The 72,089-nt window shown below is 35.3% G+C and overlaps 1 pseudogene; it reads left to right on the top strand.

Moving 5' to 3' along the window:
* Positions 1–47,766: 47,766 nt before the first annotated feature.
* LOC120184370 lies at positions 47,767–57,669 on the top strand (annotated as a pseudogene).
* The last annotated feature ends 14,420 nt before the right edge of the window (positions 57,670–72,089 follow it).

Raw genomic sequence — 72,089 nt, 5'->3', positions numbered from 1 at the left:
CCAAATACCCAGAATGGGTAGGTAACATTGTTCTAGTACCAAAGAAAAATGGGAAAGTTCGAATGTGTGTGGATTACAGAGATCTCAACAAAGCTAGTCCGAAAGATAGCTTTCCATTACCCCACATAGATACCATTGGTGGACAATACTGCAGGACATGCATGGTTTTCATTCATGGATGGCTTTTCAGGATATAATCAGATAAAAATGAACCCTGAAGATATGAAAAAAACAACATTTGTAACCATGTGGGGCACATTTTGTTATAAAGTAATGCCATTTGGATTGAAAAATGCAGGGGCAACGTATCAAAGAGCCATGGTAACTTTGTTTCATGACATGATGCACAAAGAGATTGAAGTATATGTGGATGACATGATTGCCAAATCCCGAACCGAAGAAGAACATATTCAAAATTTGAGAAAGCTTTTCCAGAGATTGAGGAAGTATCAATTAAAGCTAAACCCCGTTAAATGCACTTTTGGGGTAATTTCGGGAAGCTTTTGGGATTTGTGGTCAGCAAAAAAGGAATCGAGATTGATCCAGATAAAGTAAAAGCAATTCAAGATCTTCCACCACCCAATACAAAAAAAGAAGTTCGAGGCTTTTTGGGAAGATTAAATTATATATCTCGGTTCATTTCTCAATTAACTGACAAATGTGATCCAGTGTTCAAATTACTTCTAAAGAACAATCCTGAAGTCTAGAATGATGAATGTCAAGAAACTTTGGATATTATTAAGAAATATTTATCCAATGCCCCCATTTTAGTATCACCAATGCCTAATAGACCGTTAATTCTCTACTTGACAGTCTTTGAAAATTCGAAGGGATGTGTACTGGGACAGCATGATGAATCTGGAAGAAAAGAAAAAGCCATTTATTATCTGAGCAAGAAATTTACTGATTGTGAAATTCGATATCCACCAATACAAAAATTATGTTGTGCCTTGGTGTGGGCTACTCGAAGACTCAGACAATACATGTTATATCATACTACTTGGTTGATATCCAAACTTGATCCTTTGAAATTCTTAATGGAATCACCAGCTTTGACAGGCAGAATGGCTAGATGGCAGATGTTATTATCCGAGTTTGATATTGTATATGTAAACCAAAAAACGATAAAAGGAAGTGTCATAGCTGATTTTCTGGCCAGTCTTGTATCGAATGATTATCAGCCTTTGAGTTTTAATTTTCCAGATGAAGATTTGTTGTGCATATCCATGAATGAAGAAGTCGGAACAAATGATGAATCTTGGAAGCTTTACTTTGATGGAGCATCCAACGCCTTGGGACGAAGAATCGGGGCAGTGTTAATTTCTCCAAAAAATATTTATTATCCCTTTACAAGCAGACTGGAGTTCTTTTGCACCAATAACATGGCGGAATATGAAGCTTGTGTCATGGGATTGCAAGCAGCCATAGAAAGAAAAATTAAATGTCTCAAGATATATGGAGATTCATCGTTAGTGGTGTATCAATTACGAGGTGAATGGGAAACAAAAGATCCCAAATTATTGGAATACCGAAATTTTACCCTCGAATTAGTAAAAGAATTTGAGAGAGTCACCTTCAATTATCTCCCTCGAGAAGAAAATCAAATGGCAGATGCTTTGGCTACATTAGCTGCTATGTTTCAGGAACTAAGAAAGTTGATATGATGCCAATCAAAATGCAAGTATATGAAATTCCTGCACATTGTTATAGTGTGGAAGAAGAGGTAGATGGTAAACCATGGTATTATGATATCTTGCAATAAATCAAAAATAAAGTTATCCACAAAATGCATCTGAAATTGATAAAAGAACCTTGAGAAGAATAGCTGCTGGATATTTTCTTGATGGCAAGACTATGTATAGAAGAAGCAATGATCAAATGCTATTGAGATGTTTAAATACCAGCGAAGCCAGAAGCATCATTGAGGAAGTACACAGTGGAATATGTGGAACACATGCAAATGGTCTTTCCATGGCTAGAAAAATAATGAGATATGGATATTATTGGGCTACCATGCACACAGATTGCATTGATTATGCAAGAAAATGTCATAAATGCCAAATATATACAGATAAGATTCATGTACCCCCATCTCCTTTACATGTAATGACAGCACCCTGGCCATTTTCTATGTGGGGAATAGACGTCATTGGGGAAATCACACCAAAAGCATCGAATGGAAATTGTTTCATCCTTGTGGCAATTGACTATTTTACCAAGTGGGTTGAAGCTGCTTCATATGCCAATATTAAGAGGTCCACAGTCTGTAAATTCATAAAGAAAGAAATAATTTGCCGGTATGGCCTACCAGAAAGGATCATTACAGATAATGCTCTGAACCTGAACAACAAAATGATGACCGAACTTTGTGCACAATTTAAGATCAAACATGCAAACTCAGTGGCATATCGTCCAAAGATGAATGGGGCAGTTGAAGCAGCAAATAAGAACATCAAGAGAATCATTACAAAGACCACTGAAACTTACAAATATTGGCATGAGAAGTTACCTGTTGCTTTATATGCATACCGAACTACTGTTCAAACATCTACTGGGGCAACACTTTTTTCTTTAGTCTATGGGATGGAACCAGTCTTACCAATTGAAGTTGAGATTCCATCGCTTCGAATTTTGAGAGAAGTAAAATTGGATGAATCTGAATGGATCCAAGCTCGATTTGATCAATTGAACCTTATTGAGGAGAAAAGATTGAAAGCTATTTGCCATGGACAGATGTATCAAAAAAGGATGATGAAGTCTCATGACAAGAAAGTACATCCAAGAGAATTCCAAGAGGGTGATCTAGTACTAAAAAAGATCTTGCCTATACATAAAGATTTCCGTGGGAAATGGATGCCTAATTGGGAAGGGCCATACGTTGTAAAAAAGGCCTTTTCCGGAGGAGCGTTGATCTTGGCAGAAATGGATGGAAAAATTCTGAGAAACCCAATAAACTCAGATTCTGTCAAGAAATATTATGCTTGAAGAAAAAATGAAAAAAAAGGGTCAAGATGAAAACCCGAAAAGGGCATCTTGCAACCAAAGGAGGGATTTGAGTTGAAAACCTGAAAGGGCGGCTCAAATGCATGTTGATATTAGGCATCTGGCAATTGAACCCTCTTAAGATTTTGATAGTTTGGGAGGAACTTCATAACTACAAGCATTCTGACAACGTTTTAGATCTTCCAGACAAAAGCTTACATCAGTACTCTAAATTATATCAATTTGATTAATTTAGAAATACTTATGCTAATAATTTCTTGAGTCATTTGAATTTTTATCATTCATATGAATACAATTCTATCTATTTATTGAGATTCAATTTAATTTTGAAAATTCAATTTAATGGATTAACATAATTTTGAAATAAGTTAAAGATTTCTGAATATCACTTTATGTTAATACTTTTAAAGGCATGGAATACAAAGTAAGTCTTATCAACGTTTGCAATCATTGTTAAAAAACAAACAAATTATTACCATCATAGAGTTATTTGGAAGCGGAACAAGAAAAAATCTGTTTTCAATTGGCAGATTATGAATATAGCCTTTTTCCATACAACAGTACAAAAATGCTTCGAATCTACAAATTCTGGCTCTACATCATATAAGTACTGTGATGTTTTGGTCCAAACACCAACTGAAGCAACCACCACGTTATCATAGTATAAATAAGGAGACTCAATATCATCTTCTGGAAGTGTTCTTTGAGTTATCTGATATGGTTCGGTAAGAACTCCAAAACCAATCATTGGATTAGGAAGATGAACTGCATGATTGTCTTCATCAATAAACTTCTTTCCAAGCTACCTATGCTTCTTCTTTTTTAAGAAAATCATAGCCCAAGTTTCGCATTTTCATGTAATTAGGATCATTGCATAATGGCTTCCTAGCTTTTATCGGAAGAAGTGTGTCAATAGCCTTAGCCATTTGAGCAGCACATATAAAATCTGTCAACTCTGCAATTGATGAATCAGGATCACATCTCTATGACTATTGAAGACTTAGCATTTGAGTATCCCATTTTCGTCAAGTATAACAGTTTACTCTCCTCATCAGAATCAGAATTCAGGATTTCTTTAGCATCAGAAGATCTATCAATATCTGTGAAATCATCTTGAAAGATCACTTTATGATCAAATAAGTAGTTATCAGAATCAACATGTTGCATGAGTGTGAGCTTTTCAAGAGCCTATACTATTGAGTTTTATTCTCAAGTAGTTTTGTGACATCATGCAAAAATTTAGGCATATATACATCTACACTCTTCAAAGATGATAGATTCTCCATTCGAAGAGGAAAGATTTATTGGATTTCTACACAATTGAAGAAAGACCGAGTTCACCAATTTGAAATCAAATAAAAATGAACTTAATATTCATGCATCATATTTAGGCATTTGCAAAAATAGGTGCATTTCCATTCATTTTATACATGTTAAATGTTAACAGGAATTTCAAAGATTTTAGCAAAGATTCAAATCCATCACTCAATGGATCATCTTTTCCAGAGAAAGTTCATAATGAGAAGAACTCATCTGAAGAAGGAATAAGAAGTTTATAATGAGAAGAATTTGTTCAACCTTTTGTTTGAATTCATCATTTGATGGATCAATATTGCCAGAAAGTTTATAATGAGAATAACTCATTTGAAGAAGGAAGAAGAAGTTCATAATGAGAAGAATTTGTTCAACCTTTTGCTCAAATCCATCACTCGATGGATCAACTTTTCTAGAGAAAGTTCATAATGAGAAGAACTCATCTGAAGAAGGAAAAAGAAGTTCATAATGAGAAGAATTTTTTCAACCTTTTGTTTGAATTCATCATTTGATGGATCAATATTGCCAGAAAGTTCATAATGAGAAGAACTTATTTGAAGAAGGAAGAAGAAGTTCATAATGAGAAGAGCTTGTTCAACCTTTTGCTCAAATCCATCACTTGATGGATCAGCTTTTCCAGAGAAAGTTCATAATGAGAAGAACTCATCTGAAGAAGGAAGAAGAAGTTCATAATAAGAAGAATTTGTTCAACCTTTTGTTTGAATTCATCATTTGATGGATCAGCATTGCCAGAAGTGTTCATAATGAGAAGAACTCATCTGAAGAAGGAAGAGGAAGTTCATAATGAAAAGAACTTGTTCAACCTTTTGCATAACTCTATCACAGAAAGAGATATATCATCATCAGCATTTCCAGAAGGAGTTCATAATGAGAAGAACTCATCTGAAGAAGAAGAAGTTCATAATGAGAAGATTTGTTCAACTTTTTGCTAGATTACATCACAAAAGGAGATGATTTGTCATCCCCAGTGGAAAAGTTCATAATGAGAAGAACTAATCCCAAAGAAGAATTAGTTCAACATTTACATCATAATCAAGTGAAGTTAAATAAAAAAAAACTTATTATCTTTTCGTCTTTTCCCTATTCTTGTTAATACAAGAATAAGCAAAGAGGGGCAGCTGAAGATACTCGTTTTTTTTTTCATTTTCATTTGAATATTATTTATATTTTATTATTATTATTATTATTATTATTATTATAATTATAATTATAATTATAATTATTATATTATTATAATTATTAAATAATTTTATTTAATTACTATTACAGACCCAACCCAAATACAGAGGCCCATATTCGGTAGCCCAATAGTAACCCTAAATGTTTAGGGTTTGTATCAACCCTAGCTCCCAGCCGCCTCAATCTTCCAGAAGGCCAGCCGCCGCCTCTGCTCAGCCACCACCTCCACGTTGACGCTTCAGCTGTTGCCACGCCGCCGTCAGTGCCATGCCTCATCAAAAGTTTCCAGAAGAGCCACTCCAGCCACACACATGTCGCCCCAACGGTGAGTCACCACTGGAAGTTTGGTGACTCACCAAACTCTACTCTTTTACCCGGTCTGAGTCAAGCGCCGGTGATGGCTATAAAGCCATCAACTGAACCTGAAAAAAAAGGAAGGGACAGAGAGAACACAAAAACCAAAACCATCAAAAGATCGAAATAAAAAATTAAGAGAAACCTTACCGAAGAAGCTGCGACGCCACTGGAGTTCATAGGCCGCCGTAGAAACAAAATACCGAAGGTATTTTTCTTAGATCTAGGAAAATACAGGACATTTTAAGGAAAACTAAGGACAAAGTTGAACGTAGATCACTCGAATCTATCGTTCGGGAGGTTTTTGTTTTTCCGGCCACCGGAAGCGGTGGCCGGCGGTGAGTTTATCGGCGGCACAAGGATGCCGGTCGGTGACCGGCTTCCCTCCGATGAGGGAAGTTAGAGAGGGACGAGAGAGTTTAAAAACTCTCTCAGAAAGAGAGAGAAGAGAGAAAGAAGAAATGAGGATGCTGGCCCGAAGGGCCAGCCGTTTAGGGTATTTAAATACCCTCTCCCAAAATACGCCGTTTTAGGGGAGGGTGTTTCTTTAATTTCATAAAGGGTAAACCCCTTCCGCAATGCTCCAAGTTTGTATACCTTGCAATTTAGTCACTGAAAGTAATTTTTGCCTATTATAATTTAGTCTTCGAAGTTTATTTTATTTTATTTCAGTCATGTCCAGTATAATTATATATTTAGGGTGAATACTGAATTTAGTCCCTTATAGTTTAGTAATTATTATTTTAATCACAAATAGCATGTTTTAATTTGTTTTAATTTAATATTTAAATTCAATATATATTTATTTTAGTCACTACATTAATAAATAGGTAATATAGCATGTTTAGCCACTGTATTTTACAAGTTTTATTTATTTTAAATATATAGTTTTAATTTTGTTCATTGTTTAGTTATATGTTAATTTTATATGTTTACTTTTAATTATTATTACTATTATGATTATTATTTAGCCATAAATATATATATTTATATAATAAATAATATTTATTTTATTTATTAAAATCTTATTTAATTACTTTTAACTTATTTTAATCCTGTTTTAATATTTATTTATTTTTCAATATTAAGAAAGGGCAGTCTTAAAACAACTGGATGTCCATTTTTTGATATTTTTAAATAAATAAATATCCTATTTTATAAATTATATATTAATTGTTTTAATTATTTATTTATTTTTTAATATCGAAGAAAAGAGTTGTCTTAAGGCACCTAGAAGTCATTTTCTGATTTTTCTAAATAAATAAATATTTTATTTATAAATAAATTAATATATTTTTCATAATTATAATTTTGAAATAATAGGATTATAAATTAAATATATTTTGAATTTTTAAATTTCTAATAATAGAGACAATTTATAATTAGAAAGTACCAATTTTGGGCGTTGTAGGGGTGCTAATCTTTCCCTAAACGTAACCGACCACGAATCTCTTTTTATTATTAAAAACAACAAATTTTTGGTTAAAACGCAGATCAGTTTATCTTTTAATCGATGTTTTCTTAAAAACTCTTTTAAAGGATGATTTTTAGGTATTCGACCTACCTGACCCCAAATGCCGATGGCGACTCCCAAATTATTTTAAAAACCATTTATTCACATCACTTTTCCCGCCAAATAAAAAATTCGTGCCCGGACGAAAACCGATTACGACACAGTGATTAAGCAAAACTCCTCCCGCCCAAAACACGTATACGCCGGTGGAAAATGAAACCATATCTCTTCATTACCACGTTTTATAGTCTCGGGTAGATCGCTAGTCATGGTCTGAAGCCACAAATGGGTCAACATAGCATCTCTACCTGGATATTGTACTTTCAGCCATGGCCCGAAGCAAGTATCCTCAAACAATGTTCTTTGTACAGGTGAAAGCTTCGACGCAATTGTAGTGACTAGGCTTATTTTATTCCTTAAGGTCAATTGAGCCGAAAAAAAGTTCTACAAAAACAATAAACATACCAAGTTAGATTAAAAACTACACTGTGAAGATATACCAAAAACAATAAAGAGTAGTAGTAGTTTATTCTTCAAACTTATATTTGTAACACTGTGAATTTCGTATTTGTCTTTGTTTTTTGGTTGAAGTAATGCAATTCATTCAAGTTTCAATTTGTAGAAGAATAATAGTTTCTGAAACTTAAAATCGCAACATGAAAATGACTATCGTAACTCGAATTTGACTATCGCGACGAGATAATCGCAACGCGAAATGAAAATCGCAACACGAAAATGACTATCGCAACGTGAATTTGACTATCGTTGTGATTTTCATTTCGCGTTGCGATCCTCGGTTTCAAATAGTCATTGTCTAAAATTGAAACTTGAATGAATTGCATTACTTCAACCAAAAGACAAAACAAAGACAAATACTAACTTTACAGGGTTAAAGACTAAATAGTTTAGCAGTATTGACAGTAATCGAATGAATTTAATAAGCAATCTAAGTGAAATGGTTAATCTATTATTGAAATTGCCAGTAAACTTATCATCAATTTCAATATGAAAAAACTAATAATAATGCAAAAATTTCAAAATAAAAATAATTAAAAAAACTAACCCTCGGTGGTTGATTTGGTTGATTTTCCATTTCTGATCGTGAATCATTGTGAGGGTGGCTCTGAGAGATGGAGATAGACGAATTTCGTTGGAGATGGGGACGGATTTTGTCGGAGATGGGGACGGATGTCGCCGTAGAGAGTGAGAATGGAGATGGGACTAAGTTGTGATTTAGGGTTTTAGGTTAAGAGTTGCGATTACGGGATGTATTAATATTCGTGTTTGGAATTTGAAAATAAAATACGCGTTGCGATACTAATGGCGCTTTGAAAATCGCATTGCGATTTTGTATTATCGCGTTGCGATAGTCAAAATCGCGTTGTGATAGTCAGAATCGCGTTGCGATAGTCAGAATCGCGTTGCGATTTACATATTCGCATTGCGATAGTCAAAATCGCGCTGCGAATCTGGAAACTTATTTGCGATGCTGGAGATCGCGTTGCGATTTAGAGATCGCATTGCTATTTTGTTGGTCATTTTGGCAAATCGAAAAAAGTTGGTCAAAATCGTATATTATAAGGAATTTTCGGTCACTGAGGTTATTTTCTCTTAATAAAATTATGGAGTTGCTTTTATTAATGAGAAATAAATGTATTTTTATATAAATTTACTTTAATGTTACGTTAATTGACTACTAATATTTAAATTGAAATCAAATTAAATCCTAGTATTTTATTAGACAATTTTTATACTTAAAATAAAATTCATCCTAATAATTTAATCACCTAATGTAGTTCACCCCTGATAAAAATAACTATCCCTATAATCAGTTTCTGATATATAATTAAATTTATGATGATAAAAATAATTATTTTAAATTTTAAATTAAATCAACTTGATTTATTTAATTATAACAGTTTAGTCGATTAAAGAGTTCTATTTAAATAAATTGGACAATTTTCAATTTATGATAAATAAATTTCCCCCTATTTTCTTTTAAAGGAAATTGAGTTTTAGAGGGAAACTAGTTTTTAGAGAAATTTATTTGTATTTATTATATAAATAATATTTTAAAACGTGAGTATGAACTCAAATTATAACAGTTTAGTTGAGACTGACTGTATTGAGGCTAAGGAGCTTGTTACGTCAGATTAGAGAAACGTGAAGATAGCTTCTCGTTTCTCATAAACTCGTTGGTCTTGACAACTATAGCATTTGGAGCCGTTCCATGAAGATAGCTTTGCTAGCGAAGAATAAGCTTGGCTTCATTGACGGTAGTTGTCGTCAGGAGTAGTTTGAGGTCTAGATTCATTCTCAGCGAGAGAGATGCAATTGTCACGGACCGCCAGCCCATGACCGAGCTAAACTCATTCCAGGATGCCAGGGACTATCTTTGCCACGTTCTGGGCCTTCTAGAAGACCCAAGTGAGCTGACCCAATCTACCTTGGAGACATGATAATTGTTTAGCATTATCTTAGAAGATAATGATGACAACTCATTGCCCACTTGTTGTAAATAGTGTAGAGCTCTCATCTTAGCCATTGATGTACTTAATCCCAACCGTTCATTATAGGGGACTCCAACTATAAAAGGAGGCTCACCCCCCTTTCATTCACACACCTCAAGTTGAGAAATACAAACTAGTATTCACTCTCAAATCTCTCTTCTTCCTTTGTGCACCTATCTCTTTGTTTCCCCATTCCCATTGGGTTTTCCAACGTTCTAAGCATTCTAGCTTAGTGAAGGTTCGGGTCACTTAGCCGATTTTCAACCTTGAAAACGTCTAAGGCCGCACGAGCTTGCTAGCAACAGTCTAGCCCCGTGACAAGTGGTATCAGAGCGTGTCGTTGTGGGCAAGCAACGATCGTTTCAACCGAGTTTGGTGGAAGATAAGAAACTGGGTAAGTTCTATTTACTTACAACTCGTTCAATTTAATTTGTTAATTGAGATGGCACCACAACATGGTGATGCGGGAGATTCCGAGGGAAATGAATCTCGAAATGCTGGAAAGAAGAGAGCACCATCGAGAGATGTTCTCGCGTCCCTCCAAGAGAAGGTTACCAGGCTCGAAGGATCCATGGCGGATGCCCAAAGAGTGCTGGACATGCTAGAGTCTATAGACCTTGAAAGGCTGGGATCGTTGGATCTCGACAAGCTAGAATCCTTGGATTCTATCAAGGATGATGTTCAGGATTCACTCAATGGGTTGGACGTGAAGACAACGGATCGAGGTAATTCCTTGGAAGCCATGGTAGTAGCTTTAAGGAAGGAAGTCGAGGAACTCAAGAGCGAGGGTTTCGATTCTGAGGTGGCAACGTTAAAGAGGGAGGTCGAACTACTCAAGACCGAGCTGTTGGTGTGCAAAGCTACGGTCGGAAGTGGTGTGGTCACGGTTGCACCCAAAGCCCTGGGCGACATCCCTAAGCCGGAGAAGTTCAAAGGGTCCAGGTCAGCCCAGGATGTTGAGAATTTCCTTTGGGGACTAGACCAATACTTTGCAGCCATGGGCATCACGGAGGATGCCAAGAAAGTAAGCATCGCTAGCGTTTACTTGTCCGAGGTTGCCCTCATGTGGTGGCGATGTAGATGCAACGATGTGAAGCGTGGTACCGCTCCCATCGCAACAAAGGGAAAGTTCCAAGCAGAGTTCAAGGAACAATTCTACCCGGAGTATGCCGAAGATGAGGCGCGGTCCAAGTTAAGGCGTCTCAAGCAAGAAGGGTCATTGAGGGAGCATGTTCGAAAGTTTGTCGAAGTAAGTCCCGAGTTTAAGTGAAGAGGACGGGTTCTTCACCTTCATGGATGGGCTAAAACCATGGGCAAAGAACGAGCTAAGGCGACGAGGGGTCAAGGATCTCTCGACTGCCTTAACGACAGCCGAGTCAGTCTTTGAGCTTGGCGTCAAAAGTGTGGACTCCAAACCAAAGCCAAAGTTCCGAGGTAGCAGTGGCGATAGGGACCGGGCGTCCAGATCCGACAGAGATTCGAGTGGCAGCGGAAGGCCATCGAATAGCAAGCACTTGGATAAGAAAGATAAGCCGATTATCCAATGTTACAACTGCAAGGGCCAATGGCACTTGGTGAGGGACTGTCCGCAGAAGAATAAACTCTCGGCCATCAAGGAGAAAGATGGGGAGGAGAGTGAGACTCTTAAGCTTGTCTCCATTTTAAGCACCATGGAGGTCAAGAAGGGTCGAAAGAAGAAGGGGTTGATGTTCGTGGACGTCAACGTTACTGGCTAAAAATTGAGTGCACTAGTAGACACCGGTGCCTCAGAATTATTCATGTCCGAACCAATTGCCAAGAAACTTGGCCTTCATGTGGAGAAGGCGAATGGTTCCATCAAGACCGTGAAAGCCAAGGAAGTTCCGATTGCAGGAGTCGCAAAAGGAATCGAGCTAACCGTCAGGGGATGGTCCGGAAAAGAAACCATTAAGGTAATTCCTCTTGATGATTTCGATTTTGTTCTTGGCTTAAGTTTCTTGGACAAGATCAATGCTTTCCCGGTACCCTTTGTCGATTGCTTGTGCATCCTGGATCCAAAGCAACAATGCATAGTTCCAGTAAGCCGAGGGTCAGGAGTCAGGGCCAAAGTTTTGTTCGCGATTCAATTATCGAAGGCGGTGCGCAAGGAGGAACCGACCTTCCTAGCTGTCTTGGTGTGTGACGAGCCAACCACAACCTATGATGTTCCCGACGTGGTGAGCCATGTTTTGACAAAATTCAAAGACGTGATGCCTGCCGAGTTGCCTAAGAAGTTGCCTCCAAAGAGGGAGGTTGATCACAAGATTGAACTTGTGCCGAATGCGAAGCCACCCGCTCGAGCTTCTTACCGAATGACTCCGCCCGAGTTAGAGGAGATGCGCAGACAATTGAAGGATCTCCTCGATGCTGGTTACATCCGACCATCGAAGTCCCCATATGGTGCCCTAATACTGTTTCAGAAGAAATACGATGGTTCGTTGCGGATGTGCATCGACTACCGGGCTTTGAATAAGCTCACGGTGAAGAACAAGTACCCAATCCCTCTCATTGCGGACTTGTTTGATCATCTTGGTGGTGCAAGGTGGTTCACCAAGTTGGACTTGCGATCGGGCTATTACCAAGTAAGGATAGCCGAGGGAGATGAACCGAAGACAGCCTGCGTGACCAGGTACGGTTCTTATGAATACCTTGTGATGCCCTTTGGCCTCACGAATGCTCTAGCCACTTTCTGCACCTTGATGAACAAGGTGTTACAACCATTTTTGGATCGATTCGTTGTAGTCTACCTCGACGACATCGGCATCTATAGCAAGACATTGGAGGAGCATGTCGAACACTTGAAGCAAGTGTTCTTGGTATTGCGAGACAATGAGCTCTATGTTAAAGAAGAGAAATGCTCATTTGCCCAGACGGAGGTTCCTTTCCTTGGCTACATTGTTGGAGGTGGCAAGATCTGGATGGATCTGGACAAGATTCGAGCCATTGAAGAATGGAAAGTGCCAACCAAGGTGATGGAGCTGAGGTCATTCCTAGGCTTGGCCAACTATTATCGGCGTTTTGTCAAAGGATACTCTAAAATCGCCACCCCCTTGACCGAGTTATTTAAGAAAGACAAGAGGTGAGATTGGAGCTCAAAGTGTCAAAGTGCCTTTGAAGAACTCAAGCTTGCTATGATAAGTGAGCCAGTCTTGGTGTTACCTGATCACACCAAGTCCTTTGAAGTATTCACCGATGCATCCGACGTTGCTATTGGTGGGGTCCTAATGCAAGAAGGACATCCGGTTGCTTATGAAAGCTGGAAGATCAACGAGACTGAAAGGCGATACACGGTCCATGAGAAAGAGATGACGGTGGTTGTGCACTGCTTGCGCACATGGCGACATTATTTACTTGGGTCCAAGTTCATAGTGTTTACCGATAATGTTGCCAACAGTTACTTCCTAACCCAGAAGAAGTTATCACCGAAGCAGGCTCGATGGCAAGAGTTTCTTGCCGAGTTTGATTTGTCCTTCGAGCACAAATCCGGGAAAGTAAATTTCGTAGCCGATGCCTTAAGCCGAAGGTACAACATGGAGCTTGTAACCATGCCGACGGGACAGATACGAGAACGCATCAAGAAGGGGTTGTCACATGATACAATGGCCACTTCGTTGATTGAGCTTGCCACTAAGGGTAAGACTCAGAATTTTTGGCTCGAGGGAGGCTTATTGTATGCTCGAGGACACCGCCTCTACGTGCCGCAATTTGAAGGATTGCGAAAGGAGCTCATGAAGGAATGTCACGATTCCAAGTGGGCGGGACATCCGGGGATCTACCGGACTTTGGCCTTAATAACAGATCACTATTACTGGTCGCACATGGGCAATGATGTTGAGGCCTATGTGAAGACATGTCTTGTGTGCCAACAAGACAAGATAGAGCAGAAGAAACCAGCTGGATTATTGCAGCCTTTGCCAATCCCTGAGAGACCATGGGAGAGTCTTTCCATGGATTTTATTGTCAGTCTGCCGGTTACCGATGGATTTTCTAGCATCATGGTAGTGATCAATAGATTTTCCAAGTATGGAACGTTCATCCCAGCATCCAAAGTATGCCCAGCCGAGGAGGCCGCTCGACTTTTTCTAAAGCACGTGGTAAAATACTGGGGCGTACCGAAGACGATTATCAGTGATCGGGACACAAGGTTCACTGGGAGGTTCTGGAAGGAGTTGTTCAAGTTGATGGGATCAAGCTTGAACTTCTCAACGAGTGTTCATCCACAGACGGATGGGCAGACAGAGAGAGTGAATGTGCTCGTAGAGACGTACTTGAGGCACTATGTGAGTGCCACACAACGCGACTGGCCGAAATTGTTGGATATAGCCCAATTTTCCTACAATTTGCAGAGAAGTGAAGCGACCAATCAAAGTCCATTCGAGATAGTTACCGGGCAACAACCGCTCACACCAAATGCAATCGCGACTGGATACAAGGGGCCAAATCCAACAGCATACCAATTTGCCAAGGAGTGGCAAGAACAACATGAACTAGCCCGAGCTTGTTTGCACAAGGCCGGGAAGCGAACCAAGAAGTGGGCGGATCGAAAGTGTCGGGTCGTTAATTTTGAGGTTGGTGACCTAGTCCTTGCCAAATTAAGTGTCATCTTGTGCAACCCATATTATAAAGGGCTTGTGCGAAGATACGAGGGGCCGTTCAAAGTTCTAAAGTGAGTAGGCACCATGGCCTACAGATTGGAGTTAACTCCAACCATCAAAGCTCATCATGTGTTCCATATGAGTTTTTTGAAGCCCTACCATCAAGATAAGGAGGAGCTAGATTGAGGCAAGTCACACCGAGCGCCAGTCGGGGTAAAAGTCTCTTACGAGAAGGAAGTAGAAGCCATCCATGCGGAGAGAGCCGTTCATCGAGTGGGACATCGACCAAGGCATGAATACATTATTCAGTGGAAGGGACTTCCAAAGAGTGAAGGAAGTTGGGAGCCTTTCGAAGACTTATGGCAATTCCGAGATAAGATTGATCAGTTTCATTCTAGCCGCGCGACGAGGGCGTCGCTAGAACTAGTGGGGGAGAATGCCACGGACCGCCAGCCCATGACCGAGCTAAACTCATTCCAGGCTGCCAGGGACTATCTTTTCCACGTTCTGGGCCTTCTAGAAGACCCAAGTGAGCTGACCCAATCCACCTTGGAGATATGATAATTGTTTAGCATTATCTTAGAAGATAATGATGACAACTCATTGCCCACTTGTTGTAAATAGTGTAGAGCTCTCATCTTAGCCATTGATGTACTTAATCCCAACCGTTCATTGTAGGGGACTCCAACTATAAAAGGAGGCTCACCCCCCTTCATTCACACACCTCAAGTTGAGAAATACAAACTAGTATTCACTCTCAAATCTCTATTCTTCCTTTGTGCGCCCATCTCTTTGTTTCCCCATTCCCATTGGGTTTTCCAACGTTCTAAGCATTCTAGCTTAGTGAAGGTTTGGGTCACTTAGCCGATTTTCGACCTTGAAAACGTCTAAGGCCGCACGAGCTTGCTAGCAACAGTCTAGCCCCGTGACACAATGCTATTGTTCTCTCGTGGATCATCAACTCGGTTAGCCAAGATTTGTCCGTGGGAATTATTTTCGCGACGAGTGCGGTTGCTGTTTAGGAAGATTTGAGGGAAAGATTCGACAAAGTGGATGGATCTAGGGTTTATTTTCTTCATCGTATGATTGCAACACATGTTCAAGGTGATTCCTCTGTTTCAGTTTATTATACTCAACTCAAATTGATGTGGGATGAATATAATGCTTTAGTCCCTTTTTCCTCTTGTGAGTATGAACTTGCTCGTCAAAATTCAGTCCAAATTCTTCAGTAATTTTTTTCCAGTTTTTAATGGGTCATAATGAAATTTATTCTGCCATTCGAAGCCATATTCTGATTATGAATCTCTTCCCACAGTAAATCAAGCATATTTGATGATTATCCAAGAGGAATCCCAACGTATGGATCTAGCTTCTGGTAATGATCATGAGGTTTCTATTATGTTTTCTAGTTCGTCTAAGGAGCAAGTTCGGCGTAAGTTTTCGGGCGTTTGTGATTATTGTCATATAAAGGGGCATCGGCGAGATAATTGTTATCGGCTAATTGGTTTTCTAGCCGATTTTAAATCACAAATAAGGTCACTCCGGCGGTTATGGTTGTTTATTCAGAGTCCATTGAGAGTTTCAGTCAAGATTTTGGTCCTTTAGTTCAATCTCCAGTTTTGGCTATGCCTACCTTCACATCTGAACAATATAGTCAGTTATTGAGTTTGCTGAATTGAGCTTCTTCTTCTTATTCCAATGTGAATCTCGAAGATACGATGATTTGTAATGTGTCTGCTACTAACTCACCTGTTCACTGGATTCTTGATACAGGAGCTAATGATCATATTATATCCGATTTCAAGAGTATGTTAAATTTATTTCGTCACAAAATTTTCTCAAAAAAATAACTTTTGACAAATTTATTTAGTCATAATAACAATTTATAACAAATATTAATTTATCAATATTAAAAGTTATGACAAATAATATTCTTTCACGATAATAAATTGTAACAAATTTATTTAGTTACAATAACATAGTAAATTTAGTCAAAATAAATTTTTATGTCAAATTTATTTTGCCACAATATTTTATCAAAATAAAAATTTCGGAAAAATTTATTTAATCAAAATAATAATTTATAAAAAATATTAATTTCACATCATAAAAAATTGTGACAAGTAATATTATTTCACAATAATAAATTGCAACAAAATGATTTAGTCACAATAACACATTAACTTTAGTCAAAGTAAACAATTATGTCAAATTTATTTCGTCCCAATATTTTGGCAAAATAAAAAATTGTGACAAATTTATTTAATCAAAATAACAATTTATAACAAATACTAATTTCTCATTATAAAAAATTGTGACAAATAATATTCTTTCACAATGCCAAATTGTAAAAAAATTATTTAGTCACAGTAAAAAAGTTATAAAAAATATTTAGTGCCGAAATAAAAGTAGTGAGAAAATAAATTTTGTTGTAATATGCCTTTTTGTCACGAAAACCTTTTTTTGTTTGATGTTATAATTTAACTTAATTGTGACGAAATTTACTTTTTGTGATAAAATAATTATTTTATTTTAACAAATATTTTGTCTTTGTAAGTTACATTTAGTGACGGAATAGCAACTATGACAAAAATAATTTTTGTTGCCTTATGTATTTTAGTCACAAAAATCCTTTATATTTGATGTTTAAATATAAGTTAGTTATGATAAAATGTACTTCTCGTGATGAAATGGTTAATTGATTGTGACAAATATTTTATTGCGATAAGTTAATTATAGTAACGAAATTTCATTATTACAATAAATATTATAATATGGTAACGAACACAATTTTGTCACAATATACTTTACATGACAAGGTTGTTCTAACAAATATGGTAACAAATAAAATTGGTCAGAATAAATATATCGTGATAAATTTAGTACTTTTAATGATAAATAATTTTGTTGAAACAATCTAAATTTCTTTTAGTGAGAAGTCTTGATTTGAAAAGAGTCGGGTTGTAATTATTTAATTATTTATTTTACTTATTTGGCTTTCTAAATTGGGGCTCATCTTTTGTAAATGATTATGGTTTTATACTTTATGTAAGTGTTTTTAAAGTGAGTATTTTTTAACGTAAAAAAAGAATGGTTAGTCACTTTGGTGATTTCGTGTTTGAATCATCAAGATTAGTTGTTACAATCTTAGTGTTCATTTTTTTCAATCGTATTTATTTATCGTTAATCGTTCTAATAACTACAACAATATTTAAATGTTGAAATAAAGAATGCAATAATAAATAGATATTTTGATTGTTTTAAGGCTAAAACTACATGCACAGAAGCAATAGAGCGAGAAAACATGGTCATAATAAATGACATGTAACACTTTTAAATTTTTAATTTCAAAATTTAACTGATATCAATATCAAATTATAGGTCCACAATTTTGTACTTGTTCCATAGATGTTGATATGAAGCCCCTCTAGGAACCTCTTACACCTCAAGGACTTCAACCAACTCTTGAGCGTAACGGCTCAACCGGAGGATATCTCTCTCATACTCGTATACTGGGCAGTCACCTTGAACTAGCTGAGAGAAATGCATCCTCAATCCATTTACATATGCCTCACAGATATACTTACCTCTGAACTCACTCAAGAACTGATCCCACGTAGGTACCTCTAGCTGTAGAGTCATCTCTACAGTCTCCCACTAATCGATAACAACACCATTAAGCAAAGAAATGACGCACTGTAACTTACCTTTTGAGGTAAGGTGAAGTTGTCTCAAAATCCACATGGTCTCTTTTAACCATTGATTGACCGAAATCGGATCATCATCGCCTGAACCGTAGAAGTCAACTATCTTATGCCTCCTCAGTCTCTCTACTGGGGTCTCTATTGGCACTAACATATTTTGGTTGACTGGGAGCAACCTACGTTCTAGGAATAACGTCCACTATCTCAATGAGAGTGGAAGTCAAACCTCTAAAGAATGTCGCATCTATGACTTCAACGCCTAACGAAACCCCCCGATCCCTTGCCCTAGGTAGGAACTCCTCATTGACGCTTTCAGGATAAGAGGCTTGGCTCTTCATCCTATCCTCGAGACCACGCTCGACACTATCGGTGTAACACCCCCAATCCGTACCCAACCCGGATACGAGTCCGAGACGTCACATTGATTTTTTAAAACAACATTCTTACAAAATAACAAAGCATTTGGACTTTTATTAAGAAAATACGATAATATACTGTTGAATTATGTTTCGTTATAATAAATTTAAGCAAAAAGATGTTTTTATGAATAATATTATACCGTATGAATAGTAACGATACTGTTTAAACATTACTGTGAACAGTAATGAACAGTACTATGAATAGTGTATCGATGCACTGCTACAGTACCATGAACAATGTATCAATGCACAAAACATCGAATTTAAAATGTGTATCGATGCACTGCTACTGTGTATCGATGCACTGCTATAGTAATTTCAGCAAAACATTCATAAAACTCATAAAAGCTTAACTTTTCATCCCTAAAAAGTTACTATTTACATAAATACATTTAAAACATTACAAAACTCCATCATATGATTTTACAAAACCGATTAGAGCATATCGGATTCAAATATTTATTTACATGGCAACCACTATCAGTATTACAAAATACATACTATTCAATTCTTTTCTGATCTGATTTTTGGAAAAGAGAACTGACATGTCTTGCTTAACTTTTATCATTCTTCCTCTTTTTGAAACCTACGTGTGAAACAATCACACGCTAAGTTGTTGACTTAGTGAGACATATAAAACATATAATGTAAACTCTTACTTAAAGCAATGCATGTACAATTAATACTATCATATCATACAAAACCATATAACATTTCATATAATTAAACATATTCATATACATAACTCATCATTTCCATCCTTACCTCATTCCATTATAACATGTCACACACATATATATCACATACATTATTTTTATATTATTGCTTCATTAGCCCATGTATATTTTTGAGAACTTAAGGTATGTGAGTACATTGAGGTTGTGCACAAATGCTGTCAGCACAGCTCATATAAATTTAACCTAAGTGCCACGTAGAATTTGCAGCGAAGTGCCGCATAGAAATGCACCGTAGTGCCATATAAGATTGTCCATAAGGATCACATAGAAATTCCTTAAATATCATATACATATACCAAGGATCAAGTAGGTGTCTCAAAATACCTCATACATATTCCAAAGAATACATATATATCCCGAAGGACCACATAGACCCTCTACTCATGGCATGCCAACTATACCTCTAGCTCTCATGACACATAACATGGGCATTACTTTATGCTTATCATTTCACATAAACACATAGTTCACTTTCACATATCACATAGCTTATGTCATATAACTTGGATCATATATGCATATAGTCACGTAGATCACTTTTGCATAGCTTATATCAACGTTCATAAGATTACATCCAGTCACGTAGTTCATTTCCATATAATTCACATGTACCTATATTCTTTTTCATATAATCACATAGTCGTATAATATTTCATATGACCTCATATAACACATCACATAGATACCTACTCAAATAGTCATAGTTACATAGCACTTAAATTATTCTTATTTACATAATTCATGGTCATATAACTTCTATCACAAATTCCCTTATTTTATCTCTTGTTCTCATATGTTCATATTTATCATATAACACATAACTTTTATTGCATATTTATCTCGCATTCCTACATCCCTAATTCATAATATAGTTTATATCGTATCATTTATCTTATTCTTTATTTCTTGGTATGAATTTATATTACATAACTTATGTCATATTTATAAACATATATCTTATATTATATGTGCATATCATCAATTTATAATCAAGTTTCCTAAGTGATATATTATTCCCAGATCATTCTATGATTCAATCTTATCTAGTTTTCTTCAATTCTCCATAAATCATATAACTCTAATGCACTAATTCTCATAATTGATCATACCACTATGCACTTGTCTAATTCATGTTTCTATTATTCATATAACCTTTACATATGTTTACCTAGTTCCTATTGTTCTCAGGAATTCACTTTCATCATATTCTCCAATTGTTACACATTTTATTTTATAACCATATATTCACAGTCTTATATTTAATTTTCATATAACTTTTAATGGTTCTCTTATAACTCTTCATATTCATATATTTTCATTTCCATATATCACATAGATCTTATCTTTTATACTCACATAAACCACATAGCTCATACCAGAACATATCAACTCATATAATTAAGCATACATACATTTAATGTCATTCACATACTTATGTTTATGACTTCATGCACTAGACTTATAGGAAATAGACTTATCGCAAGTCAAATTTCCATATAATCCTATATTCAAATAAGATGCACTCATCTGGCCTCACTAGTCAATACCGATCTCTTATCTTTCCCCCTGATCGATCTTACTTGTCAATGATTCTGAAACTCGTTTAGGCTTTGTATCTACATAAATATAATTTTTCAGACAATTATCAGAAGTCTAAACCTTGTAATTTGATACTAATAGCTTAAATGAATTTAATGAATCAATATCCAATTTTTCCTTTAGGGGGTATCGATGAACTATGGGTGCATCGGTACCCAAAATAGCTTTGAAATTCCCATGCATCGATGCCTGCCTGTGTGTATCGATGAACCCCTGAATGCATCGATGCACCCCTGAATGCATTGATGCACCTTACAGTTATTCTTCAAAATTTGGTCTTAGTGCATCAATACCTATTCATAGTGTATCGATGCACCTGTTCAGAATAAATTGGTTTCACCCAAATATCATCTACACTTCACCCAAATTTTCATATATACAACCCTTATTATGCTACTAAACTCATTTATAATAACTTTAACTAATTTCTATCATTCCAACACTTTATAATCTCACATGTTTCATCCAAATTCTTAAAGCTAAGAATCATACCAAATTTTCAATGTAATCCAAACTTATTTCTAACACTTATAACTTCTTATTCACACCTAGGACAAGTCAAATTCCATCTAAAAGTTCTTTTATTAACTCTTTTCCAGAAATTCACTTAAAAACTAATTCTCTTTAATCTTTCATAACTTCTTCATCTTTTGATTTTAAGATAACTTAAGCTTTTCTTAAGCTTAAATATCACTTAAGGATAAAAATCCATACTTAAAATCAGTAAATAATCAACTAATCAGAAAACTTACCTTGGCTTGGGTGTTTCACGTTGGAGAAGAAGAAGAATATGAAACAATTGTGTGGAAACTTATTTCCTCAAAATGGATTCCACATATTTCCCTTATCTTATAAGAGAAATAAAAAATCTTTCATGTCAAATGACCATTTTGCCCTTTAATTCTTTTAATAATTACTAACAATTTTCAGGAAATATTTCCAAATAAATCATTGAACTATTCAACTATTCTACTTTAATCACCAGATTCTAAAATTTTACAATTTAGTCATTAACCCGATATTGAGGATGTTACAATCAGTCATCGCAACGCTCTACAACATAGATTAAGAAATGAGAACCATCATGATTCTAGACTTATACAAGTACTTTAAGTACCTAGGAACATGTATTCACAAACACTTCTCTAAAATCGACTACTAAGTCCTAGGAGTGACACAACCTGATACTCTGATACCACTAAACCTAATACATATACTCGATTGGGCCTAAAGTGTAACATCCCAAAAGTCGGGTTAGTGATTAAAATACAAATTTTAAAAACTTGGTGCTCAATTTCGAAATAAGTTAAAAGTTCAGGAATTTAATTGAAAATATTTTGTAAAGGATGGTTTAGTAAAGATTGAAAGAAAGAATGTTAAAATGGTCATTTAACAAGAAAGATTTTTATCTTTCTTTTGTAGGTTATATAAACGTGGGAAATAAGGGAAAAGTTTCCAGAGAACTCTCCTTTCTTCTTCACCGTGAAGACATAGGCAAAGGTGAGTTGGTTTTCTTTTGGTTAATTCTTAAAAGTCAAACATGGTTTTGGTTAATAAAACATTAGGAAAGAGTATGAAATAAAAAAGAAGCATGGAAACTTAAAGAGTGATAAATTATGGTTGATTTAAGTTAAGAAGTGAATAAGTAAAATTATGAATAAGGATATATAAATGAATTCAAAAGTTGAATTTGACTTGTCATATGGAAGAGTAAGAAGTTATAAGTGTTAGAATTAACTTTGGATAATATGAAAATTTTGGTATGATTCTTGAATGCTATGTGGAGGAGTGGATTTTTAAGTTAAAGAGGTATTGAATGAAAATTAATTGGTTTAAGTAAGTATATGCAAGTTAAGGATACAAAAGGGGTAGAAATATGAAGTGTTTGAGATGAAATGAAGTAATTTTTGTGCTGAAAATATGATTTATAGGCTAGGGGTATCGGTACCCATTCAACAGGTACCGATACCCTCTCAAACGAAAAGAATCACATAATGTAATGAGGGTACCGATACCCTAAGGAGGGTATCGGTACCCTCTACAGGAGAAAGTGAATTTTTGGTTCGTTAAATTAGCTTAAGTTATTAATATCAAGTTATAAGGTTTAGGATTCTGATAATTGTCTCAGAAATTGTGCTTATATAGATATTGAGTCTAAACAAGTTTCGGAACATTGGGCAAGTAAGATCGATCGAGGAAAGATAAGAATCAGTAGGGACTAGTGAGGCCATATGAGTGCATTTTATTTTAATATAGGATTATATGGAAATTGGACTTGCAATAAGTCTAATTCCTATAGTTGTAGTGCATTAAGTCATGAATATAAGTATGTGAATTTCCTGATTTGAATGTATTCATGATTATATGTATTGATATGTTTTTGTATGTGCTATATGATTTATGTAAAAATACTATTATGTGATATATGAAAATGTAATGTAAACTACATATAAATGGTGAAACGTGTAAATATATGTACATAGAGAGAAATAATAGAATCAAATATAATCCATATAGTAATGAAATATGAGACTATGTGAATATATGTCTATAAGATAGATTAGGTAAAAATAGGAGAATATGATATAAGTGAGTTTATGAGAAGCGATATGAACTGGGTAAGCATGTATAAAAGTTATATGAACAATAGAAACATGAATTGGGTAAGTACATAGTTAGGTGATCATTTATATGAATTAGTATAATATAATTATATGATTTAATAAGAATTGAAATAAGCTAAATAAGATTGATCATAGAATGAAATGAGAATAATATATTAATTAGGAAGCTTGAACATAAGTGATAATACGAACATATAAGATAAGCTATAAGGGGAAAACTCATGTACTTGAATAAAATTATGACATATAGGGTATATGAAATTGAACTAAGTAAATAGATTAGATTAATATATATATATATATAAGTGAAATGATAGAAGTGATACGTGTTTATAAGTATGTCATAGATTACATGATATAGGTAAATATAATTGAATGAAGCTTAAGCTATATGAGATTATATAAGTTATTAAATATGATATATGTGATTATGAGAATAAGAACATAAACCATGTGAATACAAGTATAGGTTAAAGGATATATATATATCTATGAGTTGGAATAATGTTATATGATTTATTCTAGGATAAATTATGAGACTATATGTGAAATGAAATGAGTACATATTTATATGATGAGATGGTGAACTATATGCACACGTGAATATATATCTATGAGAAGACATAAGAATAAGATATAAGATATAAGCAAGGTGATAAGAAATGTGAAATGACGTGTAAAGTTAATATAAGTTGTGTAAAAGTGATCTACGTGATTATATATACATGTAATCCAAGTTATGTGACCCATGATACGTGAAAGGTGAAAGTGAATTATGTGTCTATGTGAATATGTGAAATAACATAAATAATAATGCCCATGTTATGTGTCATGAGAGCTAGGGATATAGTTGGCATGCCAACAGTCGAGGGTCTACGCGGTCTTTCGGGACATATATGTATTCTTTGGAACATGTATGAGGTCTTTTCAGACACATATTTGGCCCTTAGCATATGTATATGATTCTTAAGGAATTTTGTACGTGGTCCTTAGGGACATCTTATATGGCACTTTGGTGCATTTCTACGCGGTACTATGGTGCAATTCTACGTGGCACTTTAGTGGATTTATACGAGCTGTGGTGACATCATTAGTGCACAACCTCTATAGACTCACATATCTATAGTTCTCACAAGTGTACATGGGCCATTAAAGATGTAATATGAGAAAATTCTATGTGATGTTATATATGTTTGTTTGGGTGATATATTATTATATGATGTGTATATGTATTAAAGATAATAATATATGATAAGGTGATGAACGTAAATGATGATGTGTGTATTACGTGGTTAAATAAGTCATATATTGGTTAAAAACGTTAGGTACATGAGAATATGATTACGAGATATAAATGATAATATAATTGATAGTGAAATAAGGTTAATGATGGAAATGATGAATGATGTGTTATGTGTACATTTGATTATATGTAATGTTATATTGTTTTGTGTGATTGCATGATATGATATGTACATGCATGGTTAAGTAGTTAGAATTACCTTTATACGTTTAATGCCTCACTAAGTCATCGACTTAGCATGTGAGTGTTTCACACGTAGGTTCCGAGAAGCGTTAAGAGAAGCTAAGAGGAGCGAGACAGGTCAATCACTCCTTTACGAAAGTTTAGATCAGAAAATATTTGGAAATTTATGTATATTGTTATATTAATTGTAGTTGGAATGTACTAAAATAATTGTATTGAATATGCTCTGATAGATTTTGTAAAATCAAATGTTTTAATTAATCATTTACTTTCTCGAAATTTGGAATTTTTTTTAACCAATTTGTAAAGAAAAATATTTTGAAAAGTCAATGAGACACCTCAGACTCTTCATAACCGTCTTTCGGTTGGGCCTCGAATTGGGCTTCGACTTGAAATAATTTGGTTGGGAGTCGCAATCGATCATTTATTTTATGAAAAAATGGGTTGATCGGATACCTTATTTCTTACCTGATCTGCGTCGTACCAAAGATGTGTCGGATTCGAGAGTCGATTACAGTCAAGGAAGGGTTAGCACCCTTGAACTGCCCTTTCGGTACTATGTAATTTCCAATTGTCTTTAATTAAGAAAATTAAAAGTTTAGCTTGAAAAGTAAAATAACGATCCCAAATACTTACCCTTGATAATTTTAAAAGTGTACCCTTTAGGAAGTCAAGAAACATGTTAGATCAAAATGTAGTAAAAATGAATAAAATAAAGAAGGTGAAATAAAAATAAATGCAATAAAGTAGAGAAAATAAAACAAATAAAGAAGATGTAAGCAAGATAAATAAAATAAAATAAAGAGGCACAAAAACAAATATTAAAAAATATGTAAATAAAATACATAAAATAAAGAAGATAATAACAATAACAATACAAAAATAAAAATAGAAGATAAAAAAATAAAAGATAAAATGAAATATATAAAATAATAATATATATAACATATATTATAGTAATAAAAATATATAAATAATAATGATATATGAAAAAGAATTAAAAGTATATATATATATATATATATATATAAATAACGATAGAATATAGAAAATAAAAAAATATAAAAATAGCCAAATGAAGATAATATATATATATATATATATATATATATATATATATATATATAAGAATAATAAAAAATATGCATATAACAACAAAGGACTATTATAAAAGAAAAGCTAAAATTGGGGCCAAATTTGAAAGACAATTAACGTTGATATTGCGCATTAGGGGGCGAAATGAATGTTTTAACTTTAAGCTTTTCTTCTCTATTTTTCGAAAATCCAAATAATTTTCTAAGATCGGGCCTCGGGATTACTAGATCTACAAGATAGATCTTTAAAAAACCTTCCCGTTCATCGGCTAAAAATGATTTTATTTGGGTTTGACTCGAGCAAAAATAATGGAGAAACACACATGAAAAGACTTAAAGCGATAAAGATACAAGCTTTTACTTTTTCTACTTATTTTCCTCTTCGAGAATCACGTTTTTTGCTCCGATTTGCTAGTAATTTCTGCTGTTTATTTCGTATATCGTCTATTACAAATGGGGAGGATTACATGTATTTATAGTGAAAAAACTAACTAACAATAGAATCCTAATGCAACTAGACTCCTTGCTCGGTTGTTGCACGTTTGTTGGTGTGGTTGTTGCTTTAAAAGATATGGTGGTGGAAGAGTCCTCTTAGGAGAGGAACTCTTGCTAGCTCTATCTTTTATGAAAATTGGTGTCTACAGCTGCCCCTCTTTGTCCTTTTTCGTGGAACGAAAAATAGGACAAAAATAAAAAGACACAAATTTTCGTTCAATGGAGTTGAAGAATAATTCCCTGTCGAATTGAGTTGTGGATGGCTCCTCTGTCGCGAAGTCGAGTCAATCTTGAAATGATTTGAATCAGAATGTGGCTTCTCGTTGTAGTTCACTTTGGTCTTCTCTTCGGTTTAAAGACCTTGGCTAAAAATTCGACTGGAAAGTAATCTCTTGACTCCACAATGTGGTTGATATGCCCTCGAGCTGAATGAAACCAAACTCGAAAAGTCTTCGCTGATAGATAGTTTTTCTCAACTTAAGCTATGCTGACGGAAAAAAGGCTTATTGCTACTAAGGCACGGCTAACCCAGATCTTCTTCTCCGTTTGAAAACCTCGATTGCAGCTGGACAATAGTGTGATTGAGGTGTTATCTAGCTGAATGGAATCGAACTTGATAATTTTATTGACAGATAGCCCTTCTTGCCTTGAAATATGTTGTAAATGATGTGCCTTGGAGCTGAGCGTAGTCAAACTCGAAGGTCTTTGTTGACAGATAACCCTTCTTTGAGTTGGATATCCTTCGTCATGAAGTTGAAATCCAATCTAGAGATGGATGATGCTTGTGTGCACGATTCCCTTTGTTGTGAAGTTGAAACCGCGAGTGGCACCTTCGTCGTGAAGTTGAGCCTGGTAATTGGATATCCTTTATCGTGAAGTTGAAATCCAAGTAGGTAGTATTGTTCCAAGTCCAATATCCTCCGTCGTGAAGTTGAAATTGGCTCTGGAAATTGTTTGTTGACAGTCAGCCGCCCCTTCGTTGTGATGTTGAGCTTGTGTTGTCTTGAGTTTAATATTCTTTGCTGTGAAGTTGAAATTGACTCTGAATGAAACTGAAAAGTTGTTTGTTGACAATCAGTCGCCCCTTCGTTGTGAAGTTGAGCTTGTGTTATCTTGAGTCCAATATCCCTCGTTGTGAAGTTGAAATTGGGAAGCCTCTTCTTCGTGAAGTTGAGCCTCAAATGGCACGATATCTTCTGTCATGGAGTTGAAATCATGGATGTACGGGTACGATATCCTCCGTCGTGGAAATAAAATCGCGGATGACCTATTCGTCGTGAAGTTGAGCCTTGACTTGGATATCCTTCGTCGTGAAGTTAAAATCCAAGTATTGCATGTTGCGGGTGGACATGATTCCCTTCGCCGTGAGGTTGAAACTGTGGATGTCCCTTTTACTGTGAAGTTTGGCTTTGAGCTATATATCCTCTGTTGCGAGGTTGAAATCTACTCTCGAACCAATTGTGTCGCTTCGAGTTCAATATATTTCGCCGCAAAGTTGATATTGACTCTAGCTAAGACTTGTCTGGAATTTTGATTCTGGAATCTTGAAGTTTTGATCCCTGATCTTGAATTCTTCAAATGTTCAAATCTGATGTTTGTTTTTTATCCTTGATTTGAGAAATGCTTCTCGACCATCTCAAGTATATGCATGAGCCTTGATCGGCTTCCGAGTACATGTACTTTTCAATGAATCTTTGTACAGTAATATGCAAATATCTTTTGCATAAGTAAATAAATCATTAAGCTTAAGCTCAATCCAAGATGCTCAAAAGGAATTGGTTTGAAGAAAAAAAGATTGTCTTTTATTCATGAGGAAAAAAAGAACAAATAACACATGTCAAATATTCTGGAAGATGAAGACATGATGAGGTGTAAATGAATGTCTTAGATCTCAATAATGTGGGCACTTCTGAGCTGAAAAGTCGTTAGGTGACCTTGAATACAACCTTTGCCAAAGGATCTTTGAGAGTGCGACAACATTCAAGAGAGTGCAACCTTTCTCCGACTCGTTGAGTCTGTGGAAAATACAGATGCCGGGGAGTTTCATATGTCTGGATTTCTTGAATTATCCAAATCGCCCTTTCGGGTTTTCAACTTGGACCCATCCTTGGTTGCAAGACGCCCTTTGCGGGTTTTCATCTTGAACCCACCTTATTTTTTGTTCTTTCTCTTTTTTGTTCTTTTTTCTCTTTTTTAAATTTTTTCAATTTAGGGTGCCCTTTCGAGTTTTCACCCTAAACGTTTTTCATTTTTGTTTTTTTTTTGTTTTTTTAACTTAGGACACCCTTTTGGGTTTTTATCCTAAGCAAAGCATTTCTTGACTGCATCCGAATTGATGGGATGTGGTATTTCTGGTCCGTTCATTTCAGCCAGGACAAGGGCTCCTTCGAAGAAGGCCTTTCTCACGACATAAGGTCCTTCCAATTTGGTGTCAATTTTCCTCGGAAATCTTTCTGGACTGACAAAATTCTCTTTAGCACCAGATTTCCTTCACGGAATATTCTCGGGCGTACCTTCTTGTCATGTGCTCGAATCATTCATTTCTGATAGATTTGACCACGGTGAATGGCTTTTAGTCTCTTTTCATCTATCAGATTAAGCTAGTCATATATGGATTGCACCCATTCTGCGTCATCCAATTTAACTTTTGTCAAGACCCGTAATGACAGAATTTCTACTTCAATGGGCAGCACTGCTTCCATTCCATAAGCTAATAAAAATGGAGTTGCCCCAGTCGAGGTTCGTACTAAGGTTCGGTAAGCGAACAAAGCGAAAGGCAACTTTTCATGCCAGTCTTTGTAGGTCTCGGTCGATTTCTCCACTATCTTTTTGATGTTTTTGTTTGCTGCTTCTACTGCGCCGTTCATCTTTGGTCTGTAGGTAGTAGAATTGTGATGCTTTATGTTGAATTGCTCACAAGCAGCTTTCATCATTTTATTGTTCAAGTTTGTAGCATTATCGGTAATGATCCTTTCAGGTAAACCATACCGACATATGATCTCTTTTTTCAAAAACTTACAAATAACGGATTGAGTGATACTGACAAAGAAAGCAGCCTCTACCCACTTGGTGAAATAATCGATGGCTACAAGGATGAAACGATGGCCATTCGAAGCCTTCGGATGGATTTGCCCAATAACATTCATGCCCCACATAGAGAAAGGCCATGGTGACGACATGACATGAAGTGGATGAGGTGGAACATTTATTTTATCTCCGTAAACCTGACATTTATGACATCTTCTAGCATAGTTGATGCAATCACTTTCCAGTGTGGACCAGAAATATCCGCATCTCATTATTTGTCTCGACATCATATGTCCATTTTCATATGCTCCACAAACTCCGTCATGTACTTCTTCCATTATCATTTTTACCTCTTCAGTATCGACGCACCTTAATAGAACTTGATTATGGCTTTTCTTGTACAAGACCTCCCCATCAAGGACGTATCCAACTGACATCCTTCTAATGGTTCTTTTATCAGTTTCAGTGGCTTCCTCTAGATAACATCGATGCTTGATATACTGCAAAATGTCGTAATACCAAGGCTTAGTGTCTTTTACTTCTTCAATCTGCTAGCAATGAGCCGGGTACTTATACGACTGCATGTCAATTGGCATCATTTCAGACTCCCCACCAACTTTGAATATGGTTGCCAAGGTATCCAAAGCGTCAGCCATTTGATTCTCTTCTCTTGGCACATAGTAGAAAGTGACTTCATCGAACTCTTAGAGAAAATCCATTATTATCTTCCGGTATTCCATCAGTTTTGTATCTTTGGTTTCCAATTCTCCACGGAGCTGATAGATTACTAATGCTGAATCTCCGTATATCCGCAAGGTCTTTACATTTTGCCCCAGTGCAGCTCGAATTCCCAAGACACAGACCTCATATTCTGCCATGTTATTAGTACAATCAAAGTTCAGTCTACTGGTAAATGGGTAATGACTCCCTTCTGGAGAGATTAGTATTGCCCCGATACCATGTCCTAATGCATTTGACGCCCCATCGAAATACATTCTCCAGGAACTGTCTGTTGAAGTACTTGTTTCTTCTAAGGATAAAGCCATCAAGTCTTCATCGGGGAAATCAAAGTCTAACGGCTCATAATTCTCATCGGTTCTGCTTGCCAAGAAATTTGATATGACACTTCCTTTTATAGCCTTCTGGCTCACGTATTCGATGTCGAATTCAGACACTAACATTTACCATCGAGCTAACCTTCCAGATAGAGTAGGCACACCCATCATGTATTTTAGTGGATCCAGCTTGGAAATCAGCCAAGTGGTATGATACAACATATATTGTCGGAGTCTTTTTGTAGCCCAAACTAAAGCACATCAAACCTTCTCAATAGGAGGATACCTGACCTCACAATCAGTGAACTTTTTGCTTAAATAGTATATGGCTCTTTCCTTTCTTCCAGATTCGTCATGTTGACCCAGGACACACCCCATTTAGTTCTCGAATATGGATAGATACAAGAACAGAGGTTTGCCTGGGATGGGGGACATTAAGATGAGAGTATGAGACAAGTACTCTTTTACCTTCTCGAATGCAATATGACAGTTTTCATCCCATGCTCCAGGGCTGTTCTTTTGGAGAAGGCGAAAGATTAGATCACACTTATCAGTTAACTGAGATATGAACCGAGCTATGTAATTCAATCTGCCTAGAAAACCTCAGACCTCTTTTTATGTTTGAGATAGAGGTAGATTCTGGATAGCCTTAACTTTGTCGGGATCAACCTCAATGCCTTTTCTGCTGACCACGAAGCCTAATAGTTTTCTGGACGTCACCCCGAAAGTACACTTGCTAGGTTTTAGTCATAGCTAGAACTTCCTTAATCTCTAAAAGAGCTTTCTCAAATGCTCGACATGTTCATTTTCGGTCTGTGAGTTGACAATCATGTCGTAGACATAAAACTTGATTTCTTTATACATCATGTCATAGAACAGGGTCACCATGGCTCTCTGGTATGTTGCCCCAACGTTCTTTAATCCGAAAGGCATCACTTTGTAATAGAAAGTTCCCCACATTGTAACGAAAGTGGTATTCTCCATGTCTTCAGGGTGCATCTTGATCTGATTGTACCCCGAGAATCCATCCATGAATGAAAAGTAGTTGTTCCCGGCTGTATTGTCCACCAGAGTGTCTATGTGTGGCAGAGGAAAGTTGTCCTTAGGACTTACCTTGTTAAGATCCCGGTAATCGACACACATGCGTACTTTCCCGTTCTTCTTTGATACAAGTACTATGTTGGCCACCCACTCCGGATATTTGGCCACTTGAAGAAAACTGGCATCAAATTGTTTCTTGACTTCTTCCTTGATCTTAAGGAGCATTTCTGGTCGCATCCTTCTCAGTTTCTGCTGCACTGGTTTATATTTTGGTTTGATAGGCAATTTGTGCACTACCATATTTGTGTCTAATCCCGGCATGTCTTGATATGACCAGGAAAACACCTCTCTGTACTCATGAAGTAAGACTATTAGGTTGTGTCTTTCTTCTATCAAAAGAGTTGTACCGATTTTAACCTCCTTTCGGTCTTCCTCAGTGCCCAGATTCAAGATTTCGATTATATCTTTATGGGGCAGTATTTTTTATCTTCTCTTTCTACTATTCTCAACAATTCGATAGGCAAGTTACATTCCTCTTCAGTGTCACATTCATCAAATTCCCCGAGACAAATAGTTGATTCAAAATCCATGTCTGGATCAGGATCATTAGTGCCTACATTATTGTTATCTGGGGATCTATTGCCCCGGGTATAGGCAAATAGGGATAGTTCGAATATTACTCTGAAAGACTCTTGTAAACCACAGGTAGTTCTTCGACCGACCAACTGCTAGGTATGAACCTAGGTGGCAGAGGGCATATCCCAGATTCATCTTCGCTGTCAGTATTTTCAGTGGTCACGATATTGATGCTCAGATCTTCCAAATTCACTTCTAAGTCTAATAAGGTGGTCTCAAATACATAACCACCTGACTTGAATGTGTGGTAAAGAGGCGGGAATGTCATGGGTTCCCATTGAAGCTCACTTCCAGTCAACCTGGCTAGTCTTCTCTCTCGGTTCTTCTGAACTTCTTTTCTCTTCTCATGGTAACTGGGCTGAAAGCCGAGCCCAAACCGATATGGCTTTGAAATAGGAAGGATTGGATCAATCCTCCCTTACAGAAACTTCCCAAACCCTTTTCTAGTTTTGACACCTCATCCCAATGTTTGCACGATCTCCATCCTGGTACACTTGGAAAGCCGGGGGTCCAGGAATCGTTCTTCCTTCTGCCACAAAGGTGGCATTCACAAATTCCAAGGAACGAAATAAACATTCCACCACTTCTTCATCTACTCTGATTTATGGGGCCTCCGTGGTCACACTTACCACAATATCTTCCTCAGCATTGATAATTACTAAGGCCCCGTCAATAACAAATTTAACCTTTTGGTGCAGTATGGATGGTACTGCACCAGCTTGATGAATCCATGGCCTTCCCAAAAGACAGTTGTAAGAAGGCATAATATCCATCACCAGAAACTCAATGTTGTAGGTGGCTGGTCTGATCGTTAGCGGTACCTCAATCTTGTCAATTATCTCTCTCTTGGTCCCGTCAAATGCTCAGACCACGTTCTGGCAGGCTCTCATATTAGAGGTATCTATTGGCAGCCTCTTCAATGTCACCAAAGACATCACGTTCAAGGCTGAGCGTTTTCGTCATACCATCTCAGGTACGGGGGCTTCATCGGATCTATTGGGTAAGGTGACACTACATGAGTGTCGAAGAGTTGTTGATATAGCTCTTTATATGTCATGGGAATGAGATCGATCTGCTCCCTTTTCCTTTCTTTCCTTGGTTCTCTCTGAGCTTGGTTTGAAGTACCAGATGGTACAGCTGCAGTGTTTTTTGAGCTTGAGACCGTAACACCCTTGTTGACGTTGTAAGTGTTGACATTGTTGATCTCTCGGTCTTTTTTCTTCGTGGGAGGATTTTTACTGGAGTCTCCTCCCTCAATTTTTCCTTGTTTAATGGCCAACTCGATCATTTCACCGGCCATGACTAGGTCTGAAAAACCTCCCGACGTAATTGCCACCAGGTGCCCGAAGTAAGGTATCTTCAGGGTTTGTACAAACAACTTTCTAGTCTCCTTTTCATCCAAGAGTGGATGAACCTGCACAGACAAATCCCTCTAACGCTGTGCGTATTGTCAGAAACTCTCGTTGTGCTTCTTTTTCAGGCCTTGTAGCATAACTCGATCTGGTCTATATCATTAATATGTTTGTATTGCTCCAGGAAAGACTTGGCTAGGTCTTTCTATGTCTTGATATGAGTTCGGCTGAGTTGGTTGTACCACCGGATAGCTGAACCGGACAAGCTCTCCTGAAAGCAGTGGATCAAGAGTTGGTCATTCTCTCCATATCCTGTCATCTTCCGACAGAACATAGTGATATGGGCTGATGGACAGCTGTTCCCATCGAACTTCTCAAACTCAGGAACTTTAAACTTTGGCGGAAGCACCAAATCTGGAACTAGGCTCAGCTCTCTTGCGTCCACTCCATAATAATCATGGTCCCCTTGGACCATCTTTATTCGATCTTCTAACATCTTGATATTCTCTTCCATCTTTCATGCTTTGTCATCTTCATTGAAATCTGGGATATTTTAATCATCCGGATGATTATCAGGATTAGTTGTGGAAGTTTGCACCTTTACAGCAGATGATGCTTTTCCTTTGATAGTAGAGGAGTTTTCTTGTGGTTTGGGTAAGATCCCGGGTGAAATAACCACTTGTGGGGTTGGTGATATGGTTACCCTCTTGGAGGGACTTCCCCCTACTGCACTAGCTTGTTGTAATCCCGATAACTTGGCTACAATTTGGTCGAGCAAGGACTCCTAGTTTTTCTTGATGGACTCCAGGGTGCTCTGATTGTTTTGAGCCATCTTATCTTCTAGTTCTTTTTGCAGTCTTGCCATGTTCTCCTCGAGTTTTTCCATTATTGCCTCTATTTGTCTCTTCTTTGCTCGAGTATTATGTGGATGATGCGTATTTAATGCTTGCGGTGGTAAATTTGGTGTTTGCTCTTTCCCTTTCTGAGACATGTTCTGTTAGTTAATATGAATGTAAAAACATGAAAAATATAAAAATAAACATGAAATATAAAATGTAAAGTATGCAATGCATAATGTATGCAATTTAGATGCATTGATCCAGAAAAGTGTCTATTATTATAAATAATCCTTATTTAGACAGAAATGTTTTATCTTGTAAGAGATAAAAAAACAATCAAAAGTACGTTCGAACTAAATCCTCTAGACCCCGAACAACTTCTAGTAGGTTGACAAGTCTTCTGCCTTCATCTTTCATTGGTTGAATGCCTTGTCAAACAACTCCAGCTTCCCTTGCTAGGCCATGAACTCCACCTTCCCTTGCTAGGCCATGAAGATGACAGGCTGCTTTTTGCACTTGATCCAGGAAATCTCGGATGACTGCGTTTCTAGCTTTCACCCTTTGTTGTGCTTGCTCCCAACAGAAACGCCACTACAGACCTCCATCGAAGGGTACTATATGAAGCTCGGCTGCTTGCTTCTTGAATCTATCCACAATAACTTCTAACTCGGATATTGTTTTTCCATCTCTCTCATGTTGTTTTTCTAGGTCAACCATCTGGATTCTCAAGCATTGATTTTGATGTTGACTGCCTGCTAAGAGCTTCTGAGCAGTTTTCAACTGTTCTTTCCAAGCTCTTTCATCAGACCCCTCGAACTTTCTTTTTAAGCTATGAACTTCGTCTTTCCAGTATTCAGAGGTTACTTTCAACTTGGAATTATCCTTGACTTTATCTTGATACCATTTTCTCAAATCCTCAAGCTCAAAACATACTCTTTTATGTTCTCTTTCCAGCTTGTCTGCTCTATCTTTCTGAGATTCAGGATCTAGCTTTCATTGATAACGTTCAGCTTCCAGTTCTTTAACCTTCTGTTTCAGCTCGTTATTCACAGCTTTAAACTCTGCCTTAGCTATCTCAAGTTCAGAAGGGACATGCCTGAGATGTTCCTCCATGGTCCGAGTGTCTTCAAATTCTGGCACCAGGATGTTATCATTCTTTCTCAGTCTTTGCCACTCCACATAATCCAGAGTAAGCATGTCTCTGGTAGCCACAACATCCATCTGGTATACTTTCTTCCATGAATCAGCTGCTTCCTTGATCATCTTCTTATAACTGTCACCATTATACACAAACTCTGATCTAGCTAGCCCGCATATTACCGGGACAAACTGACGTGCCCCATACTGTCTAAGTGCTAACAACAGAGCATACCCAACTGCACCCCAAAGTCCAAGTAAGGTCATAGTATCAGAATCCCCACACCGAAAAAGAACGTCACCGAGGAACAACCAGGGGGCTCTCCAGGTAATATCACGATCCTGAAGATGTGTAAAAACTTTCATCCACTTTTCCTTTGAAGCACCTTCATGCCATTTCCTAGTGATGAATTCTCTCAAAGGTGAATAGGTAGTGCTGAATCAGCGATAGGCTACCCCATTAGTTTTCCAAAAGTGGCTGTGAATCCAGACTTGAAGGAGCTGAATACACCCAATGAACCTTCCTCCGCCAATTTTTCTACAATGGTTGAGAGATCGAAAGGTTTTGGCTAAGATGGCCGGTGTTGGGTTGACTCGCCTTGGAAGTTGTTCGAATAGCTCTACCACGGCTGCGTCGATGCAGCCCAAAGTCTTCGGAAAGATAACCAGACCGTACAGACCTAGTGCAAAAAGGTCTATAGTCTTCCATTCATCAGGGTGGTTCTTCATTAGTTGCCTTATGTGAATCCACTCGATTCCTTCCCCGTTACCTTTGTGTCGAAGTCGATCAGTCACCCATTTTTCATCAACCCTTGCAATCTTAGCTAGTTCGTTCTTGAAAGGCTCACTCTTGATGTGTTTAATATATGCCCTCTCTAGTCTGATGTTTTCGCAGTGCAGTAGGGTAGTATACTCTTCAATTGTGGGCACCATGTCCTCCCGGTTAAAGGTGAAACAACTATATCCCGAGTTCTAGAATTGAATTAATGCTTGGAGCAGGGGTTCATCAGTCTTGACATTGAGTAAGAGGGCAATATCACCATATCGTTGGCTGAACTTCTGCTTTCTGTCATTCCCCCAACTGCCCCAAATATTTCGCAGTTCTTGGACATCGTTTTGTTTCAGGCTGACAGATGCGTAACTAACAAGCTTTGACACATAATTTCCCTGAAGACTGCCTCCCTTCTCTTTCTGAGTCTTCTCGAACCATAATCGTGCCTCGACGTTTTTAATCTCTTGTATTACAACACCTTTGTCCATTAATTCGGATTTATTTTGTGTTTAACAAACGCTTTTTAAGGATCAATAGCCTCTTGTTATAATATAAATGCTAGAAAACAAACACAAAGGCAAAAGGATTAGTAAACTAAAAATAAAAAAATGACGAAAGAAAAAAACACAAAAAAAAAATGGTTAGGGTAAAAATATCCTAGGTTTTGGAATGTGGTTTCAGGGTAGGCTCTAATTCTCCATGGTTTCCCGGTTTAGGTTCTAAAAACGGTACCCGAGTTCTCTTTGCCGGTGCCCCCTTGGGCTTGCCAGACCCTTAGTCCTAAACCCATCACAGGCTTGTATGGACTAAGTTAAACTCAAGATGACACATTCCCTTATGCCCACACGGTGAATAAATTCACACAAATACATAAGGTATATGAATCCCGAAGACTACTTGCTAGGCCCGTACGGTGAATAAATTCACACGAAGACGTCGCTTTCATCCCCACTTAAGACAGGGTTTGGAGCTCGGGTATAGAGCCTTAAATGAAAAAGATTTGAAGGCTGAAATCACGAGAAAATGATTAGTACAACTATTTACCCAAAAATATAATCAAAAGTAAGTAAAAAAGGATCGAAATGTTACCTTAAAATTTAAACCCTTTTCGTTAAAAAGACAACTGGAAATTACCTTAGCCTGACTCACTTACCTGTCCCCAGTGGAGTCGCCAAGCTGTCGTAACCGTCTTTCGATTGGGCCCCGAATTAGGCTTCGACTTGAAATAATTGGGTTGGGAGTCACCACCGATCATTTATTTTATGAAAAATGGGTTGATCAGATACCTTATTTCTTACCTGATTTGCGTCGTACCAAAGATGTGTCGGATTCGGGAGTCGGTTACAGTCAAGGAAGGGTTAGCACCCTTGAACTGCCCTTTCGGTACTATGTAATTTCCAATTGTCTTTAATTAAGAAAATTGAAAGTTTAACTTGAAAAGTAAAATAACGATCCCAAATACTTACCCTTGATAATTTTAAAAGTGTACCCTTTAGGAAGTCAAGAAACATGTTAGTTCAAAATGTAGTAAAAATGAATAAAATAAAGAAGGTGAAATAAAAATAAATGCAATAAAGTAGAGAAAATAAAACAGGTAAAGAAGATGTAAGCAAGATAAATAAAATAAAATAAAATAAAGAGGCACAAAAACAAATATAATATATATATATATATATATATATATATAATACATAAAATAAAGAAGATAATAATAATAACAATACAAAAATAAAAATAGAAGATAAAAAAATAAAAGATAAAATGAAATATATAAAATAATAATTATATATAATGTATAATTATAGTAATAAAAATATATATAAATAATAATGATATATGAAAAAGAATTAAAAGTATATATATATATATAAATAACGATAGAATATAGAAAATAAAAAAATATATAAAAAATAGACAAATGAAGATAATTAATATATATATATATATATATATAATAAGAATAATAAAAAATATGCATGTAACAACAAAGGACTATTATAAAAGAAAAGCTAAAATTGGGGTCAAATTTGAAAGACAATTAACGTTGATATTGCGTATTAGGGGGGCGAAATGAATGTTTTAACCTTAAGCTTTTCTTCTCTATTTTTCGAAAATCCAAATAATTTTTTAAGATCAGCCCTCGGGATTACTAGATCTACAAGATAGATCTTTAAAAAACCTTCCCGTTCATCGACCAAAAATGATTTTATTTGGGTTTGACTCGAGCAAAAAAAATGGAGAAACACACATGCAAAGACTTAAAGAAATAAAGGTACAAGCTTTTACCTTTTTCTACTTATTTTCCTCTTCGAGAATCACGTTTTTTGCTCCGATTTGCTAGTAATTTTTGCTGTTTATTTCGTATATCGTCTGTTACAAATGGGGAGGATTACATGTATTTATAGTGAAAAAACTAACTAACAATAGAATCCTAATGCAACTAGACTCCTTGCTCAGTTGTTGCACGTTTGTTGGTGTGGTTGTTGCTTTAAAAGATATGGTGGTGGAAGAGTCCTCTTAGAAGAGGAACTCTTACTAGCTCTATCTTTTAAGAAAATTGGTGTTTACAGACTCGTATCCAGATTGAGTACGGGTTGGGGTGTTATATTTAATGGTATCAGAGCTAAGGTTTAGCCGATTCTAGGCTTAAACCGAAGGTAAAAATGTGTACATGCCAACATAGAGTGAAAATTTAAGATCTGATAGTGTAAGGAGTGTGTTATCTTGCTAAGAGAATTAGATTGTTAAGTTATAATAGAAGTATGATTATGATAATTTCGAAGTAAAGTGAAAGGCGATATTCCTGACTATGATAGTTATTCATCTGCCCTGGCCAGGCAGGATGAAGAGCGGACACCTCAGGAAGTGCCTCGTAAGATCAAATGTTGATTTCAGAAAGTTGAAATCATATTAGAATAGTGATAGAAGATCTTCATTGTTTTGAATCAGAAAAGTGATATGTATTAGTTTTGTTAGTACGTGGATAAGATAGAATATGGTGAAAAATGTCACCATAAGAACGTTAAAAAGATCAAATGATGTGGTGAATAATTGTAGAAGAACTTAAGAATAAGTGCATCAGTGACAAGTGTATAAGATATATGGAGATACAATTTATGAATTTGAAACAAGGGAATTGTAATGTGTATACATAAGACTGCAATTTAATAAGCTGAAGGAATTTTTGTTAGGCTAAATTAAATGAACATGAGGTATGCAAGTGGTTTATGAATGGTTTATGCCCAGATGGAATGAGTGTTATAGTGCTAAAGTTCTAAAGAGAGAGTTCAGAAGGATTAAGAGAACTGGTATTTTGGGTTTCAAATACAACCTTGGTTGGAATTAGCTGTATTCCATATCAAATGATCAAATATGATAAAAGACATATAAGCTTGAATAGTAGAGTCTGGTGCTGGAAGATTAAATAAGGAATTGAAGATGAATATGAAGAAAGATATGAAAGTGGAAGAATAGATTAAGAGTTCTATTAGAATTATGTTAATTGAAGAAGAAAAAGTCTTTAAAATGGATCAAGTAATATGGATATTATTTTGGAAGAGTTTAAGAATAAGTATACATCGGTGATTAGTTACAAAACAAAGAAAGTTGGAATGTGAGTTGAGCAAAGGAAATTGCATAGAATATGAGGAAATATGTGGATTTGATAAGTTAAGTAAATTATTGATGGGTTAATTCTGAAGGGAAAGAATGTATATGAATGGTTTGATAAAAGTTTACGCTCTAGATTGGAAGTATTGACGTTGACTAGCCAAAATTATATGATCGTAAGTGCATTAGAATTAAAGGATTTGAAGATGATGTCAGGTTAAGCTAACAGAGTATGGCGTAAATTTGTAAATGGTTATGTATTTGATTATGTAAATGTGATGTAGTGAAAGAGATAAGGATCAATATGTTTGAAGGAAGTTAATGATATGTGTATTGTGATCCGAACAAGGATATTACAAAGAATAAGATTTGTGCAAGGAGTGTTGACTATCAGAGTTATGAAAATGATATAAAGATTAATGATCAGGGGATAGGTATGAGGGATATAAAAAGAATATATAATTATAAAGGAAAAGATCTGATTCAAGTTTAAAGGAGATTTCGATTGCTGAAAGAATAGTTAGATAGAAAATTTAAGATGAAGTTAAAGTTCAAAGTATCAATTATGATAAAAATTATAGGATTATGAATATGATTAGAAGTAAGAACGGTATGTCAGATGATGTGAAAGATTAAGTAAATGAAGCAACATGAGAACATTATAAAATATGTTCTTATTAAGGTTTAAAAGGAGGGGAGATTTGTAACATCCCAAAAATCAGGTTAGTGATTAAAATGTAAAATTTGAAAACTTGGTGCTCAATTTTGAAATTAGTTAAAAGTTCAGGAATTTAATTGAAAATATTTTGTGAATGATGGTTTAGTAAATATTGAAAAAAAGAAGGTTAAAATGGTCATTTAACAAGAAATATTTTTATCTTTCTTTTGTAGGTTATATAAACGTGGGAAATGAGGGAAAAGTTTCCAGAGAACTCTCATTTCTTCTTCTTCTTCTTCACCATGAAGCCATAAGCAAAGGTGAGTTGGTTTTCTTTTGGTTAATTCTTAAGAGTCAAGCATGGTTTTGGTTAATAAAGTATTAGGAAAGAGTATGAAATCAAAAAGAAACATGGAAACTTAAAGAGTGATAAGTTATGGTTGATTTAAGTTAAGAAGTGAATAAGTGAAATTGTGAATAAGGATATATAAATGGATTCAAAAGTTGAATTTGACTTGTCATATGGAAGAGTAAGAAGTTATAAGTGTTAGAATTAACTTTGGATAATATGAAAATTTTGGTATGATTCTTGAATGCTATACGGAGGAGTGAATTTTTAAGTTAAAGAGGTATTGAATGAAAATTAATTGGTTTAAGTAAGTATATGCAAGTTAAGGATACAAAAGGCGTAGAAATATGAAGTGTTTGAGATAAATGAAGTAATTTTCGTGCTGAAAATATGATTTCTGGGCTAGGGGCATTGGTACCCATTCAACAGGTACCGATACCCTCTCAAACGAAAAGAATCACAGAATGTAATGAGGGTACCAATACCCTAAGGAGGGTATCAATACCCCCTACAGGAAAAAGTGAATTTTTGGTTCGTTAAATTAGCTTAAGTTATTAACATCAAGTTATAAGGTTTAGGATTCTGATAATTATCTCAGAAATTGTGTTTATATAGATATTGAGTCTAAACAAGTTCCGGAATATTGGGCAAGTAAGATCGATCGAGGAAATATAAGAATCAGTAGGGACTAGTGAGGCCATGTGAGTGCATCTTATTTTAATATAGGATTATATGGAAATTGGACTTGCGATAAGTCTAATTCCTATAGTTATAGTGCATTAAGTCATGAATATAAGTAAGTGAATTTCCTGATTTGTATGTATTCATGATTATATGTATTGATATGTTTTTGTATGTGCTATATGATTTATGTAAAAATATTATTATGTGATATATGAAAATGTAATGTAAACTACATATAAATGGTGAGACGTATAAATATATGTACATAGAGAAAAATAAGAGAATCTAATATAATCCATATAGTAATGAAATATGAGACTATGTGAATACATGTCTATAAGATAGATTAGGTAAAAATAGGAGAATATGATATAAGTGAGTTTATGAGAAGCAATATGAACTAGGTAAGCATGTAAAAACGTTATATGAACAATAGAAACATGAATTGGGTAAGTACATAGTTAGGTGATCATTTATATGAATTAGTATAATAGAATTATATGACTTAATAAGAATTGAGATAAGCTAAATAAGATTGATCATAGAATGAAATGAGAATAGTATATTAATTAGGAAGCTTGAACATAAGTGATAATACGAACATATAAGATAAGCTATAAAGGGAAAACTCATGTACTTGAATAAAATTATGACATATAGGGTATATGAAATTGAACTAAGTAAATAGATTAGATTAATATATATATAAGTGAAATGATAGAAGTGATACATGTTTATAAGTATGTCATAGATTACATGATATAGGTAAATATAATAGAATGAAGCTTATGCTATATGAGATTACATAAGTTATTAAATATGATATATGTGATTATGAGAAAAAGAACATAAACCATGTGAATACAAGTATATGTAAAAGGATATATATATATATGACTATGAGTTGGAATAATGTTATATGATTTATACTAGGATAAATTATGAGACTATATGTGAAATGAAATAAGTACATATTTATATGATGAGATGGTGAACTATATGTACATGTGAATATATGTCTATGAGAAGACATAAGAATAAGATATAAGCAAGGTGATAAGAAATGTGAAATCACGTGTAAAGTTAATATAAGTTGTGTAAAAGTGATCTACGTGATTATATGTATATGTGATCCAAGTTATGTGACCTAAGATACGTGAAAGATGAAAGTGAATTATGTGTCCATGTGAATATGTGAAATGACATAAATAATAATGCTCATGTTATGTGTCATGAGAGCTAGGGATATAGTTGTCATGCCAACAGTCGAGGATCAACGCGGTCTTTCGGGACATATATGTATTCTTTGGAACATGTATGAGGTCTTTTGAGACACATATTTGGTCCTTAGCATATGTATATGATTCTTAAGGAATTTTCTATGTGGTCTTTAGGGATATCTTATATGGCACTTCGGTGCATTTCTATGCGGCACTACAGTGCAATTCTACGTGGCACTTCGGTGCATTTATACGAGTTGTGGTGACAGCATTAGTGCACAACCTCTATAGACTCACATATCTATAGTTCTCACATGTGTACATGGGCCATTAAAGATGTAATATGAGAAAATTTTATGTGATGTTATATGTTTGTTTGGGTGATATACTATTATATGATGTGTATATGTATTAAAGATAATAATATATATGATAAGGTGATTAACGTAAATGACGATGTGTATTACGTGGTTAAATGAGTCATGTTGGTTAAAAACGTTAGGTACATGAGAATATGATTATGAGATATAAATGATAATATAATTGATAGTGAAATAAGGTTAATGATGGAAATGATGAATGATGTGTTATGTGTATATTTGATTATATGTAATGTTATATTGTTTTGTGTGATAGCATGATATGATATGTACATGCATGGTTAAGTAGTTAGAATTACCTTTATACGTTTAATGCCTCACTAAGTCATCGACTTAGCGTGTGAGTGTTTCACACGTAGGTTCCGAGAAGCGTTAAGAGAAGCTAAGAGGAGCGAGACAGGTCAATCACTCCTTTACGAAAGTTCAGAACAGAAAATATTTGGATATTTATGTATATTGTTATATTGATTGTAGTTGGCATGTACTAAAAGAATTGTATTGAATAATCTCTGATAGATTTTGTAAAATCAAATGTTTTAATTAATGAAAATCATTTACTTTCTCGAAATTTTTGAATTTGTTTTAACCAATTTGTAAAGAAAAATGTTTTGAAAAGTAAATGGGACACGTCAGACTCGTATCCGGATCGGGTACGGGTTGGGGGTGTTACATAAAGTACCACATTGGGCTACCGAGGCAACCACTGGTTTTTAATACTAGTTTATTTCCTTTTTAAACATACTGAGTGATATCATAATTAAAAACATAAATAATCTTTATTAAAACATTTATAAAACTATATCTTCGTGACACACAATTTAAAATAAAAAATAATACAACAATTTCTTATAAATTTGAATACATAAGTAAGGTCCCTGGAATACACATACCCTCTAAACTACAATACAATACTCTGAAGGAGATGCTAGAAGTCCTGCTGCGACGGTGCCTCATGAACTGCCTGAGCTACTGACCTGCCAACGAAAAACATCCAAAGACTGATCTTACAAAGCCCATGAGTATAATCGCTAATCTAGAGCAACATAAGAATTTCATAAATAAAAGCATGCTGAAGACTGGGCAATAAGTAGTAGGTACATGCATAACCTAGATCAAGTGTTATCTACTTAAGGCTTTACTACTCTATCACTAAAGTATGGGGTCTCACGCTTCCCTTAATTCGTAGTACATGATTCCTATATTTTTTAGTCTGATTAATTAATCATATCGCTTGTTGGTATGTCCTCTATAATAATCCTTCGTTCTTAGTTGCTTGCTCTGAAGCCCCATAAGGGTAATTTCATAATTTTAGCCCTTAAGGGCATTTTAGTCATTCTCTCATACCCGAGATAGATGCCTAAACTCAAACGATATTAAACTCCTCACTCTTTAATTTATTTGACATCTTGAAGTCACTTAACCACTTTGGGTATTTATACCAAGCCTTTAGTATGGATACCCGTTTATTCGGTATGTATACCTATTTTTCAATATGGAGACCAGTCCTTCGATATGGAGACCTTGTATCCGATCTCGATACCGAGCATCTGGTCTCGGTTCTACAACCCTCAATATTGATACAAAGGGGTTAGTATCGATACTACTTCCCTTAGTATTGATACTCCCTACCAGAAACCCTAATTTTTACCCCGATTCAACTAGTATCGATACTATTCATCCCAATATCGATACTCAAACTATGAAATGGGTATTTTGGGTTTAAAAAACACCTACAAATCATCCTAAAGGTCATGGTTTGGTTTCTAATCTTGTTATGAAGCTTTAGTAAGTTATTTAGGGTCTTAAGGTGTCATAAAAATGTATTAATAACACCTAAAACGTCATTTGATCGTAACATCAATTATACACCCCAAAATGTTTAAATACTCAAATTCTAGCAAATACTTGAAATTTATGAAATCTTAATACTCCAAAGGATTAAAAATACACTACCTTGATGCTAGGATCCCGAAATGAAGCTCTTAGCTTAGCCAAAATATTTTCTTATGATGTGGATGAAAACCCCCATTTTTTTAGCTAGGATTAAACCAAGACTTTGATTCGTTAAACTAAGGTTGCTGGAAGAATTTAGGATGGAAATAAGGTATGAATGGGCTAAAAAATTTACCTTTGCTTTTGCCTTAGAAGATGAAAGGGAAGAAGTAAGAATAGAGACATAAGGATGAGAGAATATAAAAAGGCTCAACTTTGAAAAATGGAAAAATTTCACAACTGGTCATTTATTACTTTTCTAAAATAAAAATTCTTCTTCTTTTTTTGGCTAATTGGGCTGATTCCATACCCAATTAAGCCCAACGATTTAAATTAGAATTTTCACAGGGTCCATTTACCTCTTGGGTGAACCCAAAACTACAAGCCCAAAATTTAGGGTGTTATAGTTTTAAACTAGGCAGTTTTAGTTGTGATATGAAACATTATTAAACTGCCTATTGGCTTCTTAAAAACATATGTGAATTGGAAAATAAAATGGTTAATTATGATTTTATGTGATTAAGCAGTCTAATAATAAATGTAAAATTTGAAGATTTTAAAAGAAACAAAAATTTACTGATTTTCGAATAGTAAATGTCATACAAAAATAGTGTGACATCCTTAACTTGTATTTGGGTACGAATGCGAGTTCAGAGTGTTACAGTTGGTCATCAATTTTTAACAGAAAAAGAAGAGTTTGGAACATATAAATAGTTGGGTGAACATTTTGTAACTTTTTTAATAGTTTAGAGACTCAACAAAGCAACGTCCTATAGTCGATGGAACATTTTATAACTTTTGATAGTCAAAGGACTCAATAAAACAATGTCCTATAATCGGGAGACCATTTTTGCATTTTACCGAAAATTTTAATGAGCAACTTATTATAGGTGTCATGATAATATGACCACTTTCACTTAACACGTGATAACTTAAAATATGTTTATAATTGATATACTTTCAAGGCTCTTAAATGTAAGAAGTAATGTCTAGGGACTCTTGTTAGCTCAATTGTATTACATTACAACATAGGAAACTTTTTATACCTTATGACTGCAATTTGTCTCCAAATAACAATGACACTAGTGAAAATAAAGAAAGAAAAGAAGGGATACACACATTGGATTGCTGAGAGTTAGAAAAAGTTAAAGAACTTCAAAAGATGATGGAATGCATCTTGCGGCAATTGGCTATCAAGTTATAACGTTTTTACAAATTTAACGGCATAGTGAAAGAAAATCAATGTATAAAGTTTGGTTCTTAAAATTGAAAAAAATTAAAGTATAGTGATTAAAATAGGAGTGAGAAGAAAGTTTAGTTATTAATTTGTAATTTATCCTTAAATTTATTAAAATTATAGGGTCAATTACATGTTTGGTAACTGAACTTTATTCTCTTTCTTATTTCACTCAATGTACTATTAAATGACCTTACGAAGTTTTAAGTATTTCCTCAATATCGAGTGTGAAGTTGAACCTTACCAAAATTCACTCAAAACTTCTTCTCAATGTAATAATCCCACGAATTCCCGTACTTACCAAGACTTTGAAAAGTTCTACATCAAATTCATCCAAATGTGGTACATGAAGATAGTGGCGTTAACTAAATTTACAACTTAAAGAAGAGAGGATTTCTTTGAGTTCAAAACGATCGGTGGCGCAAAAGTTGAGTTTTTGGGCTAAGGGAGAAAAAATAAGGATAAATTATACTAATGATCACTTAATTATTTTCTCTTTTTATTTTGACCACCATTTTTGACATTTTATCAATCAGATCAATCAACTATTTAAATACATTCAATCAAGCCACTTGACATTAACATTTAATGGAAATGCTGACGTGGTAGTTAATAAAATTAATAAAATATATAAATATTGAGGAAAAAATGTATAATTATACCAATTTTATTAATGAACACATTAACTGATCAACACTTTTGTTAAATGTTAACATCAAGTGACTTGATTGAATGCATTCAAATAATTAGATAACTTTATTGATGACTTTTAAAAAATAGTGGTTAAAATGAAAATAAACAATAATTAAGTAATCATTGGTATAGTTTACCCAGAAATAATAAAAAAAATTGTGTTCTCATTACAAGCCATGGGGGACTCTGTCGGGCTCTTCTCCCCACCCACAAAAAAAAAACCTTAGTGATAAAAAATTTAAATTATAAAATTCAGTGATTAAATTAAAAATTAAAATAAGTGAAATAATAGAAAAATCAAACTTCAATAACCAAATGTATAATTTACCCAAAATTATAAAATCCATGTCGATCTTTGGTTAAAAAAATCATCTAGACCTAAAAGAACTTGATTATCAAAATTTAAAATCAATGAAACGAACCCTCTCTCCTCTGCTATGGCCGCCAACATGGAAACCCTAGCATTTACTCCCTGTCAGCTTCCGTCTACTCCCTTCCGTTTCTCATCGACCGTTTCTGCCAACCGCTACGCCAGATTCCCCGGTTCCCGTTCGAGGTCCATTTCTCTTTTCGGATCCACTTCTCGCGTCAGTACACTCAAATGCTCTTCTCTTTCATCATCTCCTTCGTTAGGTACTATCAATCTCACTTCGATCTAAAAATTAAAAAATAATTGATTTTTGAGTTATTCTATTTAGTTCACGGGAAATGCAGAAGACAAAGACGTCATTTTCCTTTTAATTTTGATTAAAATTAGTAATTTTAAATCCGCCGATAGGTTATTTTATTACTGATTTACTTCATTGATTTAATGAATTCAATTTTTGAATGTTTTAATTTGTTATTTTCTTCCATTAATGTAATACATGAACCATTTTTAAAGATATATATTGATTTGCATGTGTACCAGTTGACCAGTCAGTTAAATTTCGAGAAGCTTCGAAGAACGGGAATTTAGTTCCCTTTTACCGATGTATATTCACGGATCACTTGACGCCAGTGTTAGCATATAGATGTTTAGTTAAGGAAGATGATAGGGATGCTCCGAGCTTTTTGTTCGAATCAGTTGAGCCTGGTTTACAGGCTTCCAGTGTTGTAAGTTCCCTCTTCGTGCGCCTGTTATATATTTATAGACTACGGCTAAATTTTTATGTGGACGCGTATTTTGGGACAATTCATGTTAGGGAAGGTATAGCGTGGTTGGAGCTCAGCCAAGCATTGAAATAGTGGCTAAAGAAAATATGGTTACAGTTATGAACCATGATGAGGAGCAGAAGACTGAGGAGATTGTGGATGATCCCATGACTGTTCCACGGAGAATTATGGAGGGATGGGAGCCCCAACGGATTGACGAGCTTCCAGAAGTGTTTTGTGGTGAGTGATGCAATCTAATAGCTTTATGTTGAACCATTATTTAATTTTAGGGTAAATTATGCTTTAGTACCTAAATTATTAGTTTTGGTCCGTTTTAGTACTTAGACTTTTAATTTTTTCAAAACATACCTAAAATTTAGTTTTTGTTTCATTTTAGTTACTAGTACCTGCCGTTAAAAACTTTAGTTTTTGCTTCATTTTGGTACCCGTTTAAAATTCAATATTAAGTTTTGAAAAAATTGAAAGTTTAAGTACTAAAACGGACCAAAATTGATAGCATAGGTACTAAACGCAATAAGTTTTTAATGACGAAGTACTAACATGAAATGAAAACTAAAAGTTAAGTATGGTTTTGAAAAGAAAATTAAAGTTTAGGTACTAAAACGAACAAAAACTGATAGTTTAGGTACTAATGTTTAGTTTACTCTTAATTTTGATATAATATTTTAATTGTTAAAATTTATATTTTTAAAAAATATGAAAAAATGAAAAATTGTTAAAATTTATGTATTAAGTCCCTTAAGGTGGATAATGAAGTTACCTCTGATCCTAGCTTAATTAAAGCTTCGGTGGTGGAGTTTTTTAAAGAGTTGTTTAACCAAAAGAATACCTTGGAGGATGAGGAATTGGATTTGGAGTTTTTGAAACTTTCGACAGAGCATTGTAGGGCTCTTGAGAAGCCATTTTCTGAAGAGGAAATATGGGCAACAATTGCTAATTCGGATAGCAATAAAGCTCCTGGCCCTAATGGGCTGAATTTTGAGTTTTTCAAGAAATTATGGCCAAATTTGAAAGGAAAAACCATGCTATTTTTTAAGGAGTTTTATGAGGGGAAGGAGTTGGATTTGGAAATGAATCATTCTTTCATCTCTCTTATACCTAAGAAGGCTAATCCAAAGGGGCTAGAAGATTTTAGGCCAATTAGCCTCGTTGGAGGGCTATATAAAATCCTTTCAAAGGTCTTAGCTAGAAGGCTAAGTTTGTGCATTAATGAGATAATTAATCCATAACAATTTGATTTCATTCCAGGGAGACACATAATGGATTGTTCGTTTATTGCAAATGAAGGAATTGATTTTTGGAGGAAGAAAGGATTGAAGGGGGCAGTCTTCAAGGTGGATTTTAAGAGAGCCTATGATTCGATGGATTGGTTGATATTGATGAAAATAATGGGCAAAATAGGGTTGGTGATAAATGGTGTTCATGGATGTATCAATGTATGTCAACAGCTTCCATTTCGGTTTTAGTGAATGGGACACCTAAGAAGAAAATTCACACTGCAAGAGGGTTAAGACATGGCTGTTCGCTTTCTCCTATGTTGTTTAATTTTGGGGGGTGAATTGTTACACTTGTTGTTAGTTAAAGCAGTGGACAAGGGGCTGTTTTCGGGTCTTGAGTTAGGTGCTCATGATCATTCCTTCAAGCTATCGCATTTGCAATTTGCAGATGATCTTATAATTTTTAGCAAGGCCTCTATCCGTGATTTGCTGAATGTTAGAAGGGTACTGCTGATTTTTTAGTTGTTAGCGGGTTTGAAGTTAAATCTGGCTTAGAGCAGATTGTTTGGAATTAATGTTGAGGAGGAGGTGGTAGTTTCTTGGGCTAAGGAAATTGGCTGTTCAGTGGAATATTTTCCATCGGAGTATTTAGGCTTACCTTGGGGACCAAGAGAAATTCAATTGCTTTGTGGGAGCCAGTCGTACAGAGATTTCACAACAAGTTGACTGGATGGAAGACTAATTCTTTATCGTTGGCGGGCAAGGTGGTGTTGGTTAAATCAGTGTTGTGCTCCCTCCCCCATTTATTTATTTTCTTTCTATCTTTCGAATGCCTTGTGCTGTGTTAAATAAATTAAATTCTATTATGACATCATTTATTTGGGGGGAATCAACAGGAAAAAGGAACATTCACCGGGTGAATTGGAATTTGGTGTGTAAGCCTAAGAGGTTGGGGGTCTAGGGATTCCGAATTTGTTACTTTTAAACAGGGCCCTTCTGGGGAAATGGGTATGGAAATTTGCTACTAATAAGGTTTCTTAGTGGAAAAGAGTGGTGTGCACTGTGTTCAACTTGGATCCGAACTCCAGTATGATTGGGAATTCTTGGACAGCACGTTCCTCTTGGATTTGGAAAGGAGTAGTTAAAAATTTCTTTTCAAGTGATGGATTTGGGGATTGTCTTAGGAAAATTTGCATTTGAGAACGGGAAATGGAGAATTAGTGGAGTTTTGGCATGATGTTTGGTGGGGAGTAGCTCCCCTTAAAGATAAGTTTCTGAGGCTTTTTGCTCTCTCGAATAATAAAGGGGGTAAAGTTGTAGAGTTCAAGGTTAATACTGCTATGGGCTGGGTTTGGGATATTCAAATGAGAATAAACTTGGTGGATTGGGAGGTTGAACAATGGTTACAACTTATCTCGTTGTTGAATAATATCAATTTGTCTCCTTATGAAGAAGACTGTTGGATATGGTTAGGGAATGGAGAGGACTGCTTTTCAGCTAAATCTTGCATCAAGAATTTTTTGACCAGACTGGCAATGAGGGGATTGAGGGTACTTGGGAAAGGCATATTTGGATAGGAGTATCTCCCCCCGTGTGGAAACATTTGTTTGGCAACTTGCACACCAAAGAGTGGCGGTTAAGGAGGAGTTGTTGAAGAGAGGAGTGGAAGGGATCGGGGACCCCCTATGTCTGATGTGTTGTACATATGGAGAAACAGTTTCACATCTTTTTTTGCATTGTGAGGTAGTATAGGGTCTGTGGTCTAGATTTATGAATTTATAGAATGTTTCTGTTGTAGTTCCAAAAAATTTGATTGATTTCATCATTTTGTGGGATGAATTACTTTCGAAATCCATTATTTGGAAATTCATTCCAAGGGCAGTGATGATAGACTGTTTGGAAATGCAAGAATGAGGTTATTTTTCAGAAAGGTAAGGTGGATGTAACATTGCTTTTCTTTCTTGTTCGATTTAGAACAACTACTTGGTTTGATGCTAGATTTAAGGATGTGCATATCCTGTTTGACTCCTTAGTGGGAGATTTAAAATTAGCTGATTTAGTGGGAAGACAGAGTAAAGGTTGTTCTACTTCAGCGTGGTGGGCTCCTCCTCCTGAAGGTTTCGTTAAGCTTAATGTTGATGGTGCGATGGGGAGGGGTTGGGATAAAGGAGGAATAGGTGGACTGATTAGGGACAACAGAGGTATGTTGATTGAGTCGTTTTCAGAAACGGTTGGGGGTGGTCGTCCTATATTGGCAGAACTAATGGCAATTAAGAGAGGTTTCATTCTTCTCGAAGAATTAGGATCTTCCCTAAGTCAGAGGGTTATTCTAGAATCAGATTCTAGTACAACATTGAAGTGGATTAAAAATCCGGTTTTAAGAACCCCTATGTTTCGATCCTTGGTGAAGGATATAACTTCTCGTATGGAAAGAAAAGATATTATTTCAAGACATGTCCTGAGAGCTGCTAATTGGGAAGCGGATAAGTTAGCTAAAGATGGTATTGGTTAATTATTAGGTTATGTATTTGGTGTGTTAAAGTGTAAGGAAATGTTTGTTTTCGTAGGGTGTTTGTTTTCAGTCTTATGCAATCAGTGTTATGTTGTTTCAGTAGGTTTTGGTTCTGGCTGTGTATTATGTTCTGATTAATAAAATTCATAAGCACTCTTTTCCTCCTTCCAATGTCATCTATGTTACTGTTGCAACATGGAGGGTATGAAGGGATTTTTTAATGAGGCCTAATTTCCTATAAAAAAAAGTATATTTTTGTGAAAAATAAATTTCTCCCTCAGTAAAATTCTTTTTAGCTAGAATATAGTAAAACTCGATTAAACATTTTTATAAATTTACATTTGTATATTTCTCCCTTTTATTATAATAAAATCCAATTAAACTAAAAATAATGTTAGTATAATAGGAAATTAAATTATTAGAAATATTTAACAATAAAGAGATAAATAATAAATTATGCTTAGCAAAAGAAATTCTTAATTATAATAATAATAATACCAACAAGGGTATTTCACATAAAAATACCAAAATAAAAAATATAAAGCATAAACAATAAAAAATGTAATAAAAGCATAATATATCAAGTCATAATGCAAAACTAATAAAATAACACGAAGTGATTATTCTTCTAGAGGAGTGTCGAAGGCGACATAAAATAATGACGTATCAAATGAACGGCATTTTCCAAATTTTCCAAGTGGTGATCGGTCGAAGCCATTTGCGCACTCAAATTTTCAAAATTTTGAATTATTTAATCCTTCATGGTCTTCATTCTAATATCCTCCTAAGGTGGTTGTAAATGAGGTTCTTCCATTTAATTGCCTTCTTTCACTACATCGTCCAAGTGTTGTCGTCGATAAAAAATTAATTTACTAGAATTTTCATTGAAATCTCAATTGGTCTTGTGAGCCGATTTGAGACCAATGGCATGAATAAGTGCAATGGAAGGATTAAAGGAGGTGGACATTCTAACTTTATTCCTAGAGATAAAATTAATACAACTATATGGAAAGGTTTTAGTCTAGTTCACTCCTATAGTGACAACATCAAGTTCGAGAAATATAATCATAGCAAAGTTTAGACGAATTTTTTGTTTGATATGATAAAATCTTCAATAATCATATGCACGAATGTATGTAGATTTACCATCGGAAGAATGAAAATACCAAGTAATCATGGGAAGGAAACGATCCGAAAATTTTAGGGATATGATATTTTCATTGGGAACCTATTCATATCTACGAGTTGATTGTCCGCGAAGGGATGATGATGTATTCTTATTTCTATCTTTGAGGATATCTTAGAGTGTCCAACTGTTTTTACCATTCCATTGCACTTAATATAGTGTCATTGATCTTAAATCAACTCACAAAGCCAATTAGTATTTCAATGAAAATTACGGTGAATGGGGTCCTAATCAACTATAATATTTGGACGAAGTAGAAGAAAATGAAATGGAAGAACCTCCTTTGCAACCACCTCAAAAGGAAATCAACATAAAAATCATTTATGATTACATGGTTTAAAACTTAGGTGCTCAAATGACTTCAATCGGCCACTGCATGTCAAATGTAGAAAATGATGTTTGTTTGACGTGTTATCATTTTATTTCCCTCTCTTCTTCGACACCTCCGGAAGAATAGTCTCTTCATGTTATTTTATGACTTGGTAAATTATATTTTTGTCACTTTTTATTGTTTGTGCTTAGTATTTTCTATTTTGATGCTTTTACGTGGAATACTCGTGTTGGTATTATTATATTTATGGATTTTTTTGTTAAGCATAATTTATGATTTCTTTTTATCGTTAAATATTTTTAATAATTTGATTCCTTATTACATTATTTTTATTTTGTTATAACAAAAAAAAAAAAAGAAAAAAAAAAAATGTAAGTTTAAATTTGTAAAAATGTTTAATTGATTTTTAAGATATTCTAACCAAAAAGAATTTTATTAAGAGGAGATTTATTTTTTACAAAAATATATGGCAAATGGTTTTATTATATTAAAAATGAGAGATTATTTTACCATTATTTGATTTTGATATAACATAAATTATTAAGTTTTAATTGTTAAAATTTGTATGTTATGAAAATTTGTCATAAAATATTTTCAAGTGAGCTTTAATTGTGAAAAATAATTTTTTTAACTGTTTTTGAGTCATTATATAATTTACAAATATTTTTTAAGGCTAAAACATATTCAGTTTTGACAAAATTCTATAACACAATTTGGTATTGATATCGGTGTATGAGTATTAATACTCAGTTCATAGTATCGATATCAAAGGCTTTAACAACTATATATTTCAAAGCTGGATGCTCGGTCTCGATTCTCATATCTTGGTATCGATACTAAAGTTGCAAGTGATCATTAAATACTGTAGATAAATGTTTTCAACGGCTCTAATCAACTTCCAACTGCTAGAAATGCATGAGAAGACATAAAAGAGATCAAGATTCAATTGAAGAAGAATAAGAAATAATATTGAATCAACATGCCAATATCAAAAGAGTATTTGAGAGCTTACTTGTAATATTTTTATTTCTAACAAACTTGTGAGCTATATTGTTTATTTTTTTCAAGTGTGAATTGGGTGTGTGTTTATTTGTGCAAATACATTTGCCTTGTGTGGTTTCTTATTTGTTTGTTTAATTTGTAATTACTCTTTTGGAGAGAGTGTATTCAAGGTTTTGAATATTGGCCTTTAAGTTTCTGTAAGGTTATTAGTGTGGATGTTAAGGTAGTGGAATGTAGATTTGGTTTAAAATTCGAATCACTCTAAATTATTGTATAATTTTTTATCTTTAAATTGCTTGTACTTAAAATTTTTTTAAAGGTTAATTCATTCCCTTCTGACTTATTTCTATTGATTCATGAAGCTAACACTTTAGCTTCGCTTGGTGTTCATCATAATTCATTTGAGTATTGCATGAAGAGCTTATCATTGACTTTGTAGTTTATTGTTATGATCTTGTTTGTTTTTCATTTTTATTTGTTCCGTTCTTTTATCATATGATCTAGTCTTGATTTTTTATCACCCTAGAATTGTGCTACAATTGTTTTTAATGGGTGAAATTGAAGAAGGGTAAGCTATTGTTTTTGATGACATCAAATTATGGTGTAATTATACAGTGTCTTTGATCAGGTGGATGGGTTGGTTATTTCTCATATGACACGGTGCGGTATGTAGAGAAAAAGAAGCTTCCATTCCCTAATGCTCCCCTGGATGACCGAAACCTTCCAGATGTTCATCTCGGCCTCTATGATGATGTCATTGTATTTGATCATGTTGAGAAGGTATTTTACATTGGCCTTGTGTGCGTACAATCTCTCTTAGTGTGCCTCAATTTCTTTCGTTTGCCAGGGTGTATGTCTTTAGTGGCATCTGTTATTTCCTTTAGTGTTACTTAAATTTATGTGTTGAAATTGTGTACCACTTGATCTTCTTTCATAACTTAGGGCTGTTTCAATGATTATTATAGTGATGCCAATGTTCTTTTGATTTTTACATATGACACTACACATCTTTATATGAGGCCTTCATTTTAAAATTAAGTTGGACTTTGTGGCTTCTTTTGAGAATGCTCTTGGATTTGATTTATTAACATTTTGAACGCAGAAAGCATTTGTGATTCATTGGGTGCGGTTAGATCAATATTCTTCAGTTGATGAGGCCTATAGTCATGGCATGAAACGATTGAAAACTTTAATATCCAGAGTACATGATATAAATCTGTAAGCGATTGTTTTCCTAATGAGCACATACCTTTTTGAACAACATTCCTTACTTCAGTTCAATTGTAAATTTTCTGATTGAATTGTCAATTTCAGCCCAAAGCTGCCTGCAGGTTCAATAAAGTTGTCTACTCGTCTTTTTGGCCCGAAATTGGAGATATCAAGCTTGACAAGTGATGCATACAGGGAGGCTGTGTTGCAGGCTAAAGAGCATATTCTGGCTGGTGATATTTTCCAAATCGTATTAAGTCAGTGCTTTGAACGTAGAACATTTGCTGACCCTTTTGAAATATACAGAGCCCTGAGGATAGTCAATCCGAGCCCATACATGACATATTTGCAGGTTTTCCCCCTTGATCCTGGTTGTAAATGCTTCGCTTAATGATATTCTAGCTTTTGAACATGTTTTTCCTCTTATCAGGCTAGAGGGTGTGTACTTGTTGCTTCCAGTCCGGAAATTCTTACTCGCGTGAAGAAGGTAATGTTATAGTATCAGAATAAATATTTTGATGCAATATATGTTTCAGTGTAATTCCTTATTATGTTGTGGTTCATTAGTGAGGTTCCATTGTCAAATGTGTCATCACATTAGATTGCTGTTAACCGATATTTATTGCCTTTTATCTTTTTATCTTTTTATCTTGATGACAGGGAAAGATTACTAATCGACCTCTTGCTGGGACCATTAGAAGAGGGAAAACACCCAAGGAAGATTTAATGTTGGAAAAATAACTTTTAGCTGATGAAAAGCAGTGTGCAGAGCACATTATGCTTGTTGACTTGGGAAGGAATGATGTTGGAAAGGTTTATTTTTCTATTATTGACCTCTCTAAATTTTCATTCAGGTTTTCAGAAGTTCTAATGTATTCTTTTGTGAATTATGCTAGTATACATTGGCTGTAAGCTTGTACTTATTTATGTTAATACAGGTTTCCAAGCCGGGATCTGTTAAGGTCGAAAAGCTGATGAATATCGAGCGATATTCCCATGTTATGCACATAAGTTCAACGGTATGCTTGCCCTTTCTGGAAGTACATGTATGAACGTGATGGGGAGATGTAAACTTTAACCGTACTTTCCGCCATATTTAAGCTGCTATACAATGCTTACATATGCTGTTGTTCATAGTGGAAATGTTCTATATGAATATGCAGGTCACAGGAGAATTACTTGATGACTTAACTAGCTGGGATGCGTTGCGTGCAGGATTGCCGGTCGGAACTGTTAGTGGGGCGCTGAAGGTTTTCCTACTCACCGATCTCTTTCTACTTTGAGGGTTGGTTATATAAGCTTTACGTTGTTTACCATTTTCTTATCACTGCAATACAGGTAAAAGCAATGGAGTTGATTGATCAACTTGAAGTTACGAGGCGAGGACCGTATAGTGGTGGATTTGGAGGCATTTCATTCTCCGGTGACATGGACATTGCGCTTGCACTGAGAACCATTGTTTTCCCAACCGCGACTCGTTATGACACCATGTATTCGTACAAAGACGTGAACAAGCGTCGAGAATGGGTTGCTCACGTCCAAGCCGGGGCTGGGATTGTGGCGGACAGTGTCCCTGCCGATGAACAGAGGGAGTGAGAATAAAGCTGCAGCTCTTGCCCGTGCCATCGATCTTGCAGAGTCGTCATTTGTTGATAAATGATTTATAATATTTTCTCAACAGTGAAGTGTCATGGCAGTGTCACTGGTTTTCTGTATAGGAGAGCATGGAAATTTGGATTTCTTGTCTTCACTTCATATATGTGAAATACACAAATAGATATAAGAAGTGCCATTCTGACAATTACTATTTAGTTTTTCATTATAGTTGAAATTTCAATGGGGGTTTTTCCTCCGACATATAAAAGTGACATCTTGGGTGAAGTACACCAGAGATTATTGAATTTTTAAAAATTATAAAATAACTATTAAATTTATTTATCATTAATTGATTATTATATGTTATGAAATGATTGTTAAATTATAGAACCTGATAATGGTAATCAAACATTAAATACAGTTCTTTTATTTTGCTTGGCAGGGACGGTAACAAAATCAAGAACCAATCACCAAAGGCAAAGAGGGATTATGAAATATCAGCCAGGGGAGGAACAGATAATTAAGCGACCTGTAATAAACTAAATCATTAAGGATGAAGAAAATAGGAAGAATCGAGAACTAGAAAAGAAATAAAATAAAAACAGTGAGAAACAGAGGAAAAAGAGAGAACGGTGGAGAAAAAAACCAAACAATTCATTTTATATATTTCTCATCCTCAATCTTGACCACCTCTAGGTAGGGGTGAACAAAACTCGACTCAACTCGAAAAATTAATTTTTTTTCAATTTCGAGTTATTTGAGTCGACTTGAATTACAAATCCAGTTTTAGAGTTCGAGTCGAGTTGAAATTTTGAATTCTCGAGTTACTCAAAAAATCGAAAATATGACTAAGTATTTTGATAGTTTTACGATTTAGTCCCTGATTTCATAATTTCTTCAATTCCTCATTCATTCTAAGTCTATTTTTTTATCAAATTTGAATCACATGCTCCTAAACTATAGTAGAATGCATGTTTATTTCAATCTCTTTATGATAACAATTTTTTATTTTTCAATTTAGTCCTTCAATTTTTCATAATAACATTATTTCCTCAATTCATCATTTATTTTAAGTCATTTTTTTTACCAAATTTGAATCACATGCTCCTAAACCATAGCATAATACATGTACACTTTTAATGCCTCTTTTAAATAACATTTTTTTATTTTTCAATTTAGTTATTCAAATTTTCATAATCTCCTTATTTCTTCAATTCATCATTTATTTTAAGTCCGTTTTTAACAAAATTGAGCCACATGCTCCTAAACCATAGTAGAATACATGTGTAATTTCAATTCCTCTTTTTGATATATATTTTTTATTTTTCAATTTAGTCCTTCAATCTTTCATAATCTCCTTATTCCTTCAATTTGTCATTTATTTTAAGTCTTTTTTTTTACCAAATTTAAACCACATGCTCATATACCACAATAGAATACCTATGTAACTTCAATTGTTATTTTTTTTTGCTAAAGATGTATTCTCTTTTTTATTTAGTCCCTTAATTTTGCATTTTACTCAATTTGGTCATTTGACTACAGTTGTTTGCAATTTCTTTCTTCCCTTCAATTCTTTGACTCATTATACTCTCATCAATATTTTACCCTCAAAATACTTTTTTTAAAAATATAATATCATGAATATATTTCATAATTTTATATTGTATTTGATATATTAAATAACATTATAATATGAATATATATATTGTTAGATGAAGTCAAAAAACTGGAACAAATCATTACCATAATACTATAAATAATTATAATAAAATTAGTATAGAAACTCAAATAACTTGACTCAAAAAATTTCAAGTTAAGTTCGAGTTGTAAAATACGACTTGTCAACTCAAATAACTTGGAATGTTTTGACTTGAATCAACTCGATTGAATGTTCATCCATACTTCTAGGTTTTAACTTAGATAAAAATGACTGATAACTTCATCAAAAGTCTATATTTAGGGCTTTTCACTTAAGTTATTGATGTTCTTAAAGCTCATGTGGGGTCATATAGATGCATTTGGGAGTATATTATCGCATTTGGTGGTTTAGATTTGTCGTGACATATTATTTTGTAAATGGTGCTATTTTACGGGAAAGGTTGTGTTTTGCTGATGATGTATAGGATGATAAAGCAAAGGGTGATCATGGAAAATTGTCGCAACATTCCCAGATGGTGAGAAAAAGATAATTGCCAAGGTAATTTGGGATGACTAAGCATGAGAAAATTCGCGATGGCTAGGACGACATTTCTAGGCACAAAAAAAGATAAAAGAGCTAAAGAGATTTTCATTAAAGTGTCAGTTGTCCAATACTCACGTGATTTAAGTTGCTAACCACCTAGGAGAGGATTATTGCCACTTTTGTACCTATTTTCACGTGAAGAGAATGTACCCTAGGGTACTATGGGAATTTTTGCACTAAAACCTAGGACATTCCCTAGTATAAATAGTGGCCACAAAAATTGGAGAATTCTTTTTGGAGGAAATAGTGAGATGAGCAAGAGTAAAGGGGCGGCTAAAGCTTCCATCTTTTTTCCCCTTTTATCTTTTCAAAAGGGTTCCTCTATAGCCAAGCTAAATGGATGGAAATTAACGTTTGAGAGAGGCTAGCATTGCTAAGGTGGTGTTCGTGGTGGTCCGAAGAGCAACCGACAACGTGTATTGGGAGTTTCTTCCACCCTTATGCTTTTATTTTCACTTAATTTGTTGGGTTGTATGGAACGAATTATTCTCTTGGATATTTCGAACCCCAACATGAACTAAATTTTATTTGGTGTGAGTTCTCATGGATGATTAAGTATTTACTTTAATGAATGGCTTAAGTTTTTATGTTCTCTATTTGCTTTGCTCATTATACTTAATTGCTTAGGATTGTAGGAACAATGAGAATAGTCATTTCTTAGATTCAAATCTTAATGCTCGGAGAAACTAGGTAAAAGATCCTTAGTGTTCGAGAGAAATTAAGGGAGGATTAATGTGAGCAATGGGTTTTAGCTGCTAACTAAGACCTAATCCACCTTAGAGATAAGGATAGGATTTAAACGACTAAAAGGAGTAGTGCTTATTTGATAGAATTAATGTTACTGTTTACGCCGAGAGGTATTACCGTGGCATTTTTATCTGTCAAGTTCCATGACTAGAGATAACATAGGGGCACTCTTAGTAAACTCTGTTGAGAAAATAACCCATAGAAGCTAGAATCATTCTGAGAGGTAAGGCTTAGGATTCCTTAGCAACTCTACCATTCAATCCCATTGTAGCTTGTTTGTGTGATGATTATTAAGTCTTCTTGTTTATTTATGAATTCTCAACTCATTTTGCTTTGACATTTTCAGTTGTTTACATTTCAAAAACATCTTCAATTGCCATGACATTTCTATATGCTACATTGCCACACCATTACATCTCATTTTGACATTACATTTCCATTTGCTACTTATCTACATTACCACTGTGATTCCACCTCCATACATTTCATCTTGTCATAGAAAAATCATCTATTCATACCATCATACTAACTATACTTAGATAATTTAGTACTCGCTTTAACTTAACTTGCAATTTCCTCCAATCCCTGTGGGAACGATACCCACTCATCACTTTATTACTTGTTCGATTGTGTATGCTCGCACATATTTTGCATCCAATTTATAGTACTCACAAGACACAATAATTTTTTGGCACCATTTTCGGGGATTGACAATTGGAAGTTAAACATTTTTCTTATATCATTTTTATTTTACTTCTTTATTTTTGTATAGTTTTACTTGTTATTTTCTTTTTCTTTTGCATGTGTTGATTGGTGCATGACCAGAGGACAACCAAAAAGATCCATACTAGCAATTGAACCCAAGATCCAACAATTTTTTCATCAAAGAATACATGCTCAGCGTGCTCAAAGAAACGTGTATGATTGCAAAATCAAGGAGGTGACCAAGTAGAGGATGTTGTAGATCCAAATGTTGGGAATGTTTCTCGATCGAGAGCTATTAGAGATCACTTAGCTCCTATCTTGGATGATCCCAACCCTGGAATTGTAGCATCCGAGATTCAGGCAACCCACTTTGAGCTTAAACCAGTCATGTTCAACATGCTGAACTAATTGGACAATTTAGTGGCATGCCTCATGAAGATGCAAGGTAATACATTCGTGTTTTATTGGAGGTATGTGATTAGTTTAGGCAACAAAGAGTGTATAAAGATGTGTTGAAGCTTAAATTATTCCCTTATTTATTGTGTGACCGATCAAGGGCTTGGTTGAGTGGAGTTCTATCTAGCTCAATGGAGTCGTGGTATGATCTGTGCAAAAGTTTTTTCCTACGGTATAATCTGCCAAACATGAACACTCAACTCAAAAATGATATAGCATTTTTTGTCAGGCTAATGATGAGTCAATGTATGAGTGTTGGGACCGATACAAAGGATTATTTTGCAAGTACACGAACAATGGATTCCACGACTGGACTCAAGTCATGATGTTTTACAATGGAGTCAATGCACCCATGAGGATGATGCTAGATGCTTCGATAAATGGAACCTTGCTGGACAAATCACCTCAAGAGGCTTTTGACATCCTTGATAGGATTGCAAACAATGATTACCAATTTCCCTCTTCAAGGCTTGGAACCAGGAGGAAGATACCAGGGACATTTGAGCTATATGCTAAGGATTCAGTCTCTGTCCAACTCTCCACTATCACAAATATATTGAAAAACTTGCAATGTTCCAATAAGGTGAAAGAAGTAAAGATGGCTACCTCAGCATGTCTATTATGTCATGACAATCACCATGAGAGTGAATGCCCATACAATCAAGAGTTTATTAACTATATGAAGAATTTCAACTGAAGAAACAACAACAACCTTACTCCCTCACCTACAACCTAGGGTGGCATCAGCATCTATATTTCTTATGGGGAAATCAAGAAGCTAGTAATGTTATCCCGCTTGGTAGAAGAATGTAAATGAACCCCCAATATTTTAAATGAATACTATGTGGCATAATTCTAACAAGGTGTCCGTGTCTTCATCAAATACCAATTCACTGGAGGCTACCATGCAAGATTTTATAGCAACTACAAGGACTATACTACATGAACATTCTATAGCTATCAAAAATAAAAAAGATCTATTACAATGTCAAGGAACATTGTTGTAAAGCCATAGTGCATCTCTGAGAGCCTTAGTGGGTTATGTTGGTTAAATTGTCATGGCATTACAAGAACGATAGGCAGGTCGTATACCAAGTGACAATGAAGTCACTAAATCTTATGGGAAGGAGCAATGTAGTGCACTTACTCTAAGGAGTGACACCCAAATCAATCAATAAGACAAGTTTGAGGAAGGAAACATAACAAGTCCACCCCCGTGAATGTGAAAGCAGAAATGGAATTGCCAAAAGAGATACTCAAGGAGTAAAGACAATAATAAAGGTTCAGCTAGTGAGCCTACTAAGGGAGCAGACAAAAATGCCACAGTAAAAGTAGTTCCCACACCATCAGTAGAAGAAGTCAGACCACCCACTGCCCTTCCCTCAAAGGTTGAAAAAACACAATAATGAAGTGTAGTTCAAGATGTTTGTTGACATTCTTGACCGACTATATATTAATGTCTCTTTTTTGGAGGCCATTGAACAAATGCCCACATATGAAAAATTTCTTAAGAAAATTGTCACCAAGAAGAGAAAAGTTGAGAAGTATGGGACAATTGTCACGAAAAAAGAATTTTGCTCAGTATTGAGCAATCTACTGCCTAAGCAAAAAGATCCAGTCAACTTCATCATTCCATGCTCTATCGGAGACAACTATATTGGAAAAACACTGTGTGACCTTAAATCAAGCGTGAATATGATGCCCAAGTCAATATTTTTGAAGTTTGGGATAAGAAATGCAAGACCCACATATGTTATTCTACAACTAGCTGATCTTTCCCATGTTCGTTATGAGAGGAAGATATATGATGTCATAGTACGAGTGGATAAATTTGTGTTTCTAGCTTACTTTCTTATACTTGACTGCGAGATCGACATAATTAGAACCATAATTTTGGGAGACCTTTCCCAGCCACAGGTCACAATCTCATTGACTGTGAGAAAGCTGAACTCACTATATGAGTAGCCGACTAGAGTGTGAATGTGGATGTCTTCCAGACTCTCCAATATGTGGATGAGTATGAAGAATGTCAGAGCATTTTGGAAATTGACTCAATAATAGAAGAGGAAGCTAATTAATTTTTCCATAATAATTTCATACAGTTGGCAGATTATGAAAAGGTCTTGGAAGAGGACAACAAAGGTGAGGCTGAGGAATTTCCATTGGAGGTACAACAGTCTAACTTATTTTTAGCAAGAAGAGGTTCATACTTTGAACCTCTTGATCTCGATGAATTTATTCCTTATAAGCCCTCACTATAGCATGAACCTGCCTTAAAGCTGAAAACTTTGCCATCACATCTTAAATATGCTTACTTGGGTGATAATGAAATATTGTCGGTGATAAGTCCTCTTAAGCCCTCACCCTCACTATAGTATGCTAACTATTTTGTCAAATCATCAGAAAACATTAGGTTGGACTATGACATACTTAAAAGGGATAAGTCATACCATTTGCATGTATAAAATTCTGCTGGAAGAATGTCATGGTAATTCTATAGAACCACAAAGAAGGTTAAACCCTTTTATGAAGAAGGTGGTCATGAAGTAGATTATCAAGTGGCTTGATATTGAAGTTATTTACCCTATATCCAACAGTTCATGGGTGAGCCCGGTGCAATGCGTCCCTAAAAAAGCAGGCACAACCGTGGTAAGCAATGAAGGCAATGAGCTCTTATCCACACGCACCATCACTGGATGGAGGATTTACATGGACTCCTAGAAGCTCAACAAGGCTACCAAGAAGAACCATTTTTCTCTTCCTTTCATTGATCAGATGCTTGATCGATTGGCGAGCAAGGCGTACTATTTCTTTCTAGATGGATATTCTAGGTATAACCAAATTGACATAATACCAGAGGACCTAGAGAAAACAACATTCACATGCCCCTATGGCACTTATGCTTTTAGGAGGATGCTCTTCGGCCTATGCAATGCTCTGGAAACTTTTTAAAGATGTATGCAAGATATTTTCTCTAACATGGTTGAAGACTTCTTGGAAATATTCATGGATGATTTTTCTGTCTCCGGAGACAACTTTGAAAAATGCCTTGGCAATCTGTTGAAGGTTCTCAAACGCTGTGAAGAGGCTGACATTGTGTTGAATTGGGAAAAGTGTCACTTCATGGTGATTGAAGGCATTATGCTAGGCCACAAGATTTCATACAAGGGTATTGAAGTGGATAAAGCTAATATTGAAGTGATCGAGAAATTACCTCCACCAACTTTAGTGAAAGACATTAGGAGTTTTCTTGGACACGTTGGTTTCTATAGGAGGTTCATTAAGGACTTTTCTAAAATTTCCAAGCCCTTGTGCACCTTGCTGCAACAAAATCAGCCTTTTGTGTTTGATAAATTTTGTCATGGCGTATTCACAAAACTGAAGCAGAGCCTTATCTCAGCGCCTATTGTTGTTCCCCTCGATTGGACATTTTCATTCTAGTTAATGTGTGATGCGAGTGATTATGCAATGGGAGAAATGTTAGGGAAATACCGAGGTAAAATCTTTCATGTCATATATTATGCTAGCCCTCTCTGAATAATGCACAACTTAACTGTACAACCACTGAGAAAGAATTACTTGTCATGGTATTAACGTTTGATAAGTTTAAGGCATACTTGATAGGCACCAAAGTTATTGTTCACACTGATCACTCAACTATCAAATACTTAATGAATAAAAAGGATGTCAGGCCTAGACTTATTAGATGGTTACTACTTCTGCAAGAATTTAACTTAGAGGTTGTAGATAGGAAAGGTAATGAAAACCAAGTTGGTGACCATATTTCTATGCTAGAGAAAAATTCAGAATGCCATGACAATTTGGAAATCAAAGAGGAATTCCATAATGAGAAAATTTTATATGCCACGACAATTCCATGGTACATTGACATCGTTAGTTTTTTTGTTAGTGGTACTTTGCCTTATGACATGAACAACCAGGGAAAAAGAAATTCAAGCACGATGCATGATTTTATTTTTGGGATGAGTCATACTTGTTCAAACGGTGTACCGACCAGATGATCCAAAGGTGTATCCTCGAATAAGAGCAAAAATAAATCTTATATCATTGTTACATGGGTCCGTGTGGAGGCTACTTTGGAGGTGCAATGACTGTTGTAAAGGCCTTTCAATCAGGCTTCTATTGGCCTACCCTTTTCAAGGATGCCCATGAATTTTACAAGGCTTGTGATAGATGCCAACACATAGGAAATATCTTTAGACGACATGAAACATTGTTGCAAAAATATTTTAGAGATATAGATTTTTGACGTATAGGGTGTAGACTTCATGTGACGTTTCTCATCCTCATTTGGTTACTTATATATCTTACTGGCAGTGGAATATGTGTCCAAGTAGGTTGAAGTAATTGCGACGCTAAGGAATGATTCAAATATTGTACTTAAGTTTCTTCATAAGTACATCTTCACAAGATTTGGTGCATCTAGAGCTATCATCAGTGACGAAGACACCCACTTTGACAACAAGCTAATTGCCAAGGCGTTACAAAGGTATGGGGTGCGATATAAAATTGCCATGGCATAACACCCCTAAACCAATAGGCAAGTTAAAGTCTCCAATTACAAGATCAAGCAAATTTTGGAAAAAGTGGTGAACCCGAAAAAAAGTGTTGAGATTTGTGAAAGCTCGAATCCACAATCGAAAGGGTTCACCAAGAGGGGTCGAGATGGTTCTTGTGTTTAGGGAGTAAGGAGATTGAAAGATAGAAAAATTGCATATCGATTTATAGTGGTTCGACTTATCAACCAAGTCTACATCCACTACCTTAGCTCCTCACGAAGGATTTTCCAACAAATTCACTAATTTGTTGTTTCTTTTTACATGACAAAGAGATAACCTTTACAACTCTCTAGTTTTTCACGGGCTAAACTAGAACCTTTTCCCTAGCTTTTAACATACTTAGCTAGAACCAAAACCCCTTTACAATGAAAGAAAATGTAAACAAGAAAACCTCTCTAAGGTAGGTGTTTATAAGAATTAAGCTCACAAGAACAATAATATGTACAAAAGAATATGAAATAAGAATGAAAATTCTTCTCTTGTGTTTGATTTCTTAGATAGGTGTTCTCTTTTTCTTCTTCAAGTGTCCTCAGCTTGTTTTTATAGCTTGAAATGAGTTTGAAGTCGTATCTAGCCGTTGGGGATGTTTTGGAGGCGTTGAGGATTAATTTACTGTAAAATAAGGCTGTCAAGAGTAGGAAGTATTGGTTCTCTTCTATAAGGTATGGGTACTACCTTTGTTAATTTCAAATTTAACTAGCTGTTAGCCGTAAAGAAGGACCATTTTTCTCTACCCTTCATTAACCAAATGTTAGATAGATTGACATGAAAATTATTCTACTGCTTTTTAGATGGTATTCTGGGTACAATCAAATTACCATCGCACTAGAGGACTAGGAGAAAACTACATTCACTTGTCCCTACGACACTTTTGCTTTTAGGAGGATGCCTTTTGGACTCTGTAATGCCCTAGCAATATTTTAGCATTGCATGCAAGCTATTTTTTATATGGTTGAAGACTTTCTTGAGATATTCATGGATGGTTTTTTTATATGGTTGAGATTTTGGGCGATGCATCGATAATTTGGCAAAAGTTCTCAAAAGATGCAAGGAGGTTGATTTGGTTTTAAATTGGAAGAAATGTCACTTTATGGTGACTGAAGGCGTTGTATTAGGGCACAAGATATCTCACAAGGGCATTGAGGTGGATAAAGTGAAAATTGAAGTAATTGAAAAATTACCACCACCAAACTCTGTCAAGGGCATAAGGAGTTTTCTTGGACACACTGGCTTTTATAGAAGATTCATCAAGGACTTCTCCAAAATCATGCACTTTGCTTCAACACAACCAACCCTTGGTGGTTGACGAGTTATGCCTTGGCGCATTCAATGATTTGAAGAAATGATTGATCTCAGTGCCTATTGTAGTTCCTCCTGATTGGACATCACCATTTGAGCTAATGTGTGACGCAAGCGACTCCATCGTAGGAGCTGTTTTGGGGAAAAAATGAGGTATATTTTTCCATGTTGTATATTATGCTAGTCGTACCTTGAATGAAGCACAATTGACCTACACAACCACTGAGAAAAAACTACTTGTTGTGGTATTTGCTTTTGATAAATTTAGATCATACCTAGTAGGCACTAAAGTTATCGTTCACATTGATCACTTGGCTATAAAATACTTAGTGAAAAAAAGAATATAAAGCCTAGACTTATTAGGTGGATCTTACTTTTGCAAGAATTTGACTCAGAGGTTGTAGATAGAAAAGGTATTGAGAACCAAGTTGCTGATAATTTATCTAGGCTAGAGAACAACTTTGAATGCCATGACACTGTAGATATTCAAGAGGTATTTCTTGATGAGAAAATTTTATATGCGACGACAATCCCGTGGTACGATGACCTTGTTAATTTTCTTGATAGTGGAATACTGCCTTTTGATTTGAACAACTAGGGAAAAAAGAAATTCAAGCACGATGTAAGGTATTATTTTTGGGATGAGCCATATTTGTTCAAGCATTGTGCTGACCAACTCATTAGATGATGTGTAACTAAAGAAGACAACAAAACATTTTATACCATTGTCACACGACCCCTAGTGGAGGCCATTTTGGAGGAGCAATGACTACTGCCAAAGTCCTACAATTAGGATTTTATTGGCCAACTCTATTTAGAGATGCCCAGACATTTTACAAATCTTGTGATCGATGCCAATACACTGGAAACATATCCAGGTAACATGAAATGCCACTGCAAGGTATTTTGGAAATAAAGTTGTTTGATGTTTGGGGCATCGATTTCATGGGACTATTCCATCTTCTTGAGGTGATCTATACATCTTGCTTGGTGTGGACTATGTATCCAAGTGGGTGGAAACAATAGCAACAACAAGGAATGTCTCTAAAATCGTACTCAAATTTTTGCACAAGAATATCTTCACTCAGTTTGGAGTACCTCGAGCCATCATTAGTGACGAGGAAACCCACTTCGATAATAAGTTGATTGCCAAGGCACTAAGGAGATCAAGCTAAGATATCCAACGAGATCAAACAAATTTTAGAAAAAGTGGTGAACCCAAGGCGAAATAATTGGTCACCAAAGTTAGATGAGACACTTTGGGTGTATAGAACAACATTCAAAACTCCTGTAGGCATGTCACCATTCAAGTTGATGTATGTGAAAGCCCGACATCTCCTTGTTGAGCTCAAACATAAGGAGTACTGGGCCATTAAGAGATTGAATTTTGATGCTTAATTAGCTGGGGTGCAGAGACTACTGGAACTTAATGAAATGAAAGAGTTTATGACACAAGCATATGAAAATGCACGGAGAAAAAACCAAGAAGTGGCATGACTAAAAACTGATGCCAAGGTATTTTCATGTTGGCCAACAAGTGTTGCTTTACAATTCCAGACTTAAATGTTTCCCTTGGAAGCTTAAGTCTCGATGGTCAGGACCATTTGAGGTGCATCATGTTTATTCCCATGGAGTTATTGACATCAAGAACATAGATGATGGGATAATCTTCAAAGTCAACGGCTATCGTTTGAAAGCTTACAATAGAGTTCCACCTCTGCGTGACAAGGAAGTGTTGTACCTGCATGATGTTTGAGTGTGCCCAACTGAAAACCAAATTTCAATGCCACGACATTGAATTCCGATGATTGTGCATAAATAATAAATTTATTTATTATCAATTTAATTTTTATTTTTAGTTATTTTTCTGAATAATTATATTGATGTTTTCTTTTATAGGGAACCCACAGTACTACAGCCGTACGTGGAGCAGTTATCAAATGAGGAAAAGGCAAAGCAATTAAAGAGGGAAAATATTTTTTGTACTTTATTCATTTATTTTAATTTATTTCCTTATTTTTACTTCTCTCTCTATTGTATTTTCACATCACATCACATCACATTTAATTTTACAGTTTACTTTTTCTTTTTCCCATCTACCCATTTACCCCATCCACTCACTCCATCTCTATCATTATTCCCTTTAACTTTTCCTTACATCTTCTTCTTCCCTCATTTTCCTCCATAGCCGAAAATCTTCAAGCACACAAAGCTCACTTCTTTTTCCATTTTTATTCATTCAAAACACTACAAAAATGGTGCGTACAAGACCTAAAGAGGCAAAAGCTCATATTCTTCAACAGTTTAAAAGCAACAAAGCAAAGGCGCGATTTCAAAATTTTAAAAAATGCAAGTTTTTCTTTGAGTTGGGGTTCATTTTCATTGATGAGCAAGATGGTGTCTTTGGGCCAGATGTGATGGATATCGTTGAGCCAATAAAATGGCACAAGTTTACGAGACACCCCGGTCATGTTATTGCTTCTTTAGTGATGGAGTTTTATGGCAATATTTCTAAGCCAAAACAACATTCCATTTTTGTATGTGGTAAATACATTCATTTCACACCGTCTGCCATTAATCGATATTTTCATTTACAGGGTGTTGAATATCAACATGCAAACTTTGAGAGAAATGCCGACAATGCAATTTACAATGGAGTTTTGAAGGATTTATGTTTTTCGAATACCTCTTGGAATGGCCGACAAACCAGTCGTTACTCCGTTAATAGGGAATGTCTTTAACCACGAGAAAAAATGTGGAATCATTTCATGAAGTATAAGCTCATGCCGACCGCCCATAATACAACGGTAACCCTCCCACGATTAATGCTTTTGTACTCTATTATGGTTACGCATACTATTGATGTGGGTAAGATAATTGTTGAACAAGTGCATGATTGCTTAAGTAAGAAAGCTAGTGCATTGATCTTTCCTAATCTTATTACATCATTATGTCGCAAGAAAAATGTTAGTGAGAGTAATTTTGATGAAGTTTTATCTGGTGTCTCGGGTATAACAAGAGCTCAGTTACTATTTTTGTTGGGTTTGGATAACCCTAAGTCTAAGGCAACTACTAATGAGAAGTCTAGGGGTGAAAAACCATCCAATACTGAGGTAAGACTGCTTGCTCTCAAAGAAACTATCCAACAGACACAGACTCATTTGCATGCTCTAGATGGCAATATGAGAAATTTCTTAGGCTATGTGAAACACATAGATGTTGTGGTGGAAACTATGTTTCAGGAAATACTTCCCCACGTGTAACAAAATTTCCCAGGTTTTTCAGATGAAATTATGTCGGTATTTAATGTCGAGGCATCTACAAAACCAGATGAAGTTGATCCCCTTGTTAATGAATCGATTCCAGACCCTCCCCGATCCGTAATTCCAGACTCACCTATAGTCCCAGTGGATAGAACTCCCAATCCCGTTCTTGCACCTAAACCTTCTCCTGCTCGACGCAACACCCTTCGTACAAAGACATCGTCTTGACGCATCAGCATATCTTATTACTATTCTACTTCTTCTGATTCCAACCCTGCATCACTTCGCAAGCGCACAAGAAAAGGAGCTGCCAGCACCTCTATTACAACACCACCACCGAAAAATGAGGTACCTCTATTTGAATTCATTTTGCATGGCATGTAGTTTAATTTTTTAGTTAGTTCCCTTTAAGCATTGAGAACAATGATTCCCTTAAGTTTGGGGAGGTAGTGTTCTTTGGAGAACATGTACATGATAGTATTAATATAATGTTATGCCATGGCATCAATAATTGGTAAGATAATTAGAAAAGATGTTTTGATGATACCCAATGATGATGAATTTTTAGGCTAGAAATTGAATATAAATGACTATTGGGAATAATAAAATTGACTCTAGGTCTTGATTCTTTATGAATTACTCTTACACGATTTGTATGTTATCTATACTTAGGAAATGTAAGAATTTTTTTATGAATGAACTCTGGTTAGTATTGGCATCGAAATTTGGTATGGTGTTTAAATGATAAATTAATGACAAATCTCTTATTTCTGAAATTGTGAATAATTGCTTCGACATAGTTGTAGAGGGACACTCTTTTTTGTTGTGGCATTGCCTGGAACTTTCTTGAATAAATGGCAGCCAAATGCATATGAGTGAATGAAAGTAGTCACGAGGTAACTCTACCTAAATAGCTTGGGGGTGTAAGGTATGCTCCCTTTCACCTAGAGTGTGGGAAGGTAGGTTTGATGACTGACTCTCCTCATAGCAACAATAAAATAAAAATAAATAAGTAAATAAAAGGGAGTATAAATGTGTTTTATGAATAAGTAAATGCTGGGGGCAAAACTAGGGGCTCGATTAGAAATTGTTTAAATTTGTTAAGTATAGATTGGATACAATAATGCACACACACTACCACAAAGACTCTTGACCTAGGGAAATGTACTTAAATTCTTGATATGTCTAGCATGTTGAAGCCTAATTTTTTTTAGGGTTGAAATTCTATTTTTTATTTTGTGTT

This window comes from Hibiscus syriacus, unplaced genomic scaffold (assembly GCF_006381635.1).
Source record: "Hibiscus syriacus cultivar Baekdansim isolate YM2019G1 unplaced genomic scaffold, ASM638163v2 tig00112888_pilon, whole genome shotgun sequence".
Lineage (NCBI taxonomy): Eukaryota > Viridiplantae > Streptophyta > Magnoliopsida > Malvales > Malvaceae > Hibiscus > Hibiscus syriacus.
Note: the sequence above shows the minus strand (reverse complement) of the source record. Positions and strands in the feature narration are given on the sequence as shown.